The sequence below is a fragment of the Phalacrocorax carbo genome, chromosome 7 (genome assembly GCF_963921805.1).
Source record: "Phalacrocorax carbo chromosome 7, bPhaCar2.1, whole genome shotgun sequence".
In the NCBI taxonomy this organism is placed as follows: Eukaryota; Metazoa; Chordata; class Aves; order Suliformes; family Phalacrocoracidae; genus Phalacrocorax; species Phalacrocorax carbo.
In genome coordinates, this window is record NC_087519.1 from 12300403 (window position 1) to 12357611 (window position 57209).

General features: G+C 35.7%; 1 protein-coding gene across 1 annotated transcript; it reads right to left on the minus strand.

Moving 5' to 3' along the window:
* Positions 1–1648: 1648 nt before the first annotated feature.
* On the minus strand, positions 1649–30737 carry FGF7 (fibroblast growth factor 7). The gene is made up of 3 exons (XM_009511187.2): positions 30196–30737; positions 3061–3164; positions 1649–2679 (listed from the first exon to the last, which is right to left on the minus strand). Exons 1-3 carry the CDS (start codon positions 30479–30481, stop codon positions 2485–2487), a joined length of 585 nt encoding a protein of 194 aa, XP_009509482.1. The 5' UTR covers positions 30482–30737; the 3' UTR covers positions 1649–2484.
* Positions 30738–57209: the final 26472 nt, after the last annotated feature.

Sequence of the window (57209 nt, forward strand, 5' to 3'; positions counted from 1 at the left end):
AAGAAATTAAAGAGAAGACGTAAAAGAAAGGCAAAATACTGGTTTTTTCGCAAATACAGCCCCTCTTCTGCTAAGTCAACATAAGGAAGGTATTGCAACATGTAAGGCCATATGACTGTGCTACTGAAGGGTTGTAACATTTGCACTCAGGTGTCTTTTTGTGAACCATTCACTTGGAGGATGGATTTCAGATATGACAGCTGTAGAACAAATCAACCTTGGTTTACCTGGTAATGATGGTAATATAGTGTTCCAGTAGATAAAGCATTTAGCAGTAAGGGCTAATTACCATTAGGATTCAGGAATGGCTTGGCTGTATTCCTGTATTCTTGAATTACATAATAAAAGGCCTTTAGAAGAGCTTGTCTGTATCTGTATTTACTTTTAAGCTTTCCTAGCATAAATATTCATATATTAATGTGCATATTCACAATTAATTTGAACTTCGGTAAAGCCTTTAAACACAACCTTAATGAGATTTTGTTCTTTTAATTTTTATTTCAAAGCTTCAACTAACCTAGTTTAGATCTAGAAACTTTTGCTGGTATGTTAATGTTGATCATGAGTGTGAACTTTGTTTCAGTGTTTATGTAATCACAGAAAGTGGTGCAGGTAGTTATCAGCAAAAAAGTCTGTTGTGTTCAGTGAACAAGTAGTAGGTAAACTAGCAAAAGCATAATAAAGGTTTACTGATAGAGCTCTATTGACAATTTTTGCTACACAGACCTGTTTATATCTACACTTTGATGCTTGATATTAGCACATCAAAAATCAGAAATTATTTCCAAATTACAGTATTTGATAAACAAGGTGTTTTTTTAAATAAATATTTGTTAAAGATTTGTTAAAGATTTGTTAAATATTTGTTTTCTGAGAGTGCTCTTATAAAATGAATCATGTATGAAAAAGTGGTTGACTCTGGGCACTTGTAATGAAAAGTAGAACATTTAAGACTATTAGTAATTAACTAGACTCCATCCCAGTCATCTAGCAGCTCTGTTAGCTAATTTTCTGGTGATCTTTATCTAAGCGCAGTTATCACAATACCAAGAAAACTTGTAGGCAAACAGAACAGAATTAAATAATATAATACATTAGTCATGGAGGGCTTAGCTGAACACTTTAATAGCTAGAAAATTCAGATGTCTCTTCTTCATCAGGTCACATTGATGTTGGCTGAAGTTTTAAACTAGTCATATAGGCTCTTAAATATTTCTGTAAGTACAGGTCCTACCATCTGAGGATTAATTCCAGTACCTGCTGGAACTGTAACCTTCTTTTACCTGGTGTAACTCTGAGCATGCTATTAAATTCCATTAGCAAGAGTATGTGGTGCAGATTTTTTACATTTTTGCATTGTTTCTTTTGAGATGTCCATTGTGCGATTTGCTGCAGGCTGTCATTTTTGTCTGCCATCCAATGTATGTTGGCAAGAGAGTTGTGTACTAGTCTTTGTGTCTGGTCACAGAAAAAAATTCATGCATCTCAGCCAGACCATTTTGTTATTCCTTTAGAATTAAAAGCATATGAAACAGATGCAGCTTAATAAGTATTTTTTTTTTATAAATAACATTTAAATAACTTAGAACAATAAAGTTCAAATACAACTTAAAATAAAGTTTAATGCTGTAACAACAGAAAAAGCATGTATAAGGATGGAAAAACAATATTGAAAGCTGTATGCCCTAACAGGAATTATACAAAAGATAAGATATGTTACATAAAAAATCTTAATATGTCTGAATTTTTGCTTCATCGTTATATAAAATGTTAATTTGTGAAAAGTGAGATGAAGTACATTATTTATTCCTATTCTTATTTTACATACACTATTTGAAACATCTTTTAGAGCAGCATTAGTTATTTGTTTCATTAATAGATAGGAACATTTGTAGTAGAGTAAACTTAATTTTTCCCAACTAACTCTTTTATCTGAATACAACAATAAACATTTACAAGATTATATACTTTTTTCTGATCATATAGTTTATGTATAGGATATCAGTTTCTCAGGGGAAGTATTTAAAATACTGCTCAGCCTCCACATTTACTATTGACTTGATAATCTGACAACTCATTCCAGCAGCCTTAAAGTCTGACATATTTTACACATTATCATCTGCTTATTATTATTATAGCAGCCATATTTAAGAAGCAGATAGGTTTTTTTAAATAAAATATTATCAGATAATCAAGTAATGACTTATTCATCAGGGTAAATTAATTTAAGAAACTACCCAGTTACAATGACTAAGATAACGATTGTACAACTCTTTAGAATTTTTTACAACTTTCAGTTAGTAAATCTGGTTTTGTGTATATTTTCAAATCTTTTCCATGTAGTCTCTTAAAAATAAACATAAATGCGCAAGTCCAGCTTGTTCAGTTTCTCAGTAGTATTCCAGCCTCTCTTGATATCTTGTCAAATAGTCTTCTTTAAAATAATCTTCCTGCTGGAACTAGTTCTTTATAGATCATTTGTGATTAGGATATTGCCAGAGGAAGAAAGTGGGATGCTCTGTGTTCTTTCTTTGTTTTTTTACCTTTCATGGGGACCCCTTTGTGGTTTAATGTAACAAACATCTCCTTTCCTTTGTGTGTCCATTTTGCAGAAGCATATGTATTATAATGGTTTTCTTCAATCAGTTCTATGAAGTTGCAGTCTTCATTACATACTTTCTGTTGAGAGTAAATAACAGAGTAAAGTAAGTACAAGCAGTTTTTTAAATACTTAGGTTTGGGAAGATGGGAGAAGAATATGCATTATAAAGCCCACATATTATTATAATTTTTAATAAATAAATTGACATTTGAAATCTGAGTACTGAATATTTTAGCTTTGTCTATTCCCACTTACCATTCCACGTTTTAAAAAAGTATATAAACTCTAATCACTGAATTTATTAAATGAACGTAAAAGTCTAGTATGGGATATATGGGATAACATTTTAATTTGTTAGGAATCATTTTATACAGGCTATACAGATGCTACATCTAAAAGTACATATCTTTAAGCTTGCATGTGATGAGTGTACCCATGAGAGAAGTTTGCATCCGTACCTTTCCATAGAGTCTTCCTGACTTGTTCATTGCCAGAAAGTATTCACTTTCCACTCCTTTGATTGCCACTATTCCAACTGCCACTGTTCGGATTTCTAGAATACCTGCAAAGGCACACAGTAAGCACTGTAAAATGGTGGTTTGTTCTCCAGTCACCTTATAAGGTTTAGTTGAACTAATATTCTGTAATACTTCTATGTTTATTGAAAATCGGCAGCCATTGTTCTTGGAAAACAGAAAAAATATGTATTTATTCATGTGAAGAAGGGGCTATACTTTAAAAATTGTATGCTATCACGTCTGCACACAGCCACTTAAAAAATTGTGTGGTGATAATTTTCAAGTCTATACTGAAGTTGCGATGTTACTATAAGTAATTTTTCTGTTTTCAAAGAATCAGCGTATCTTAGAATTTATCAGGCTCAGGGTTTCATTTGGAAGAGTTGTATAAATAGCCAGCAGCGTTCACAAAATTTGTGTAAAGAATTCATTTTGAAGACTTGTGTAGCAGTATCATCTCCTTGGAAGAGTGTAAACCTTAGAACTTGTGAGTGATAGAAAACAGACCACAGTGTCTTAAATAAGATAAAGTATTTGCTTGACCTTTGTATGCTTTTGTGACTGATTGGAGCTGTAAAGATATGTGTATTTGAAAATCATTAAAAGCTGCTTTGAGAACTTATTTATTCAAAACCAGAAAACATTTAGAGTTGTTGTCTATAAATCACTTTATTTTCATCTCGCTGGTGTGTATCTGCAACAGCTTTCTGTAGTCACTATAATACATTTAAGTTAGCTGCAATGTAAAAAATATTCTTATGTTAATTTAAAAAAAATGAGCAAAGGGAGGAGGATGGGTCAAGTTATTAAGGAACACCAAGTTGTTTTCAAGCTTAAATGTTATTATTGTTTTAAGCAATAATTTAGAGTTATAGTTCTGAGTTTGAGCTGTTTTCTTCCATGTTGAGTCACCTACAGAAGTGTGTGCAGTAGCCTCTATACTGTGACTCGTTCAAAGCCAGCCAACTCTAGGGAAATTCCAATAGCTAAGCACAGGACAGACAAGTGAGGGAGGGGGAGACAGAAGCTGGTGTTAGATTGTCACCTGAAAGATGACCTTCCTCTTGAACAAAACATCTCCTTTTTGTCTCTTTCAAGTTTGTTTTGACTCTTGACCACTGCCACACAGGATAATAATTTTTCATTAATTAGGTTTTTTAGAAAGGCATTAAATACCTATGATATTTCTCCTTCCCTATACTTTTTTAATGTCCTGATGTCCTTTGCTTTCTTTACTGTTCTGTTTTGCTTTTTCCCTGATACTACTGATGTATCAGCCCTAGCCTGTATTGCTTACTTTTTTCTTCCTGTTTTCCCTGCCAGTAGATCAGTTACCTCTTCTCATGGTGTATGCCCTGCTGGGCATTCATCTCTGAACACTTATACTTCCGTACTTCTCTATAATGCTAAGCAAACTTTAAGTAAAGCTTTTAGAATTCTTTGACAAGTTCCACTCTGCCACAGGCCTAGCAACAATTCTTACAAAGGGTAATTTCTAACTGAAACTTACAAAAATTATATTAACTTTCATTTAAATTTCACTTTAGAAAAACCACAGTGAGGCTGAAAAACAGATGAACATCTGCATCTAGCCAAACAAAGAATATAACAGTGGAGGGGATCTCTGGGTCATCAAGTCCAGTGCTCTGCTAGCCTGGGAATTGCATCAGATAATTATCTTTTCATAAACTTTGCCAATACTAAATTGGAGTTGTTATTTCTTTGCCCCCAGTGTTTCCGCCGAAGGCTGTTCCAGAGTTTGATTTATTTTAATGGCCAGAGACTCTGTAGTGATTTGCAATCTGCATTTTTTCAGTGACAGCTTATATCCATTTGTTCCTTTGCCTGTGCTGGCCATTAACTTAAGGAGAGGGTTTTTTAAAAATCTATGTTTGAGTTTTCTATTTATACAGAATTTAAAAAATGAAAGATTCAAAATGTCTTTTTAAAACAAGTCATGCTAATAGGACTTGAGATTTCCTTGAGTAAGCTGGTGATGGCTGAAGTTACAGTAGTAAGAAATACTACTACTTTTAAAAAGGAAATGCTGAAAGCTTTTGTCCAAGGCAATATTATTATTAGAATTTTTACATTATTTTTTAGCTTGGTTTTTCTCTGAAGTAGATGGTGACATTCATACCAACTTGTAGGATTTATTTTATTTTGGTTTTGGGTACTTGTTTTTCTACTTTATTCTCAGTTTACACATAAATGTCTTTCATGTGGGAAGTTTACACTATCCATATAGGATTTGGTATAGGATAGAAATTGGGGGTGTAAAAATATTTTATAAGCCTTCTGTATAGCAAAGCTCAATGGCAAAATAAAATGTTACCCATCAAAGTTGTATTCTACTTATAATTTATAAGGGCACTACATGTGGTAGATTTATTGTATTCAGATCTTTACATCGTTTTTCATCTTATTTGTTAAAACCCCGTTGTGCATAAAGAGCAATGCATTTTAAAGACATATAATTTGAGATTAATAAATTGTTATGCATATTCGGTACTATTTGCTATATTATTATGTGCTTTTCACAATTTTAAGCAATTATGTACCCCCAGAATTAGGGCTAGCTCTCACATAAATAACATTTGACACCCTGACTCAGAGGTGATATGAAATCCAAAGAATGTTTTAGGTCTTTGAATGGTACTTTTCTAAAGATACTCTGTCTGTGCATCACTCCATGAAGTTTAGTGAGGGAACACCACATGAACTCTCCAATAACTATGTCACATTAAAAATGTTGTAATATTTGCAATATTAAAGAGAGAGAAAGAAGACCACAGAGAGTTCAGTGGAAATAGAGCTTGTGTATTCTTGATTCTTTGCTCAGAACGTGTCTATCTTAGAATTAAATGGCCTGTCATAAAGTGCATGTGCTTGTTTCTCTGTTCCCAGTTCTAGATCATGTCTCCTCTGTTCCAATGTGTCTTAAAGTATCCCAGAAAGAGAAACAAAGCATAGATTTTTTCCCTTTTCAGCAAAGTATTTATGTGATTTAGGTCTCTGTGGCAGCATCTCACTTGCACTTTTATATTTGGTGTACAAGTGATTCATCACTGAGCTCCTCTCTCTATTTTAAGGGGTATGACACAAGTTCCTTAAGCAATATGAGAGCATGCTGTTAGCTCCCTTTTCTTCTTCTGGAAGCTATGCCTCAGTAATTCTTTTCACTTCAGAAATGTTGTATTGCTGCAACTCATTGCATATTTTTTTCTTTAAATTAAATAAATTATATAGGAAATGGAAATGTTATTTCTAGCAGACTGGGAAGAGTAAAATTTTACTGTGTAGTTAGAACTGTGATAGCTGATTTTAGCTCAGGATTTGATTTACGATCTTTCAGTATATAGTCTTCTGTATGGAACTAACTTTTTATGTTAGTTACAAAATGTCACATACATACATTAATTTAAAATTTCTTCCTTTATGTACAGAAACTATGGAAAGAGACTATTAAGGTTGAGAAGTCGTACACTGAAAGTTTATCAGTTTATCAGTGTCAGCATTCAGATGTATCTCATGCTTAAATTTAGTATCCAATATCAGAGGTCTCTCACAGACCAGGAAGAATGATTTTTGAGTAATAGTCAATTTAATACAGACAGAGATTTCAGTACTTTAACTGTTTTACAAGGTGCCTCTGAATACACAACATATAAGGTGACAAGCTTTTTCCTGCACACCTATTATGCGCTGCAAAGCACAAGTTCTTTGCTGAACTGGTTAATGGAATCTTTAACACTTAGAAACAACATAATCTCACTGTGAAAACATCTAAACTGCTTTTCTATTTTTTTAATACTCAGCTTGATACATAAACACAACACAAACTTCCAGGTTAAAGAGAGTCGTGGATAATGGAAATCACTGCCTCTTCCAATTATACTTTTATAACTTATATTTAAATACGAAAATGTGCTTTTATATGATGTCATAATTATAGCATCAAAGCAGGAAATTCCTAAAGGATATACTAAAGAATAGAATTCTAAATCCATAAAATAAAGTAAGTTGTATTTTTCCCTCTTTGTTTAACTTCCATTCAGTATTTCTAGTAAGTCAAGAACCACATTATATTACACTATATGACATTATAATCATACTGGTCTGTCTTTATTTTATATGTGTTCCTGGTACTCAGTCACTGTAAAAGAAATTGCATAATGGTAAATAGGCACTAGGATGTGTTGTTGTGGATAGGAACCTAATCCATCAGTAGGTGTCAAGACGTAATAAAACCAGGATTTTTGCCAACTGCAGATATTTCCTGTTTCTTCTATATTTCTGTAATCACCTGCTACTGGCGATTCTTGCCAACAGAATGTTGGGCTAAATGAAATTTGGATCTGAGCTGATACAGTTATCCTTATGCTCTTAGCGTATACGCAGTTGTGACTGTTATGTTCAGCCAAGTCTGTGAATGTGGTCTTTTAAATTAGTTAGGTTTTAAAAAAAAAAACAACCCAACCTCTCTTTCTTGTTTTCTCTTTCATTTTGAAATTCTGCGTCATTGCAATGTCTTTAATAAGACTAGCCAGGAACAACATTTGGTGTATTGGAAAGTAACCCAATAATCTCATTTTTCTATAAATGCAGGAAGAGCTTTGCTTCTGAGTAATTGATGGTATTAAAATCAACCACAAAACAGTAATATACCTTTATAAGTATATAAGTTTATAAGTATGGTAACCTGAATTAAGCAAAACTTACCAGACCTAAGCTAAAGAGTGTCTTTTCTAGTATGCCATTTTTGACTGCCTTTAAGACATGAACTGAATTAAAAATATATTAGTTTCATTACTCCTCTACTGTGAAACTAAATGTAGCTGAGCCTCAGTGTTCATGCTAATTCTTGTTAGCTGATTCATTGGAAGGACGTAAATCTCTATATCATAGAAAAATGGTGATAGAAGTAAGCCTGCAATTTTGTGTTATGTTTGTAGGCCATTTTATACAGAAAGGCAAAAATTCTGTCCTCATTAAAGTGAATAGTATGAATTCAGCTAACTCAGTAGAGCCAGGGTCTTATCCCTAAGGTTGTTCCTTCAGTGAGGCAGGAGAGGTATAATAGGCTAAAATCTTCCCAGAAAAAAACCCACACAGAAATAGAAAAAAACGGTGAACAGGCACACATGAGATTTGTCTGTGCCAGTTTCTAAGTGTTAGTTTATGTAGCACCAGATACTTCAGAGAAATTATAAAGAACTAAAATCTACAGTCAGAAATTCTACCAAGGAAGGCGTCTTCTCCTCAGTCAAATAGTATACCATTCCTTGTCTTAGCAAATTCAGTCCTGTGTGCTTCCTTTTGAAGTAAAAAGTTCTAATCCTTTCAATCTCTATTCATGAAAAGGAAAAAGTCACCACACTAGGATGGGAAAGAGAAAATTCTTATATGTAGATTGTTTCATTTAAATACTCTCTTAATATTCTAATAACAAAAATTACTTTAAAGACATGCTTAAATTGATAAGATGCTGATTGATAAGAGGTTCAGAAGACCAAACTTCAACGAGGTCTTAAATATCCTTGATTTCAAAATGAAAATGTAAACCATGTTTTTCAGTTACTTTATCTAAAGCATCCACATAAAAGTTCAGAAGGGGTTTAAGAGAAGACTTGAATATACCACAAAGTAACTGGGAAAGAAATCAGATTAAAGCCAGAAAGAGGAAAAAAACCTGAAAATGGGCATACAAAATTGAAAACAACTGTAATTTCTATAAAATCAGCATGAAATTCCAAACAATTTTATATGGTTGCATGGTCAGTGTATCAAACATAGCTTAAAATTCCTATAGTGCTTGAAGTTCCCTGTAGAGCTGAAATTTTGTCTGGTGTACGTAAAAGACACTCAGCTGAGGTGGGCTATAGCTTTTCTTTAGAAGAAGATGACTATGGATCCTGGTAGCAGTCTGTTTAACCACTTGGTGCAAATTAAATAACAGACAGTTGATATAAAATCCAGTAGGAAAAAAAAAACCCAAACAGAGAAACAAAACAAAATTTATTTTGATATAACAGCTCTGGTGGGTGAAATATATATAGGCTTTTGGATACAATTTACATAACAAATGAGGTGAGTTTCCTGGCATTCTGGTCTAGAATGAAAGTTGCTCAGTACTTTACATGTAGACACTTTCATGTCTGGACTTATTCCCTGGCTGTGGCCTGGAAGACAGGGCAGTACCTCAGGCTGGAAATTTGTGTAGAAAAATTGGCATTTAGCTATATCATTGATACAAAATTGAGCATTCTCATGTGAGACAATTCTTTCCTGGCAAGTAGTTTTTGATAATTTTGTTTTTAATCATCTGATATTAAGTACATTTTTCTGATTTAATTAATATTTTCACATTAACGTTTTCATCTCCTTTTTGTTTGTTAAACTTTTTTTGCTTTTACAACACAATAATACTGTGACATTTTATTTGTTTTAACAAATCTTTGCTTTTATTGCTACACAATCTGTTTACAGATTATATTAAACTAATTTCTAACTCTGTGCAGCTATAGCTGGATAGGAGGAGTTTCTTTGTGTTTGCCCATAATATCCTCCAATAAAAATATCCTATCTATAACAAAGTAGTGAGAGCTTTGTGATTTAGCAAAACTGGAGCATTTTGTTTTTAATCATTTTGCAGCCAAGAGGCTGAAAGGGCAATTGCAATTCTTGTTTCTGAGAGGTGTAAGGAAACCGGTAAGTGCAGCACATTACTGAAGATCCAGCAGGTGGTAACAACTTGTCAAATGGGTCTTTGGAAGAGAAGAGAGAGCAGAACCACCAGGCTAGATATCTTTTCACATACTAGGGAGCTGCCCCAATGTCGGGTGATAAGATTGCTCAGGAAGGTTTTGGAAGAGGTTTTAAAGTACACATTGTGTTCAGTCCCTCATCAGCTGGCTCTCTTTCCAAACATTTCGTCTGTTGCCAATACCCCTTCAATATCTATCACATAATGTTTCTGGTCACTGCTCCTCGATTTGTTAGTGTCAGAGTTTCTGTAAACATTAATTCAAAGAGAAATTTTGGCATCCATTACATTTTTTCAGCAAGGCTGACAGCAATTTCATCCTTGTATTTTTCTGTTCTGTCAGGTACACATGTTATGAGAAAAGGGTAAGATGCAAACTGCTAGGAAGACTTCTTTAGTCTTCTAAATACTGGAATGAAGGGAAGAAGAATAAAAAGAAAAGTATGTTTAAGGAAAGAAAGCAAAAGAAAATGTCCAGAAGCTACTTGTTATTTTACATTCTTATTATTTCATTTTTTAAAAATAGTCAACAGATAACATATCTAATGCTGATTTTTAAAATATTCTAAATGCTTTACAATACAGTATTTTGTTTGATATTTACAACACTTTATTTCTTGTGGCCTCTTTGTGCACTGAAGTTGAAAAAAACAGTCTGTTAATTTTTAGGGGTAGGGAGGCTGGCACTGACAGTTAAGTGGTTAAGTAACATGTCTGTGAAACACCCTTTCCCAGGCAGTACTGTCTTAAGATAATGTGGAATCTCAAATAGGGAAAAAGGGGGCAGTAAAGACTTGGATGGAGAATAGGTCAAAACAAAATGAAACTTCTAAATTTCACTAACTCGTGTTTCTAATTAGTTAAATTTGGGGCACTTATTTATGAGTTCAAGTGACCTTTGCAGATGATTCAAGGCCAAGAAAAATGCTCTCTCATCATTGCTTACAAGAGTGTTTAATGGTATTTAATTTGTTCTTTTGTTCTGAGATTTAATAAGCTAGTGTTTGTGTCTCTTAAAGCAAGAAAATACAAATCACAATGGTCAATCATACAGTATTTTGGAAAAATTTCATGGTGTTATTAGTGTGTACGCACATTTGGTGAGCCAGCACAGTGAATACATTCATTAGCTGGCTTATTACACTTGAAATGTTTTTCCAGACGAGTCCATCAGTATTTTTTTCTGAAAGTAAACTAATGCTTTCATTGGATAGTTTTAGTAAGACATTGGTTTCAGGAAACTGTCCCTTTCTATATCTTTCTAAAAAATAGCATATATATTTTGAAGTATTTGTTTGTGCTTAAGTTATTTTGATTTTTAATAACATTTTTAAATGGATGAGTCTTAAAGTTCATTTTTAGATAGAGCAATTTGTATGCTCAATCTCTCTCAAATATAAAAGCTAATGGTAAAAAATTTACTGCAAATAAACGTATTAATTTAAGAGATATTGGAATATGATTTAATTCTTTTTTTTACCTCATTATTAAATTACAATTGATAGAATATAGAATTTGCATTTCTATTTTGTACTTTCCTCAGCAAGAGAGTGAAAGAGTTTCCCAGATGGTACCTCACAGAACTTATGTTCACAGGCTTTGTAAGTAGAAATAGATACACAAGTATATGTTATATTGGTTTTCAAAGCAGGGATGAGATTGTCTCCACCCCAGGAATTCTGTCTATGAATATGAATTTAATAAACAATTAATTGTGGTAACAGAAAACAAGCTGGTACGTACATTCACTCTCACTTTCTCTTTTAAAATGTCATATATCTGGTTCTCCTTGTGATACTCATACTTTGAATTTATGGCATAAACACATATAAAATATGTGGTTATTTATGGCACAGACCAATATGAAAGGCTAAAAAAGCTTTTATTTAGAAGCTTTGTGCTGTGTCCATGCAGGTATTTGCTGTGCATATGTAGACTATCTGAAGCAATCTAGATATGACTATGACTGTAAAAAAGAATGCACATAAACAATGGGTCTGTCAAGGATTTTCAGTAGAACAGTGGAAGCTACTGCTTCAGTGAGGTGCCAGACATCTGGATATCGTGGACAAATATTCAAAGCACTAAAAACTCCTGAGTTTGTCCCGTGCATAATTTCCAAGCAGGAAAAATTGTAGTTGTCTGAGGAAACCTGGTTAATGTTAGAGAGATATTCCTTGAGGACTTGCTGCAACATATTTTTCAAGCATCCTCAAGCAGCAGAATTTGCTTGTAAGATTTAGTCTGTGTGCAGAACATGTTTGATTAAGCATAAGTAGCTGATCTTTAATTAACTTCTTGCAATTCATTGGGCACAAAACCAGTAGCCATACTGTATTAAAAAAAAATCAACTAATTGCTGAACAGAAGTCCATCAAAGTATTTTTTGAACTTTGGTGGATTTTAATTTATTGATAATTTTAAATATTCCTTACTTGACACTACATTATCTATTTCTCCACTGTTTGCCAGTCCTAGAGACTGATTAACATAAGCATTGCTAGATAGAACAACTTTATAATAAACCATTGTCCTAGTGGTATTCAACAGTTAACAGATAAGTTAATTATGGAATTTGAGCCATGTCAAGGTTTCTGAAAGAAACTGATAACTTGATAACTCTGTGAAGATAGTATAAAAAATGGAAGATGAGAACCAAACAGAAGAGAGAAGATATAACAGGGCACTAAAATGACTGTTTAGAAATGCTGTTATTTTACTTATAAGATCTGTTCTTTGCATGTATACTTGGACCTGTGGGTGTTTACCTTTATGACAGAAAAGGAAGGAAGAAGCTGAGTTCCGCTCTTCAGTTGGCATTGTTCAATGTATTTACAGTTTCACATGCATCATCAAATGTATAATCTGGCCTTCTGAATACGTATTACTGGTACCATAGCATAGCAAGAGGGGAGTCTGGGTTGAACTTCCAGATTATTGTTTAGGAAACACACCTTCCTTTTTACTTACAAACTTACCACATGTGATCTGGAGTGAGAAATATTAAAAGCCGTTGTACCTTTTCTAGTTATTTTCAAAGTGAATAAATGTAAAACAGTGCTCATCAGTTTACAACACTCAGTAAATCTTACCTCCACTAATTACTGTAGTGAGGATTTCAGTGATCATATTGCAAGGAATTATTGCTGAAGAGAAATAGCGTAGAATTTCTGAGTATTTTTCCATATTGTACAATCTGTTTGGTCTCAGTTCTGTATTAACATTCTGCTAATGCTGGTGAATTAGATAGGTTTGTAAATCAAATGCTTCATTCTTCATTGAAAATGGTAGCATAATAAGAATTGGTCTAGCATATTCTGACTCTAAATTGCCTTCTCTCCTTCTGTTTATGTCTCTTTGGAACATTAGCACTTTGGACCACTGTCTTTCCAATATTTCTCTTGATTTGATCTTCAGAGCCAAAAGGGTGTGGCATTTTTCACTGAAGTAGGTTGTAAAACTATGGAACTTTTAAATTTAGAGGTCTGACTTGTGAATAGCAGTGTATAGTAGTGACTGAATAACATGCTGCCCCAGGCAGTCATTCACTTGAGAATTTCTCATTAAACTTATTAGAATCCTTCACTTTGCTGATCCTTACTGTGCATTTTATATAAATATTTTCTTGATCAGCCTCTTATACAGCACACAGTCATTTCTCATTTTTTTTTCAGGAAACTACATTTCCCTCCAATAAAAATGGCCTTGGAGCTAAACATATGGTTATAATAAAAAATAATATTATTTTTTAGAATTAAGTGCCATGTAAAATCCAAGTCTTAATCCTCAGTCTGAAAAAGTACCCTCGTATTACAGCATTAATAATTTACTGATATTAAAAATGAGAAAAAAGGGTGGAATGACTGTTTACAAAATATAATTGTTTCCAAGCAGTAAGAAAATTAATGATTTAATAGTTTAGAGCTAAACTTTTACAACTACTTTCCCTACAGCTCAGATGGAGGATATTTCTAGTATTTATATCCTTTGTGCCAATATCACTAGAATAAATGATGTTTTCAAGCCTGCAGGCTTTTAGAATCTAGCTTCAAAATAGCAAAAGTAAGTGTAAAATGCTGCTAATTAACCTTTCCACAGCAAAATGAGATACATCCATTTAGTGATGCAAAACTTGCCAAATTTAGAGTTTCAGTGCCTACAGCTATTTTGATGACTTGGAAAATTCCACATAGGACCAGAGCCTCCTGTCTCTCCAAATTCTTCTGTAATGCAAAAAAAAGTCTTTAAATATATTAATTCGTTCTTTGATATTTGTTACTATGCTATTTTGTGTTTTCATCTAGGAAAGAGCTGGTGTTTTCATGTCTTGCCCCAGCATCATTGCTGATTAAATTTCCTTCCCCCTTTCCTGGGTAGAATTAGTGATCATGTATGACATAAAATTAGTCTTGTCATTTCTATGGAAGAGTTTTTCTTCTGTTTTTCTAAGGAAAACAGGAGTGCATATTCAGATACCTATTCTGTGTGTAAGAAATCGAATAATTCATTATCTGAATTGTGTTCTGAAGAACTTCCATTCCAGGTGCATTTCATGTCTATTTCATGTTATCATCTGTATAGGCTGGCTGCCAAGATGGCATAAATATAACATGGCACTGTGTACAGGACTTATTCAGTTAAAGGGGGCAAAAATACATCTCAGGTATTAGCTCAAGGTCTAGCTGATTTGTTCTGCGTATTGCACTGCCTCCAGCTGTTGCTGTGGCAGCTTTTCTGGTCCCTGAAACAGGCTTGACAAAAGGTATAGCAGAGCCGTATTCTGGGGAGAAACTGAATCTAAGAACTACCTTCCTGTTCTTTAAGGATAATTTAGTGTTATATGTAGTTGACAAACATTACTAAAAGCTATTATTAAATGCTCATAGAATGATCATAATTGCATTCTCAGTGCTGAAAACTGTGTTATCAGTTTAAATATAAGTAAAATGCATTTTCAATGCTGAAAATGTTCCCAGATGTAGCTAATAACTGAATTACTTAAAATACCTAAGTGGTAAGAAAGTGGATGCATAAGAAAGAATGTGGCTGCAGTATTCCAGAGCTTGAATGTATACTTAGGGGCCTCTGGCATAGGAGCAAGTAGTTTTAAATGGTTTGAAATTTTGGACAGGAAAATTTTGTTTAAGAGAGCATTTAATTAATAAACACTGCAATCCCTATTGCAAGAGAGAGACATCTTTTCCCACTGTAAGTAGCCGTGTAAAATGTAGGGCAAACACTACCCAACTGAATACATTTTAGTGCAATTTCCAAATCAGACCTGCTTCTTGGTGCAGGAATAGTTGAAGCCAGACATCTAAATATATCAATTACGGTGTCTATGAGAACACAAGCAGGCAGTACACAATTCCTTTTGAGGTACAAAATGTAAGAAGCTGCTAAGAAAATCATACTAACCCCTTGCTGCACCACAGAGTGGGAATTGATAGAAACCATCTGGCTCATCCTTTCTGCCTTCAAAACACTACTGGACATATATTTATACGATATGGTCTCTCAAATTATTCTGGTTTGCTGCCGACAAATAATTTAGATTTAGTTGAGCTTTCAAAGTCTCTATTGGACCAAATGCTGAAATATAAACTAATAGAAGGGGAAAATAAAAAAACCCTCAAAATAAAAAACAATCTAATAATTTATTCCAATTCTGATAAATTAATTAGGATTTTTGTACCTGATATTTCTCCTGTCTTGCTCAGTATATGGATCAAAATGTGTGTCAATTATCCAACAATCTTTTCTTTTTTCAAAGACCTTAATAATCCCTTGTTTTAATTTTGCCTAATGACATTAATTTACTTCATTACACACTGGTTTTACCAGTCTCAAAATTTTGTCTAAGATGAAAGCCTCATTTTAGGGAAATCAATGGAATATTTGCCATTGCAAACAGGCAGCACTTTGAAACCTCTCTTTGATTATATGATCAGATAGTTATAAATGTGTTACTGTCATCCAGTTAATCTTTAGTTGTCTTCTAGCTTTACAATTCCACATGAAAACTGAGAAGAACAGCAGCATCAGCATCAGTGGAGAAAATTGTTCCTCTGATTTGGGACCAATTGCTATTACCAGAGCAAATATACAATGGGAGCTGTAGCCATATTTCCCTTTTATTTTGTATTTATTTGTGTGATTTTTAATCTGCCTGTTTAAATTCAGCTGAACTATCCAGTTTGAAAACTCGGGGGGGGGGGAGTGTCAGTTTTGTCTTCAAATGCTAGGATGTAGAGGAAGTAAGGTGTTAACGATTTTGAGTTTGATGATAGAGATATTAATGGACACACTTAGGTTTTGCCCACGTGCATAATATCAGGAAGTCAGTGAGAAAACTATTGCAACTAATGTCATGTAAATATCAGCTATCAGTCATAGCTAAAATGTAAAAAGTCATGGAATAAAGATAACAGTACTGAGCAGTTAACAGAGCATAGGATTTGCCAAATTATATGAAAAGTTTCTTTAAACATTTTTATTAACCTTAACACATTTTTATTATGTGTTATTGGTTTGTACACAATCGAGTTTCCCATTGCTTTTGTTCTAATCTTTATATCCCATGTGTGAATCAGTGCAGTTATGTTTATTTCAATTAAATTGTAATTGTTTATATCAGCTAAAGATATATAGAGTGGACCTATAAAGGGAAACTATGAAGGTAGAAAGTTGTCTTGGGTTGTTATCCACTGTTCCTTTGCATTATCACCAATAACCCCACCTACAGGCTAGTTTAAAAGGAAGATTTTCATACATATCTAATGCTGCTTAACTCCACCTTTAGTTACTGAAACATTCCTAAAAACCTAGCCCTTAGTGACTTATAAGATAATGTCTCTTGAAAAGGTTCTTTAAAGATTTTTCCCTAAACCCATTAAATTAAATTTAAAAACATTAGTAAAATAAGATGCCATAACAGTCATCTCTTAGTTAACCAGAGGAAAGTATTGTAAATGTGATAGAAACTACTCCACTTTCTTTACCAACTAAGGAAAATTTCCTGTGACCCTGAACGGCATAAGGAAGGATGCAAGCTCTCCTGTGCCTGCAGTAGTCCGTTTTCTTGTCTCTCAGAGCACACAGGCACTACTATATCACTATATGGTGACTGTTTATAATAAAGTTATCTGTGACTAGTCTGTTAAAGGATTTAGTATCTTAAATTCAGATCCATCCTGGCAGCCATATTTTTCTATTGGCAGAATTTCAAATTTCCATCTCTGACAATAATCAAACAACCTGTTTGATAGACTACAGTTCAGTGCACTGGCATAAGCAAAAAGACATACTTTTGCTCTTGAGACAAATGGAAGATTTCATACCACTCAGGCATTTGATAACAGCTTCAGGCAGGGGCCTTTGGGAATGCTTCACTCTTCAATTTCTCTGCTATAATTCATATAATTCTTATTTTGCTTTTATATGTATTGGTGTCATGAAGTTTTGATGAGCTCCATAGAAGTAATACATAAGCAATCTGTAGCTGAATATATGAACCCCTTTAAAATCTGGAAAACAGCTGGTCTATGATTTGTAGATGTTTGAAAACATGCATTTCAGCTAATGAGCTTAAACAAGGACCTTGTTCAAGCAGGGAAGAGTAAAATATTCTCTGTAAGGAAGCAGAGGAACATGGTAGAGATGTCTTCCATAGGTTCATAGAGCTACAAAAACCCCTGTTCTTGGTAAAGAATTTGCTGTGCTTTTCATTCTGACTGAAATGGATATTCCAAGACTTTAAAGGGGTGAAGAAACCTTTCTTTGCATAAAATATTTTTGACTTCAGCTGTATTGCAACAAGGAGCTAGAGAAAAAGTGCCAAAGTTGAGAAGATGATTTGGTTTTACCACACAAAACTAAACAAAGTGCTTCTTCTGTTCTTAACTTGGTCTTTTTGTGCCACCTTGATTCCTCCATGACTATCAATGTATTCTTGATTCATATGTGAATGCAAATGTTATATAGGAGAAAAAAAATTACAGAAATAGATTATATTTCTACTTTTAAATATATATTCAGTATAAATAATGCAGTCAGTTTCTACTCAGTACAGAATGTAGATCTGTGGTTTTAATATAGCTCATAAAAAACTTAGAATAAACATTCAGTTATATCTTTCATACAGAAATATAAATTTGCACATATATTTGAAAAGTAATAGCTAACGATTTTTCAAGTTGATTATTCTAAATTTAGTATATTCTAGTGTATTGCGCTCTTAAGGCCATATCTTGAGTAGAATAAATAGAGACAGCAACATTACTCCTAGATAGATGTTGGTAAGATATAGGTAAGTCCTCCTGACTTGAAGGTCAGGAAGAGATTAATGGTGGGACAGGAATTTAATTTTTCTTTATGCCCAGTCTGTATTACCAATGTTATGAAACCGTATCTTAAAGTAAAAGCACATGGATTTGCAGAAGCAAGTTATTATTTGGCATATTTTAAAATTAACTCCTCAAACCGTTGACAGGCATCAGTAACAAAACTTACTGGGTTCAGTGGAGCCAGGCTTTTACAAACAGCATATATTTGTCTCTTTCCTAATATGGGTCTTTCAACTCTTGAGCAAACTTTTCCTAATGAATCACAGAGTTAGATAGCTTTTCCACTAGTCAGTAACTTAACTCCTCCACAGCTGTGCAATATTCTTTACTTTCAACAGCAACTATTTAGACTATTAATGATAGTTCTGTACAGTTCATCAGCAAGTAATATGAACAGAATAGCCATATTTCGCCTGTATGCTGAAAAGAGAGCTAATGGTCTACTTCTCACGATTACTTTCTCATGTTGATTACATCTCTGTGTTGTTGAGAATGTATTTCAAATACCATGCACACAGAGAAGGAAATCTATGTTAATCAAATAAATATGGCACAGTCTGACAGGGCTCAAATCAGACTCTTTTGTACAATACCACCTGTGAGGTAAATTGCAGCACGTGTGAGTACAATAGACGATGTATACGTAATTCTTTAGGGATCCACTAAAAGATGCTAGTTTGGGATGCAGCTGTCAGATAGCTAGTAAGAGGAAAACAAAGAAAGAAATCATCCCACTATGATGGGTCTGGAGCTGGAAAAGAGTAAACCCATAAAACAGGAGCTATAACTAGCAATTCTACTTTGCTAAGCGGAGTTCAGCTGAAAGTACCCATAACTGCATTATTGAAGTATGAAGAAGAAGACAATATAATAAGTTGTGTTCCAAAATCTTCAATATTTACAGTGCTGTATACAGGCAGAAATATCCTGCATTTTTCTGTATCACCTACAGTGGGGTTAGGATACATTCTAGTTTTGGAATTCACATAGTTAATTGTTTGGAGAAATAAGCATGATTACTTTCATGTGCAATTTGTACAAAATAATGTTTGTTAAATATTCTCATATATGGATATGGATATCCCAAACAAAATGGTATCATAGACAGAAAAAAGTGAACAGCTAATGTGAAAAGGGAGAAGGGGAAAAAAGATTTTTGTAATGGCAGTCATACATTTTAATTTAGCCCTAGCAGGAAGAAAAAATTGTATGCCATGCGTACGGGATGATCACTTGCAAGTGATTAGGAGAAAGTCAGGAAATATGGGTTCTGTTATTTATTTTTCTGACACAGTTGCATAACAGTGGCTACTTGCACATTTTTGAAAATATAATCTGAAGTTATTTAGAAATGTTAGGCTTAAATATTGCTTTTTGAAACATAATGTGAAATGTTCCTTGAGTACTTGTCAGCACTTTTAGAGAATTGTCTCTGGAACATCTACAGATTGTATCTGAAAAGGACAATGTACAGAATACCTACTCATGTTTATGGAATATTATGTATTTATTTATGGAATGTTATGTACAAAGAAAAAGTGGGATTAGTATTTAGTCTTATTTTGGAAAAGATAGGTATTTATCACATTCTAAATGTTAAACAGTTCTGAATAATTTCTCCAATAATTTATCAGAATAATTATGATAAATATGTCTTCTATCCCTAAATCATTTTCTGCTTAAATGATACAGCCATTGGAACTCATCACATTCTCTTAAATAATCTGGCTGGATCAGAGCTAGGCTGTTCACCACCTTACTAAATTAGGGGGTTTATGCCTCACGTTATGAATCACCTGACAAATTCTGGGTTTGGTCTAGTTTGGTCTAATGCTAGTTTTATGATTTTGGTATAGACCTGTTTTGCTTCCAGTGTTCCTTCTGGATGAAAGTGCCATTTCAGAAATTCTCATTAAATCATTCAGAATGTGTCCTGGAACGATATGATTAAAATAGAGGAATTTGAATTCAAAACACTGGATTGCTTAGCAGAAAAAAAAACCTATCAGAGCATGATTTCCTTGAAAGATGTGGTAATTTTTTTTTATTTAATTTTGTTGCATGACAATTATGTTCAGTAATATAGACTGAATTTCCCAAGTCACACAAAGATGCAGTCAGAAACGAAGGCATATTAAGTAATTTTAGTTTGTTATTTATAATCAAGTAGTCTGAGCACCAGTTTGCTGATTTGAACATTCTGATTGAAATTGGTGTACAATGATTTAAAAGGATTTTATTAACAGCTGTATTACTTTTATTGCTCAACTGAAAGGGCATTTAAAGGGACAAGTGTAAGTGGCCTAGGACTCTTGCCATTTACTTTATAATTTGAGCAGACTCTCCTAAGACTGCTCTCAAAATTCATGTAACATTTGGTTTCCTTTGAACTAATAAATATTAACTACAAACTCCAATACCAATTCACCCAAATACAAGGCTGTTACACTGTTAGTAAGGTAGGAAAATGTGCCAGACTGTTTGTTTCAATAAGAAAACTTTCTTCCTGACTGCTGAAGCAGATGCTCAGAGAGAATACTCAGCTACTCTAAAACATAGTACCAGTAACATAGGAGTGGCAGGATATAAAAGAAAACAAGAGGCTCAAAACACCTGTGTAGCTGATTACATTAGTAAACGAGAGGAAGGAAGATCCAGTCAGTCCCTTGTAGCTGACCAGCAGTGAGAAGGGAGGGTTCCTTACAGGGAAGCAGCTCTCCATGTGTTTCCCACTGTGGTTTACTCCATGTTTCTTATGTTGTCCCTTACCTGATGAGGTAGGTGGTAGTATTTGTTTCCTGAGTGGGTGAATAGTCTTTTTGGAATCATAATTTGGACATAAAGTATAAAATAGCTTCTTTGGTTTTTTCTGACTTTTATACAGTGTTTTAGAGTGCTCTAAAGAAGAACATATTTGCTCTGGAAATTATGTGCCTTTTTATTTGGTTTTGGTTTTTAGTCTTTGTTGGAAATATTGACCAGGATGTCCATGCTCAGTAAAAAAAATGTAGAAAGTTCAGTTAAAGGAATGGAGCTTATGTTAATTGGAGGAATGGCTTTTTGTTACCAGTTAGTTTGAAGATAGCCTCTTGAAGTTGTAGCCAATTTAGGTTTTGATTAGTAACATTTGTAGGCAGAGTACTGTTTGAGCATTTGTCATGTTGCAATTCATGTGTTTTCAGAGATGTGCTTAGTACATGGCATAGATACATGTATGTACTGCTAAGTACATAGATTTCTTTTTGTACTGTGCTATAACATGGTATTGGTAAGATGGTTCTAAACCAATACAAGCAACAGTGCTGGGCAGGGAATTCAGTTGGAATGAATCTCGCTTTGGGCACAGGTATTTGTTCCTGTCCTTATGTACAGGTAGTATTACAGTTTTCTTGTTGTAGCATTGGAAAGTGATATGGTTGTGATGTCTTCAAGGCTTCTCAGGTGCAGTTTACCCACATGAGCAAACAAAGGAATGCTGCTGAGGAGGATCTTGTACTGGTCTCCCCCGCAGCAAAAATCTGTCTCTTGTTACAGGGTGGCCCTAACAAGCAAGTCTTGTTATTTGAATCATTATGTGCTGGATTTGCATAGCTAGTTCCCTAAATCCTTGTAAAATCCCACCAATAAGCACTCAGGAACTGCTTGGATTTCTCTGTATCATTTTGCACATTAATTGCCATCTGTAAGCTGCATAGGCTATTCCAAAGGAAATAAAGTAACATTGTGGAATTGAAGTTCATTTTGCTGGTGAAAGTTGCACTTTCCAATTGTACTAGCTGAGCTCTCTAGGATTCAGTTATGCTTTCTATTTTACTTCAGAGTTTCTGTCAGGGAACTCAGCTCTTGTTTTCACAAGGTCTTTGCTGCAGAAGCTACACAAGCACTAGGTGGAATTAGTCCATTCCCCACCCTGTGCTGCCTTCTTCCCTTGACTTAGCTAGGCCCACATTTTCTCCCAAATCCATCTGCGTAGTGGCTAGCTAGAGAGCCTGAACGTTTCATGTAGATCACTCAAAGGGCAAGTCTATCATCATAATGCAATGTTTTCTGTGTGTGTTTTAGGCAAGCAGCCAGAAAACTCTTGTAGTGAGCATTTCCACACACCTGACAAGCATCTAAAACTTCACATTTGCTACTACATTGCTTACAGCTGTGCATATAAACAGCCCACAGAACTATGGCACCAGTTCACCTGGCCAGCTCTGGGACTTCGGCACAGATTCACATGTAATCTTTTCTTGATTGTGATTATTTTTCCTCCTAATATCTTCAGCTGTAGATAGTATGTATGTTAATCTGTAATAATTTCTGTCCTTAACAATCGTCAAGTTCTCTATTTAATTTTTTTTTTTTGCTGTAAACAGATACTTCTGATTGAAATATCAAATCCTACTTAATATTAAAAGTCACAATAAAAACTTATAAAATCAGCACAGGTCGTTAATGAAAATATGCCTCTTGTTAGCAGGTCAGTTTTTTCTGTTTTGAAATACATTACCTTCTAGTTAGGCATATATCAAAATTCCAAGGACAAGTCTGATCAGCTTCTTTTTATAGTTTATAGCACCTCCAGATGTCTATTAACACATTTAAAAGAAAGCAAGCCAGCTTACCAAAAGTAAGGCATGTATGCTAATAAAAGTTGAAGTACTAATGTTAGGAAATACCTTCAAAAATACCCACAGGTAATGGGGGTATTCAGAAAGTGTTTCCATGTAATCTCCAAGTAATGGAGATGAGTGGTGTTTGTTACAGCCTGCTGAGGTTATTGTGGTTATAAATAATATGCAAAGGTCATGTTTTCTGTGTTTATAGTTTTGCATGGATCTGTTAATGTTTTGACTGTGCTTAAGTTTGCAAGATGGCATACTGAAAGAAAATTTCAGCATTTTTAACAGAATATCTAGACTTTTAAATAATTTCATCCTGTTTTTGAATTGTCAGATTCCCATAATAACTTTAAAAGAGCAAATGCTCTTTTGGAATAAATCAACATAGCTTTGTTGATGTTAACTGGGATTTACCTGTCTGATCATCTCATTCAGCCTGTTTAGAATATTGTAGTCTGCTGTTGATAAACTGTGCAGGTACCAGATTCATGTCATAGCAGTGTGTGAATACGGTGAAAAACAAAATTCCCATTACAATTTAATAATTTTATTCTTTGTTTCAAAAGCTAAATAATAGTCAAAAAAGCGTATTGATTGCATTGGTATTTTTATTGCTTTTTTGGTGTGTTTTCATGAAGTTGTGGGCCACATCTGTGAATATCAACTTCCAACTTTTCAGCACTAATTGTACAAAGAATTTTTTCCATTTGTATAAATGATGTCATGTGTTATGAAAGTTTAAGTGTGACAGTTCAGTGCTGTGATTGTTAACCTCTATTATATTATTGCCATAGGAATTTTCACTGTTAACTTTTTCTTAATAATGTTTCTAAAGTATATACACCAGAAGGCCAACTTGACCTTTCTGTCAGCTTGTATCCAGAATTAAAAATTAAATAAAGTCAAAGGTCAAAAAAGACAATTAGAATACAGTTGCCAAATATAGTCATAGACAGTTAATTATGCAATGAAAGCAGTGTGCCACCCAAGAAGAGTAACAGCCTTCATTTGCCTAAACTTATTCTGCTCTGATGAGGAAAGTGTTCCCAAGTATACTACTAGTTGATACATCTTGTAGTGTGGAACAGTGTAATATATATGGTTTAGGATGTCTTGGTCTTCCTGAGCTTTAAGGAAGATGGAGGGGAAAACCAGCTTTGTTCCTAGAAATCTAAAAAAAAAAAAAAAAAAATCACTTTCAGATATTCAAACAATATAGAAGGCTGGAAGGTGTGAAGGGACATATCTGGATTTTGGTTTAGTTTTGCAAGACTTGACTGATAAGGAATTAAAATTTCTACCAAGTTCTATTTTCCTGTATGGAAAATTGCTGCTTTAAGATTAATCTGTGCTCTTTGTTTTTTTCTGTCTAGCTACTGACTTAAGTTATTTTAGTTAATATACTATTAGTCAATTAATATTCTATAATAAAATTATTTAATGTTTATCACATAATATGTAATTCTTTAGTAGGTTTGGAAGTGTTTTCACTAATAATTTTTAAAGCTCTTTACACAGAGGTGAACAATTCTTTATCATAGAGGCACAGAGAGTCAGAAGAATTTTCCCAAAGTCTGTAAGCAAATTGCTTAAAAGTTTGGATTAGCCTCAAGTCTCTCGAGTCTCAGATCAGGGCCACTTCAGCACACTTTCTTCAGGATGGAGCAACAGCATGCTTAGTGATACAGTACTCAACTTTTTTTGTACATTCAGAAATTGTAAACAATGGGGAAGAAAGCTGTGGGGGAGAAGGGGCTGCAATTTATCTTTTTAAATGTGTCCTGTAACTGCTTCTGTAGTTGGCTGCTAAACTTGATTGATGATTCCATAAAAATGTAACATTTATCATTTCTGATAAACCTCAATATTGAGAAATTCTGAAGAACTACCAAGTAACAGCTGAACGACGAAGGTATATCAAGGTCAAATGAATCTGTTAGAGCACAGCGTGTATGGGTTCAGCTTAGTATGAGCAGTGAAAACCATCTGATTTTAGCTCATACCCCAGTTTTGAAGCACACACAGGCAGATGTAGCCCTGTTGGTGTGTTAACTTGTGAAGCTGCTACCTCTGCCTGAGCAGTGGTTTGATTCTCCCCTTGCAGAGCTTATGCAATCACTTTGTGTTCAGAGTGAGAAGAAAGTGAGTATAAACTGCTACCGTTCTGACTTTATGGATATTTTTCAGCTGGTAAATACCATGGAATAGAGAAGTTGGTGAAGATTCAGGAGGTAAATTCAAAAGTGATGAACAGTTTTAATTGTGCTTTATGGCCCCCCGTCATACTGTGTCAGTTGAGCACTGATCTGAACATTAATATGCGAGATCTGAAGAATCTTGCTGCAATGGTTTAAGACTCTACTCCCTCCTTTCTTCTCCTCACTTCCCCCAAAGGGTACTCTTATCATAAAAGTCAGTAGAAGCTGTATGACAGAAATAGCTCAGCTGCTTCTGTTGTCTGCATCTTTCCTAAACCCCACCATCAGTGTTCATGGTGAAAAGCTGGGATCTGTAATAAGGTATAGGCATAGAGTCTCTTCTGCTGCTTGAAACTTGAGTGGTGGTATCTACCACCAGTGCTAGACAAAGCACTAAAGAGGGAGCAGAAAAACCTGTTATATTTAGGTATGATTAGTCAGTGTAGGAGAGAAAGTAATCCTTGGCACTGTAGACTCAATTTTGAGAGGATACACATAATTGCCATTTGAATTAAATCTCTTTCTGTTGTAATTGAGAAGACTAGCAGAGTACTGTGAAGCAAAAGCAGTTTCACATTAGTGAAGGTTTGTCTTCTCCTGAGGCCAATGTATTGACTGAACCAACAACCTCTTGAAAATCAAGAATGCAGTTGCAAAGGCAGACTTTCTGTTTGGATAGAACACACGTAACCCTTAGCTGAATCTGATACGTCAATACCTGATTTTCAGATACTGAATCTTCTGGCTTCTCTATGTAATGTGTATTTAAGCAACAGAAATAAAATTTATACAGTGGCACAGCATACATAGTCCAATGTTTGTTTTACCCTAAGAAGCATATATAAAATTCTATTGGAAGTAACTTTGATTTCTAAGCAAGTCTGAGTATTTAACCACTAAGATATGTATAAAGTGTGTTTTGTCATCAATTAGGATTTAGGTTTGAACAAAACTGGGAGTTCTTTTAATATTGCTGAAAGGTATGACTTGTTGGATTTTGATCAAAATAGAAGTAGTTTTCCAAGACAAAAATTTTAATCAAGATTTCAGCCATTTTGTGCCAAGATATCACTAGACTATTTTTTTAAACTTTTTTGTTTGGCTTTATCCACTGAAAAGAAAAGGAAGTAGGCACTTTCTGGGTTTAGAGCGCACATGGAATATGATAGGATCAGACATCTTAGGATTCAGGTTCCGGGAAGGCTTTTCTACTAACTAAGAGACCCTTTGAAGTCTTTAAAATGAGATTCCAAAGGCAATAGAGCGTGGAAAGTCCTAAAGCATCATCCAGTCGTAGTTGTAAATCCTCTTGGATAGTCAAAATAAACTCTGGGGGTTTTTTCTGCATTTTTTTCTGAACAAAATCAAATAAAATCTGGCAAAATTCATAAAAACAAATGGAATGAAAGGAGGAATAACCAGTAATAAGGAGATATTTATTTTCTATCAAAGCTAGAAAAGAGTTAACAAATTGCCATATTATCTCCAAGATCTGTTCAGTCACTCTTTTTACAATCATGAATTCAAAAAGTCTGTTCTGTGTGCCCACTTAGATTATTTTACAGGAACAAGCTACAACATTTATTTTTTAAATAAAAAGCATGTAGTTTAGGCTTGGATAAGGCATAACTGACAAAGAGGAAAAATTTTTATGAATAGTGACAGATTTTTCTGGGTGATATCATGTCTTGGCTGCTTCCTAATTCTTGCTTTAGTTTTTCAGTTTGTGACTCTCAGTTCTCACCCTGCCTTTTGGTTTTCAGAATGAAAACCAGGTGCACAGTGATTTCCTCTGCTTAGTGGAGATCACTGTCCTCTGATTTGGTTAGTTTTACTCGTGAGTTATCACCTTTATGTCCACCAGAAGGCTCTACTGCTTTCTGAAATGTGCACAGAATAATATTCTTCAGGTACTTAACAAGGTCATCACTGTTGTAAATGGGATTCAACCATTTGCTTTCACTGAAACAGTGCACATGTATTTCTTGGACTAAGCAGTTAACTTCTAATGTGTTTTGAAACAAGTGAAGGATAAACACAGATTAATTACAATTGGTGAGTGAGGATGTGGTTTGGTATTAAATTTTGTCATGGAATTTCTATCTGCATATGTTTAATACAGTGGCTTTTGAATTGAAATCTTGGGAAATTTTCGCACTTTCATTATTTTTGCTGTTACTTTCCTAGGGTGTGTGTATATTTTATTCTTTAACTTCCTAGAGAAGTTTGAAATACAAAGACCCTCGTTCCTCACCGTCTTGGCATTCTTACATTTATAGTCTCAACTGATGAGAGAAGCTCTGTGAACTTTGGCACTTGCCAAAGTTATGATGAAGTTATTCTACAGACATTTATCAATGTGAAGATTGCTTTTCACATTATTCATGCTTCACAACTAATGGGCTGAAAACAAGTAGTTGACTCTTGTCTGCAAAACTGTCAATGCAGCTTCCTTTATGAAGCTAAGTTGTGGTAGTTAAAAACATGAATTTTTTCTTGTTTTCATTTTAGTAGCATATGTTAGTATTCAAAAGGGAAAACAATTCCATTATGCAAGTGGAAAATTAGGATCAAATAAGATGATACTTCTTGGAGCAACACTTTTCATAGCCATTGATTAATTTGACTGCAACTGTTCCAGGATTCCATCCTGAGAAACAGGTCTGATTTACCATTTACTAACCTTTCAGAACTGGAAATCACAGAACAAGAATATTTGACCACCAGATTAATATATCTTTGTAATGGATATGATTTTAAGATGATGCTTTTCAGAGACCCTGGTTAAAAATGGCCTGTTTAGTTTTCTAACATTAAAAGTTTTGCTTGGGGGAAGTGTATTAGTCCAGGTGGATGGATTTTGGTTGTTTCCCCCCCCCTCCCCGTACCCTTAAAGAAAATATATTATTTTAGTATAGAGCCATAAACACATCTTCAGTAAGGCTTCTTACACATTCTGTTGAATAGACAGTATTACAAAAAAGTTTTTCACAAAACTAATTTTTTGAGTTTCTCAGAAAATCCAAGTTATCAGTGTTCAGTTTTTCCAGTCCTCTTTGTCTATATTTCCCTATTCTGCTTGTCCAACAAAAGCATTTGGATATTATTTCCTAGTACACAATAGATAGAAAGAGACTTAAACTTAAGATGGTGGGAGACTTCCCACATACTTAGTTAAATTTAGTGGAGACAGTTCATCATAGCACACATCAGTTACCAGATAAGCTGTTAAAGTTTTGATTTTTTTTTCTCCTGATATACATTGCATTTACCAGAAAAAGAATTTAAAACTTTATTCACTGCAATATAAATGTAAGGTTTTAACAACACAAGATTTTGCCTTGCTGTAACTTGTAATAGTTAGTTACCATTGCTAAATATTCATAAAGTGTTCAGAAAACTACAAGAAAATGGACTGCCTTTAGCACAAGATAATCTGATAGTCTCTAATGGTTTCAATACAGAAAGTTTCAGGGTGTCATTAGTGTGTTTCAGCAGCTTGGCATCCTGCAGAGAACTGAGAATCTTTACTAATTAACATTATTTCAAAATCAGGTAACAAAGTTTTTACTCAAACAGCATGGAATTAAGAACAAATGTATATAATTATTCAGTTCTATGTGCTGTCATAATCCCTTTAAAGTGTTTGTAAATAGTAACAGGAAAAAATGGGTACAATGGCTATTCACTTTTTTGCAAAAATTTAGAAGAAACTATTTCAACAGTCAGTAACAGTTTCCCCAGTGAATCTTATGGGAGTAACACTTCACTTCAAAACTAGCCCTATGGATCTCTATTGTAGCAATGTCCTCCTGGAATTCAATGGGTGTCTTCTTGAATGTGGACCAAATAATTGGTTTGGCTGCTGGCCATGTGTTGTCTTTCAGAGGAATATGGTTGTTCACTATGCTATGTAATAGTGTAGGAAGAAAGGAGACATATGGAAACAAATTTTAAAAGAAACAGTAACATTAGTGAATGAAGTTTTAACCACGCAAGTTGCCAAGCACTTAATGTAGCCAAGAAGTAAAGAAATAAGTTTTGAAGCCCACTAACCAGGTGCTTAGCATACAAAAGTGCTGTTCTTATAGAAAATAAGCAGTCAACTTCAGTTGAAAGCTGAATCACACTAACAGTTCTTGGTTTTATTTACTGATTTATTTTGCTGCTGCTGTTATAAAAAGCACAATAATCTGTACAACCTCCATTAAAACTGTATTTAATAGCATCCTTCATAATATGGTTGTCCTTTTGAGATGACTATAAACACTAGACCAGCATGTCTCTGGCCCCTTTTCCTTATAATTTTGGTTTGAAATAGGCAATATAATCCTATGTATTTTTCTGTTGTGTCTTAATAAAGTGATGTATTTTCAAGTAGATATCATTTCTCTAAATAATATATTTGTAATAACATGAAGACCAAAGTGGCAAAAATAGTGACCATAAAATTGATGTCTTCAAGTGTAAATGGAAGATATATAGGTATTTGTGTGAAAAATACCGATTAGTACAACAATTCTTTTGCTAGTTCAAAAATTGTATTTGGTACAGCTTTTCAAAAATATTATATATCCATTCTCTCTAGATGAGTCATGTTTTTGGAAGAAAGGGGAGAGAATATTTTTTCAGCGTCATGATCATTGTAATAATGAACTGCAGAAGCTATAATAGATTTTGTTCCTGGCTTGGCAAACTATCTGAAAGATTTTGCAAGAGTTTACATAATTCTTTCCATTGAACTTTCTAGTATTGCATATGTTTTAATTGTTAACTCAAACACACTAAAGTTTTAGGTAGTTTGTGGAGTATATAAATGTGCTTTAATGCTTCATAAGTATTTTATGAGCAGAGTTTGTGTTTATACATTTTCATACTTACAACCTTAATTCACTTGTTAAAATAGGCTCTCTGTTTGCTAATAGTTACCAGCTGTAACTAATACATTAGCAGATCTACAACGTAGTATTTAAAATGACGCATTTCAAAATCAATAACAAATGTCCTGCTGTAGGATTAATTGGAAAACTTGTCTTATAAAATGGTCAGTACACTATACAAAATTCTTTTGAAATTACTATAAATCAAGCAATAGGAAACAATGATGCGCAAATTTCTAAAAACTTAGAAATAGGAAGAGCAAAAATATTACTTACTGTAGTTGTTGTTTGCTTCTCGTGTCCCTTTTACTTTGCCTCGCTTATCAATCCTCATATACCACTGAGTTCGACAGAAAAGTCTTCTCACTCTTACATCCCCCCCTTCCATATAATCATAGCTTCTGGTATGTCGCTCAGGGCTGGAACAGTTCACATTTGTAGCCATTTGCTCTGGAGTCATGTCATTGCAAGCTAAAGATATAGTGCCCATTAGAAAGATAATGTAAAAGTATGATCTGTAGAGCAAAATTGGCAGGATCCATGTCAGTATCCATTTGTGCATTATAGTGCAGTGTTCTGGGTGTTCATGAAAAACATAATGAAAACTAAATCTCAAGTAGGCTGTTGCTCTTAGGTCACCGACCTGCCTTCTGTCTTTACGAGTTACAGATTCATTTAAATGAGACTGTTCCCTCTTCTAGAATTCTGATTGTTATTCCTTAATAGTTAATGGCGAAATAGAAGAGCTTCTTAAATATCTCTTCAGTCAGAATATCCTTTAAAGACACAAGTTATAAAAACCTTTGTTGTCGTGACCTTCTGTACTACTTGAATTTGCTGCTTTCACTGAAAGTAAAAGATCTGTGAGAAAAGGTGCATGTATAAGTCTTTATGCTCAATTGGTAACAAACGTGCAAGGATACATTATGCTACTGAAAAGCACTATACATAAATGTATGATATGCTAAGCTGACTTTTAAAAATATACAAATGTATATACAATAGATCTCTCTCACACAACTCTCTACATAAACAGACATTTAACATGATTGTAAACATTGTTTTCTCTTTAGTTTTAAGTCCTTCCAAAAACCCCTTATTGATTCAGTTGTACTACTTTCTCATATATGGTAAAATTCTGCTGATTACTTCATACTTACATATTCACTGTTAGCACAATCTATCAAATAACTTTCCTCTAGTTCAACTTTCAAAACAGACCTCATAGTCTTAGCCCTGTATATTTACTCCTACCCTTTCCAGTTTGTTAATAGAAATAGTTTTCGTAATGCTTTTTTTAGCATCTAGCATATACAAATGAAGATAAAAGTTATTAGCTATTAAAAACTGTTGAATGTCCTTGTAAAGGACAGATAACTTACTTGTTTCTGTTGATAAGAGCTGGATACCCAAGTATTCCATTTCTGTTGTCTGCTTTTTGCAACATGAGACACTCTACTGTAGCTACAAGCTTTCTCAGCTCAGAAAGACTCCACCAGAATTATAATTGTTTCCATAAATCAACACGCTGGAGAGATGGTGTATATGTGCTTATGCGTGCGCGTGCATGTGTGTTGAGCCTGTTGTTCAGTCCTTTTTGATAAATACCTTTGCTGACCTCACTTGGAAGCAATTAGATTTTAACCAGTCAGCTGTCAGTTGAGCACACGAGCAAAAATAAAAGGAGACTTGCATTGTATCGTGTCCAATGGTCATCAGAGGGAGCTATGTACATGGTTTATACTTTAAATCTCCAAGAATGTACTTTCTAAAAACATATATTCCATGGTGCATGGACAGAATTGCTTCGCATGCTAGCTAGTGTTTCTGTGCTTTGATTTAAGTCAGTATTCTGTCGTTAAAAATGTCTTCCTCCTGTGTTTTGTACTCACACGCTTATCTCAGTATGCCTTCAAATCTCTTCTGCAGTTTGGATTCATAGTCTGCTTAGTGCCTTTCTGATGATATATGAAACATGTGGGTCCGTTATGTACTGTGGAGAAGGGTATGCTGTGGCCATTATAGATCATGCAGTATATTTTTATATCATGGTCTTGAAAAGAGGAACAACTGCACTGAAGACCACCGAGATTTTTATTTGATCAGCTACTAGGTGAAAATGAGAACATATGTTTGGATGATTCAAAGTCTTATATTCAAACACAGCCTTTATCAGCATGAAGAAAAGATTACTAATAGGGAACAGCCTTCCTTTGCATATGTAGCTATTAGGTTTTGAAACTCAGGAGAATGAAAGTGGCAACAATGCAAGAAAAACATGTATGCTGCATACCAACCAATGGGTGACCAGTAGGCTTAAAATAAAGAAATCAAAATAATGGATAGATATTCCTGCTTTTCTGTATGTTTATTTCCATCTCTGGCACCAGTCTGGTATCCAAAGTCATGTTCCATTTTACCCTTAAATTCTACTGAGTTTCTGGTGAATGCATTTGTAAAACACACTGAAGCTAAGTTTTCAGTAGCTCCTTATGCTGTTACATTCACATCAACAGTGTGGAAATTAATCTTGGACGCTTTAGTAAACAATAGTAACAAGGAAAGTTTGGAATTAATCCACATGTTAAGAATAGTTTATTTACCTTTAGTTGTCTATACTTGATAATATAATGCAGTTTATCATTCCCTGGTTTTATGCCACCCCTGCTCCTTCCTCTCTGTAGAAATGGATAACAGTTACATGTTAAAAGTTAAGTAAACTGTAAGAGGCTGTTGAAAATCATGGGGAGGACATATGTGCCACCTTGTGGTGAGGGGGGCGTAAGTAAATTGGGTTTTTTTTTTTCACTGGAGTGATCCAAAATGAGTATAAAGGTGTATGGCACCAGGCAACCTTGTATTACTTAGTGTTTCCTATACACAAAGAACGAGTCATTTCCTTCCTTAACATCCTCAACTTCCTTCTCAGCACTCACTTCTTGGATTAATCTCATTTGTCACTCGCTTTGCATTCTTTATTTTTTAACCGTTTTCACTCGAAGCCCAAAGTTTATCAACTTTTCTTGTCATTATCTCCATTTCAGCATATTGGGTTGCTCCCCATATTCTGTGGCTCAGCCTAATCTTCCTAGCTCAGCAAAAGTCTCAATATATGCACCTTTACAATATGAAGGGTATGGCACTTAGGGCTTTCAAAGGCTGGATGCCTGTAGTAGATACACAAAGGAGTGGCTTTCATTAAGTGTACAGTTGTAAACTGTGATTACAGCTATTTCCAGTTTGACTTGTATCTTGTCAACCCATGACCACCATTCTGGCAAGAAGTGGGGACTGAAATGATTTATCCCAGTTGCGGTTTTTGCCAGTATGCTTGCTGGATTTATATCAGTATGTTTTCTGATCCATCCCACAGGCTGAATTCAGAATGATAGCAACGAAAAAAATTTGTGGCATTCAAAAGGCTTATTTGTTGTGTATTATAAAGAAAGCAACTGAGGATAAAAGGTAATCTGTGTTTTACTCAGCAAAGTAGGATGCAAGTAGAAATGTTTTTGTAAATATTCTAGGTCTTTTATGTGCAGTACCAACTTTCACTTTCAGATCCCTACTGTTTTTAATTTTTGTTTTTCCTTCCTAACTTATTGTTTCTGACAATTAGTAACAGGAGAAAAAAATACATACCTGATGTTTTGGTTCCAGAAACCTGGAGCTACTCATGGTCCGGGCACAGGCATGTATTTCTTTTGGCTCTGAAAAAATAAATCACTTGCTGTATGTGTGTCTTTAAGTGGTGCTTGAGTTCAGATCTTTATAAAGTTTTGTATTTAGAATAAATGAAAAGCAGTTTAAAAAAGGCACTAGCTGTAAGTTTAGTCAGTGAACAATGCAGTTAATTTTTAATTATTGCTGATAACATTCATATCCTCACATTTTCTAATTAGAGTAATGCTTTTCCACAATGCTTTAAGTGCAGTTCTATTTAATCACACAGTTTTGTCTTGCTATACAACAAGAAAAACTGCATATTTTTAAATGAAAGGTTGCCATGTTCATCTCTATATGCGAGTGAGGATTCTTTGCATAAATCTCTGATCCCTTGAATGACCCAACCATTTTTTTAAAACCAAGAATAACTAATATCTCTCTCAAATTTAACTGGTTTAGTTTTATGGAAGATTTAGCTTGACTGTCACTACTTCTATCTTCTTACAAACCTGCAGGCCCAGGGCTTTGCAAATCCAATCCCAAGCAAGTCCTTAATGATATACAGAAATTGTCCACCTAAAATGCTAGTCACTTTGCATTTCCTTGGTAAGACTGTACTTGAAGAAATATGTTAAGGTATCAGGATCATATGAAATGTGAAAATGTGCAAAATATACATGCTGTAAGCCATCTTTCAGTATTTAAACCTGCTCCCTTTATATTAACCTATGCATTGGTTCCTGCTTCCTAGTTGATTGACGGTTGTCCACAGCATTGCTACAGTGCACATGATGAAAAGAAAAAAAAAGGCGGAAATTAATTGCAAGCACTTCACTTCCAATTATGAAGATTGTGCATAGGCCTCCAGTTCAAACAGAAACAGCTTAATAAAGTTTATTCCCTTTTCCCTCGCATAGGAAATTACTTTTTGTCCTTTTAGATGAAAACATGGCTATAGGGATCCATGCTTTCCTAATCTCCAGGCTGGCCTGTTGTAATGTGTACCACCCAGGTTTGGCATTGGATCATGAATGCAACTTCTTAAAAAACCCTACGTTTTGTCTGGCTTGCCCTCAGGGCAACACGTACCTGCTAAGAAACTATTGTTCTGCTGCTCCTTGTTCCCTGATCCATTTCAAGCTTGCTTTAGAACATCTTCCAGAGCTTTCAGGATTTGTGACAGTAGGAGGATAAAAATCTCTGTATCAGACTTTAAAATCTTGGGATTTAGTGGCCTGTGGCAATAGCTAAAATGGGATTGGAAGGTCCTACAGAAAAAAATAGTGCAGATGTGAAAGTGCTAAATGTTCTTATGGTGAAATCCTCATTCTTAGTCCCCTGATCTCAGAAATCAGAATTAGATCAAGATTGACCTTTGCTCTGTGCAAAAGATAAAATAAAAGTGCTATTGTTTGCTCAAATCTTCCATCAATATTGATATCTGAAAAACACTGCAATGCGCATGCAAAATAAATTTGTTGAACAAGGCAGTAAAAACGAGAGAGATGAGGAATATGGCACTTCAGTTTGGATTCATCTTTTCAAGTTGTAAACGTAAGTGTAAACTGAAGATTAAAAACCAGAATTATGAATCCTTTGTCTGCCTGACCATGAGAATGTCTTTTTGGTTTTGGTAACTGGTATGGGTTATTAAAATTGTATTGAAAAGACAATAATAAATTTCTCCTAGCAATTTTCAAAACAGATGCCTTAAGCATCATTCATTTCTTTGTTTCCTCCTATTCATCCAGATCATATTGAGCTGATTTAAATGTACAGGAAAACTGAATGGGATGCAGTAGATACTTTAAAAAAAAAAAAACCACACCAAAAAAACCCAAACAACAAAACAAAAAACCCAAACCCACCTACCAAAACCAAACTATCATATAGTTGACAACTATATAACAACTTACTTTCTTGTTAATTAGCCACAGCAAATATTTTTTTATAGGGCTTATTTTAGGGAAAACAAAGGGTGGGAATACCTTAGCTCAATCAGTAATAATCTTAAATGGAAAAGCCTTTTTTTTCACTAGGACAATGTAGTATCATGATACTGACTTTTGAATGAGACAGAATAAAAAAGAATGCAATGGCAGTCAGATGAATCCTTCCTTTCTGAATGGAGTTTGCACGGTATATGGTTGTGATAAGTCTCCTTGTTATTCATAGCTTGATAACCCTCAGCTTCAGGGAATCCTACCTGTGAAGACATCAGGACATTCAAACTGTGATTATAATAACCTAAGACGTTGTCACAGAATTAAATTTTAACAGTACATTTTTGGTGGAGGTACAAAAATGTAGAACTGATACGAGAAAATACTGAGAACCATTTGGTTGATCTTATTTATTACCAGGTATGAAGTTCAGAGGTCTCTTTCTGAAGTGATCCATATGTTTGTATTCAATTTTACTTTTATCAAGATACCATGTAGTGATTTCTACTGCCTCATGTTAAATACGTTCTTTTTAAAAAGGAAAAAAAAGTAGCATCTTTTTATATACACAAATGGTTGGATAAGAATCAGCCTGAAGACCTAGATTTGTGTAACTTTGCTGAAGTATCTTCTTAAACTTGCAGAAAACTCTTGTTCCTATTACTTTACATGTAATCATTAAATAGCAATATTAAGCAGCAATAAATAAAAATAAGGTATTCATGTATAGCTTTTAACTCAGACTGCAGCTATATATAGATATGAATATTGCATATAATTCAAGACTGGATTATGCAAATTACTTCTGTGGGTTTTTTCTTTTTAAGTGATCAAATAAGCTAGCTGTTTTTAATCCTTCACATAAGTCCATATATAGCATACTCTTGTAATTTACTTGGTGGTTAAACATTTTATGGACCATGTTTAAAAAAAAAAAAAGCAACACCTAAAGCAAGAATAAAGCTTTGTTGCCATGATAATATATATACATTATTACCCTGTCTATCTGCTGCTTTTTTAATCTTAAAAAACAATTTTAGTTCCTTCTGATTGGAGCCCACCTGAAGGCAGATTCTGGAGGACAGTTTTCAGCCTTTTTTTTATAGTTTTGAATCTGTGGCTTCATTGATCTACTAATACTACCTAGAATCTTCATTGAACAAAGGTTAATTGAAAATGAGAATGGAAAAATATCCTCTTATTCAAATATTTCTTTATATCTCTAATTAAAATCTAGACATGGAAAAGAACTGTATAGTGCAAATTATACGGTCTTCTCTTTGATTTGCACCACAAGCTGCACTTCTTGACTGAACTACAATAAAGCTGAAATTATTAGTAGACTTCGGTAACTACCTGTTGGCATTTAGTTCGATGGCAGCGCACTAAGCACCGCATTTTCCTATGTAAAGATGCTACCAGTTAAAATCGTAAAGATGAGACTGTTAAAAGTCCTAGTAAAAATGTACAGCAAGTATAATGGCATGTGACTTGACATCTTCCATAGATCTATACCTGTACATAATGAAAGGACTTGCAATATCGCTTAGTAGTAGGGGACCTTACACATGTGTAAGGATATCTGTAACTTAGCTGGAAGTGAGCTGGCAAAGAGACGAGGTAGCAACTGATCAGAATTTGGGGGAAAATGCTTTGGGTGGGAGAGCAGTAGGATTTGATTAGGAGATTGGGATTGGGTGCTCCCAGGAATGTGCAGAGGAAGAGGCCAGCACTGAAGAGAAAGTTCGAAAGGGGAACTGGGTAAATTTGAGGAAGGGACAGGACCTAGGTGTGGAGGTTGAGAGTCTGAATACAAGGAAAATAAATCGGGAACGATTCCAAAATCCTAAAGTGAAATGAAGCTTTACAGAGACGCAATTTCTTCAGCTGCCCATAGGCCTACCTTGCAAGTCTTTTGGCATGGGCCAAAATATTGGGTGCCTCTGTGTGCTTACAGCCACCTTCTACAGCTGTGATTTTCTCCAGTCAAATAGGCGTGATAGATCCAATACATACTGCCCCTATTGTATACTGTAGGTGTAAAAATGCTCCTGTGATGGAATTTAAAAAACCTGGGCTCACACATATACATGCTCTACATGGAAACATTATTAATGCTGAGAAATAAAATACTCAAAAGGCACAAAATGCTAGTTATTCATCTCATGCATTAAATTAGGGAGGGGGCTTGTGAAGAAAGGAATGATACAGACTTGAATATTTATCATCATAATACATACAGAGACAACCAAATCAATGTTATCAAAGCAAACTCTCAGCATCTCTGTATACTTCAGTGAGCCCAGGATTTCACCTGAGGTTTAACGTGGATTCCTTCTTTATGATTCTGTGTTATCTGCAAATGTCTTAAGTCTTGAGATTTAGCTAGACATTTTTTGCAGTGGCTGCCTCCTTTCCATATAAAGGAGGTAATAAAGCAGGTTGGTATAATCACTACAAACAAATGCAAAATAAAATGTGAGACTGTGTGTCGCAGAAAAGCTACTGGATTACTACTGTGTATTTAATATTTGATTTTAGGAAACAGCTGGAGTAAGATCTTTCCTAACCTTCAGCTAAGTATATGACCTATTATTCCACTTGGTCTAAAAGCAAAATAATGTAGGGAAAAAGTGCCCCGTTCCCTTGCAAAGCTGTGCTGTTTGCAGAGAGTTAAAAGCTCACCAGTAGATGCAGAACAAGAGCAATTATCTGTAATGATTGCATTATTTATTGCCCATCTGTCAGAGACAGGGACACCACTTAGTCACAAAAATGTAAGGTTTTCCAGCTGTTTACCATTTCAGTAGTAGATAAGCATTTGCTGAACTGAGGGAATCTAATAAAAGGGTGTTTTCACTAGAGAATCTGTGGTAGTAATTGGCTTACAGAGTGAGCTCCACCACATTTCCTCACTCCTTCCATTCTTTCACTTACTGATAATGACCTCCATGATATCCTACTATGATATCTATGTAAATTAAGGCCAGAATAGGCATTTCATAATCTAGTAAGGGTGTGAAAGGAGGATGTGAAGTACTAGGGATCTGACTGCCGTTCACCATATCAAGTGTGGGGTTAGAACAAGTATGTCAGCATCATTCCTGAGGCATCTAGTGTGGGCATGGACTGGCAAGCCAGTTTTTCTAATTATAAAAAGAAGAAAGTGTCAAAATTCCATTGCATTCAAAGTAGCAGGGCAAATAGAGGCTATGTCAAAACTTCAGAGTTTCTTTCAGAGCTCCTGCAAGAGAATTAGGCAAGATGGGACAACATTGATTTCAAACTGATTGTTATTTAAACGTGCCTAGACTGAAGATTACCAGATAGTTTATACTGCAAGTAAATAGCACCATCCTGATCCTCTGTACATGTAGTTCTGTAGATTGAAGGCGTGATCCTTTCTATATGTGAACAGCTGTACTTCCAAGAGTTTAAATGCCTCCTGCTGCAGCTGTTCCTCTGTTAGATGGTTATTTGCTTGGATTGTGGCATCAGCAAGGATTGAATTTTGTCAGCAACTGATGAACGTCAGGCTTTGAAACAGATCTTAATCAGAACTTATGTTGCCTCTTTGCTTCTGGTGTACATTGCTTATCCTATCACATTACTGAATTTCTACCCTCTTAATGCAAATTCCAGTTGCTAGTGTTCCATGCTTACTTTTGACAAAGACTGTCTATTGCAACTAAAATATTCTCCATCCAAACCTAAATATTACTGTTATGTGAAGCTGGAATACAGAACATTTAGAAGGTGATAGAAAGAGGGGGTGGGAAAGCTAGGATTAAGGGTTCTCTGTATTCCCTTCTCCCCCATGGCAGACAACTTCTTAGTCCTATAATGGAGGAGGAAAAACTTGATTCCCTGATGGGAATTTGTCTGGTGTAGTGGTAACTTCTCCTTATCAGCTTTTTATGATATTGGGTTGAGTGCATCTGCATCATCTGTTAGTTTGTATTTCTTGCATTTCTGTTGGCTCTGCCATACTTGACAGTATGTTACTGCAACAGAGACCTCTTCTGTACTAGAAAGCTTTTTTTGACTTGTCTGTTAGCAGACTGTGTGAATACAGCCCTTCTGCTTCAAGGACTTAAATGGTACAGATTGCCTTGCCCTGTACATCGTGGGTGGAAAAACTGTTGCATATGTGTGGAAAAACAGGTTTGAGGAATAGCTGTTCCTAAGAATGTTAGTTATTCACTTACACAGTAGAAATAACATGATTTTGGAGGCTATTGACTACAAATAGCAAGTCTGTAAAGCGATTCATAAATAACCAGTACCCTGAAAATTCCTTTTCATATCTATTCTGTAAATATACATACACCAGGTTGTTTTTTCCAGATACTTTCTAAATAAAGGGGGTTTGATTTCTTGGGGTTTTTTTTTCCCCTGCAGAAACAAAAGGTTTGGTGAAAACTTTTTCCATAGTGAGTAGGTGTGTCAGCTCCAGCACTGAAGTTGCTGTGCTGAACTGAATCATGCTGAGGTGCAAGACGTGGCAGTTCCTTGACGTGGCAGTCAACTAAACAAGTAATTTTTTAAATACAGTTGACTAGAAACTACAGAATAAGAAGATATAAATATTTAAGAAAAATTACTGAAAAGGGTTTTTTTAAGAATTTTGACAAGCAGTTTTTTGCTAGTTAACATTTCTATAAAATTCCTCTCTGAAGATCATGCTGTTGTTTCTTTGTTTCATAGCATTGTTAGACATGAACAATACATTGGCAGTGTCTGGTATGAATTCTTGGTCTCTAAAGTTCTCTGATGAATAGTTTTTCAAATTTAACATGTATTCTATAATCTTCAGTTACAGTTTAGTTTTTCTGCTTGAGTAAATGGGCTATGCCCTTCCCGATTGTTCCTGCTGGTGAATAAAACTTTTTATATCTTCTCTTGATTGAGAAGCCTGTGGAAGAAAAGACAGCACTCTTAAAGTATCCTAAAATCGGGGGGCTTGTTACAATTCTTAGACTCTTCTATGAGGATTGTGAGGCTTTATCAGTAATCCTCAATACCAACATGATTTTGACAGCCATTATTTCACTAGTAATAAGAAAATGGAAGATATCTATTATATGAGTCTCTCGTTGTACAGCTGTGGAAAAAATATATGTGATAATGCAAAGAGACATCACCTCTGTACACACAGAAGTTGAAGTAAGGTTGCATGAACGATGTTAAAAATCTGTTATTTCTCAAATTCAGAGTGCTTGACGTAATTTTCTTCTGATATTGTTGACAGTTAGTGATAGTAGTTGATAGTTGTAATTGTTGGTTTACATAGTTTGTAGTGTGAGGAGTGTAGATCACACAACTTCTACAAAAACCCCAATGCTGCCATTTATTCAATTACAGATATTTTGCTCTGAGGATATATTGTTTCTTACGCCTCCAGAGGGGTGTTTCCAATGTCAAGTGAAGGCACTTCTGACTCTTACTTCAATGCAAGGGGCGAAGAATGTTACTTAATACTCCTATAACAATCTCTGTAATAGTTATAGGCACCAGTATTTCCAACATAACAGAAGATGTCTCAAAGAATGGAACTTTAATCCAATACCAGTCTTTCAACATCCACAAATACTACTTCTTATGCTGGTTACTGTCTGAGAATGCAGGCTTGGTGAACTTTTGCATAAGGGCAGTGATGGGTGTCCTTAAGTATACCAAGGGGCCTGTTCATGTACAAGCAGGTGCTGGCATGTGAAAGCGAATGGAGAACAAGCTATGGAATAGGGCAATTAGGAGCATTAAAAATAGTGGAAAAGAAGAAATAATGGAAAAAATTCGGGGAACTCCCAGACAGGAGGAGAGAGATGTGAGGCCTGGGGAGGAATGGAGGAAAGTGTAATGAGGTCCTAATGTATGACAGAAAAAATAGGAGCTAGAGGTGAAGTTTAGTATACTGGGGTAATTTTAAGAAGGTCCAAGGAGGAATCAAGGAATTCTTCATATAGATCCCCTTTTGTGTCTGATGCTTTTCTGAAAAATATGAGAAAAAACAGGCTGGACTGCATGGAATCTTTAATTTCTAAGTTTTGTCTAAATATATATAATAGTGTATTTTGGCTTTGGTAATTCTGCAGTGTAAGACTTCTAGGGATGGAGTAATTACTGTACCACATGGTGACAAAGCTTTGTTCACGTAAAAAAATTAAGATGCTGATACCCAAAACTGTTTGTTCATGAAAACTAGAAGTTAGGTTATCTCTTCTGCCTTTATATGGTGTGCTCTTTCAAGCCAAGTTTTGCAGGCCTGATTGTGTGGTCTGTGATTTTCCCACTGGAAGTGACTCTCAGCTGCAGCAAAATGACCTGGTGCAATTGGGCTGGTAGTCATTAGAGTTGGTACTGAGCAGGACCAAATCAGTCTCTCTTCTAGCTCTTCTGTAATTAAGGTAGATAGATACCCTTTTCACTTTTTCATATTTTTTTTACTACCCAGGTGCAGAAATCCATTCTTCTCTATGCTTGTCAAAGGACACTGCCCCCCTCTTCAGTGGTCTCTGGTTCCAGGCCTACATATAAAGGTGCAGGGGAAAAAAATATGGCTCCAGTAGGGCCACGCTGATATCTGCGGTAGAAACTGTGGCATTGATGACTGATCCTGTAATTTCCTTTGTGATTTGTGATCCCTGTTCCTTTGTGAATGGAAATGTTGCTCTTTTCTAATGGATGTGAAGGAACAGATGGTCTGCTCTGCAAAACAGAACCATTAAGTCATACTCAGTCTTCAAGATTGCATATACTGGCCTCCATTTAGCATAAAAAGAGCTCCCATCAGGACTGGCATGAAGACAAGGCTTCCATTTAGTGGCTTTCTGGAGCTGAAGGTAATTTTTAACCTTGGTATCCTACTTAAAGGCCAGCAAACCAAAGTGGTATTCCTGTAAAATGCTGAGGTCTACATGTAAGTTAGTCTTCCCCCCTGGCTTTATTTCTTGTGGATTTATGAGCAAAACTGAACATACTGATTTTTCTTTGTTTCAGTGTTGACTGGTGCACCCAATTTTAAGGTAATGGTGCACTGGAGTATAATCAAAATAGGTGTTGGAAAAATGAAGTGGTTTGATGTTTTTTAGGGATTTTTTTTTGTGAAAGACAGTTCTGTTTTCGAGTGTTTTTCAGTTCCTGCCCCACCCTTCTAAAAGATACATATGCTCTCAGTCTTTTGGTTTTTGAGAAACACCCCCAGGGCATCCTTTTTATCTGAATTGATTTTCTGGTTGTTTATCTTTTTCAATCTGGTCATGAAAAGCACATCTGGTTCCTATTTTAATCAGTATTCCAGTGGGAGCAACATATTATAGAAGGCTAACAATGCTAAAGTAATAATCCATAATGATGCAACTTCTGGTAATTTAAAACTGTTTTATCCACTGTTTGTAGAAGTGTGTTAATGATGTAGGCCAACCAACTGCTTTGTAGATTAAACTCACTCTGGGTCCTAATAACAGAGAAATATCTGACATCCACATAAGTAAACCCTTTGAACTGTCAGGGATTCCTGTTTTTTTTTTTTTGAAGTGTCTGAGTATTTTAGTACTTATGGAAAGTGCAAAACCAACTGTTGTGGAAACTGAAGTAATCAGTTGACAAAGAGATTGGGTAAAGCAGCCCCAGTGCTAGTTAACATGTTCTGCCTTTTATCTGATGCAGTTCTACATCTAGAGTTGATAGGGTTGGAGGTCTCTGTCTTGTTTTTCTTTACTTGGTTAGTTGATTCAGTATATGGCCTATATGGCAAGACTGCCAGAAAGTGACAGTGGTTATTTTATTACAAAACTGTGTGCTAGCAGTTAAACTGAGACCTGCCACTTCAAATAGGGGGCCAAACAACCTTCAAGTGGTAGGACTTGTTTTATGTATTTCTTGTCTTGATTTGAGCCAGCAACAAAGAAGAGAAACTGCTGTCATTTCTCTGACTAATGCATACATATGTACTTCAGCAATTATGTAAAACTGAAATGTGATATCTCTGCAATTTTCATGCGAGTTTGCAATAGTCCAGTAGAGCAACAGACTCTGATACCTTACATGACAAGGCAAGGCTTTGCTGAAGTGTGGACCTATCTCAATTACATTCATATTAGCATTGCAACTTACTTTAAAGTATATGCATCCTGGTACCATCTCCAGGTTAGGCTTCCACGATATTGCAGAGTAATCTGAAAGCTCTCCTTTAGAAATAACTTTGAGAGGTGGGAAAACATACTCCTGTATATTGAGAAAGGTCTGATAAGAGTACTCTATCTAAGCCTTTCTTTCAGTCTTCAAATTCTTTCTTGAAACTGTCACTTTAATATATACCTGCTTCTCCCTTGACTCTTCGTTCAGCAAAGTTTCTCACTGAAGCAGGATGTAGCATATTTTAAATTGGAAGGTCAAGTTTAATGCCAGTATGATCATATCAGGAGTGACTTTCTTGGCAGGATGACAGTGTTACACAGTAATTATTTTAGAGACTAAACTTCCAAGTGAAAGTTGGAGTGCATGACCTCTAGTTCTTTCTAACTTGGTTTTAGCAAAAGCTAAAGCCTCAAATAAAAACAAAAAGTTTGCAAATTCAGTTTTTAGACAGGAATGCTTATGTTTGAGTGCTGTAACTGCAATTTCACTGTTAGTGGAATTCTTCTAAAGGTATGTGTTCTTGGTAGGAGAGCATGAAGGAGGTATAGAAATTAAACTCAGCAGTAGGTTTCTCTAGTTCTCTAAGAAGCACTGCTCTTAATTTGTTTTATCAGCTCACTTTCCTATTTTGAGATAACTGATTAATGGGTTAATATCTTAGCACTTTCACGATTTCATTCTTTGGAGCAAAATAAACTATTTTTCTTGCAGTTCTAAGAGCAAATTATAACATCAGAGGAAAGCAATGCAAATTTTAGAGGAGCTAAGCTTTTGAAATGCTGTGTCTGAACTTCTGTAAATAATCTTGCTTGAGATCAGAATATCAGGTCAGGGATATCCAATGACTACACGTTAAAGCAGGGGAGCCACAATATCTCTCATCACTAAAGTTTTTGGTTTGCATTTTTAAATAAACCAGGAACAAGTGCAAGGTATATATAGTATCACAGCCCTATGTTGACAGAGGAAATGTCTTGAATACCTTTGTTCTATCATCTCGAAACGTGGAGTTAGTTAAAGTGGTGAAATGTTATGTTTTCAACTACCCATTTACAAGCGACAATCTCTGTAAGATAGTCAAGTGCCATTCATTGCTGTCATTCAAACTGATGCTACATTCATGTAGACATGGATGCATTTCAGTAGTAGATAAATGTACTATGTGCAGAAGTACTTTGGAACCCTCATCGTATTGTGGACCTATTACACTTCTCTGCCAGATATAAAACACTTGAAATACTTTGCTTAGGAGGGAATTATAGAATTGAAAAGAATGGGAAGACAGAAGATTCTCTTAAATGTTACTTTGGTGAACTGGATTTTATTATTTGTTCAACTTTTATTCCTATTTTGACACTACAGAACTTCAGAATTTCAGCTGTATTTTAGAAATCATTCTCATCTTTAGAATGTTCCACTTTGAAAGGGCTTTCGTGAATACAAAACTATTTTTTGTTTCTACTGAAGAAGGGGATGGAGAATCACTGTACTGTGTGCCACTCATTTAGCACTTTTAGATTTCCCTGGTAGCCGATTTCAAGCTGTGGGTACTGAAACAAGTTTCCACCTTTGGAGGCTTTTCAAGTCATAGAGGGTGTGCAATGGCTAACATTTCTGGTGTTGAAATTATACCCTGAATACACACCAAATTTGTCTTTCCAGGTCATTGGTTTAATTTCTCTATCCTTGTGGTCTAACTTTTGAAGTGCTTTCCTCTAGTATTTTTCTCATATGTATCACAATTTAACTCCTACATGAGTTGCATAAATGCTTTCAGGATACTCAGGCATAACTGTATAAATAATAAAAAGGAAAAATAGCTTCCCAGTGTGTAAATGTCTGGTTTCTGAAACCTGGCAACTTTCTTCAGAAAAAAGTTTACAAACTCCATGCCAAGAGGCATATGCAAGCAGCAGTCATTCTGAAGAAACAACAGAGAAGTCCTTGTTACTTGGGATCATAGCTGGGGAAAGTCAGGTATAAAAAAGAGATGTATTTTCCAAGGCTGTGAAATGAGGTAGCCACAGATCTTGGAGTCGAATTCAGGTGGCCTCACTGCAGGACGTTTCAGAAGGAGAGCAACCACTTAGGCTGTATCTTGGAGTGTGCATTTTGCTTTCTAGATTTTCCCTCTTGCCATCATATTTTTCCTTTTCTTTTTGTACTATTTACAAAAGAATACATGGGTACATAGAAAACTATGAACATGTATTTAGGATCAGTATATAAGTTGTCAAATAAAACATGTTCCCAGGATGGGATAAAGGCTCAGTAAATGTTAAGTCATGACTGACTTTTGAGAAATACTTTTCTACCTGCCACCCCCAACACACTGCTTAGCTAGTTGCAGCTCAAGTATGTTATTTTTCACAGCTCTCTCCTTGACTTCAGTACCAGAACAGATGCTTTTTTTGCCAAGTTTTATCAGAACACTTCCCCTCCCTCTCTCCCCACTAAAAATTGTTAGCGCCACCCTCTATTTTGGAAGAGGCTACTGTCTTGTTTACGGAAGCCAGTTCAATTTTTCCTTTGGCTCAAGAAACAGCTGGTTTGCTAAAATTTTTCTTCCTGTGTCCATAGTGCCAATTTGGAATTTTGCTGAATAAATGAGTAAATAAGATGCAGGGTGGGTAGGAGAGAGGCTGAAAAATCTTTGGCATGAACTCACTTTCTCCAAGGAGTTAGTCAAGCAAGTTAACAAATTTCAGTGAATCTATGATAGAATGAAATATAAATCTAGGCATAGTTTACAAAGTAAAACTTGTCATTTTTTCAATAGACAAACTATTTATAAATCAGTGGCATAATACAGCCACCTTCTTTTGTTTTATACAGTTATGCATTATTAGTTTTCTTTCACTTTCTCACTACAAGTAAGATGATACCAGATCATATAATTCCTCTGTTCTAGAACAGAAAACCCACCCGAGTTCAATGATTTTGCTTAAAAACTGATGGCATGATAAAGTCAGTCTATTTAACATTCAGTATTATAAGATAAGAAGATTAAGAGCAGCTTTATTGTGCAAAATGAGAGCAGATAAACTATCTCTGCTTTATCAAAGCTTTACACATTCTAGAAACAGATGCCTTTTCAAACCAATACAAAATTCCTAGATAGTAACTTTTCAAATAATAACAGCTGTCAGAAATCAATCCCTTTTGATTAACTACTTTTAGAGTAAGCCAGATTTGTTTTAAAATTACACACTATAGCAGAATGAGTTTCTAAGATCAATTTATTGTTTTCATGCTTAGTGCAGGGAAATTCAAGTTAGTTCAGAATTCCTTGTATATTTCATACCATATTTCACAATATGGGAAATAATTTGTAAAAGTTAAAATGTTACTTTTGTCTTTGTTCAGTTTAATGCAGCTTTTCTGTTTCACTTTTATGGGTTGTTTTAATCTAGTCACAAGAGTGACTAGACTTAGGGCTGGTGTGGATTCAGTCAGTTGTGTTGCTTGCTGGGATAAGTTGTTCTGGCACCTTCTTGAAGGGATGAGTCAGTTTGGGAGTTTCACTTAGTCTTTTTTTAATTACAAACAGATAAACATGCAAATTAAATATTAGGAGATAAAGTTGAAGGAGAGTGCCTGATGTCATAGAGCTGGACTCCTGCTAGATCCTCTGCCACATGCCTGCGTATGTGTACAATTCCCTGCCCAGCTGCACCTGTTCAAGCTTTTTGCTATTCTGAGAATACATTTGTGTGTGTGGCAACTAGTCTGCCTTTTAAATGGAGATGCCCAGAAGGCACTAGAAATACAACAGTAACCAGTGTATTTGGAAACTCAGATAGCATGGTGCTTTTCCAGTCATGATTAATATTTTTTTTAAGAAAAAAAGGTCAATAATTCTTTCCTTCGCTGCTGTTACTGCAATTTTACAGCAAAAGCTTTTGGGAATTCAGATTTTCTAATCTATAAATTGATGGTACAGTTTAGTGAGAAGTACTTGGAGATAAGGAGCAAAGCTCTAACAATTTCTTGTTTATAACCCTCATTTTAGACATTAATTTTTTAAAACAAAACCAGCTTTCTGTATTTTAGGTGTTTAACAATGAGATGCATGAAAAAAAGGTGATTTACATGGTGAAAAAAGGGTGATCTGTGGTTTATAGTCCATCTTTGGAAGGACTGCAATTCTAACTTTCCATTCAACTTAGAAGCAGCAATAACTGCATAACTGTACTAATGAAGCTGTTAGTTCTTGCAGCCAGAGATACTATCATTTGCGGGAATGTAAATCTTTGCTCATTAACTTTATCACAATGCTTTTTCCTTTACTTTGACACCAAAGACAAGTACAATCAATGTTTTATGTAACACCTAATGCCATTTTGAAGCATGAGACCCAGAGATACAGATACAGAAGTACAAGTTCTTTGCTCAAATGTTGTTGTCTGTACTCAAAAATTAATTACATATGGACTTAAGTGTCAGACCCTCAAAATAATGAATAAATTTGTAGCGGGCAACTCAATGCATCCTAAGGGTGCATATTTTTAATAAACTCTTCCTCTGCTGGTCATCTTCTAAAAACACTCAGATTGTGGTATAAGTGACAATAATTTATTAATGAAGGATTAAGAATGATAAGCTATCTTCTGGTATTCAAGCAGATGGACCAAAAAGAAAAAAAAGCAGGCTTTCCAATAATATATAAAATAAAAATTTCCAGACTTATATAAATACTTTCAGGAAGGAAAGTTTTAGGTATTTAGGCTGACTAAGAAAAATAGACCTCGGAAAGGTCTGAGTTCCACCTACAGCACCAGTTCTTTTCTGCTTCCATCTTTGAAAATCAGGGAATGTATTAAAGTGCTACCAGGTCCTCATCATGTGATAGCTGTTCATTCAAAATTACTGTAGCAATTAGAATCAGAATCTTACCTCCTTCCTCTTTCTAAGCCTCAATAGCCTCAGAGACTAGAAAGGCCTTGGAGTGCTTCATCATTTTTAGAAAAAAATGGAAGCAAGCTGAATTCCTAAACCCTCTTGAAAGTTGCTGTTTTAATCAAAAGTATTGTGAAGTCTGAGTGACAGTAATGGGGTACAGAATTTCTCTACCTGTTGTCTTGGGTGGGGTTTTTTGCATGCATGCATATTTGAATGACCAAGTATCACTAACCATTTTGCAAGACCCATATATAAAAACGTTTGCCAGTGTTAAACACATCAGCTTTTTTCTTTCCAATACTGTTCCTGCTGTTAGTTCACAGGGTTACATACAGTATTTAATCAGAAAGAAAGAAGATACATATTTTCTACTCCTCTCATTCTTCTATAATGCAAAAATATGCAAAACACTTCATATAGATTGTTTGGTGGCTAATTAAAAAAAGAGCAAATTTATTTTCATTGTGGACTGAGTCTACTTCTGTGCCCTAAAATCTGCTGCTGTGATAGTTGAAATATTTTGCTAGTTATCTCCCTAGCTGAAAAGAAAGAGATATTTTTCTCTTTCAACATGCAAATACTGCTCAAAAGGGTTCTGGAAGCATTCATCCCCCGTGTAATCTCTCTGACAGTGTGCACACTACTAGTGGAATTTTCTAGATATGAGTGCAACAGTCATTTGCCTCATCTTATTAAGGGGGGGTGGGGATGGAGGGAGGGAACTGGACTCATCAGAATTGTGTCATGCTTTTTCTGACCAGGTAATTATAAAGGCTCACTTTCAGTTGTTAATAATGATTTCTTGCTTTCATTTGCAGTTATATCATGGCATGCTACAATAAGTAATGACATTCTAGAAACTGTTTTCTAAATAAAAATAATTTTAAAGTTGTTTAACAGTTAAATGCTTTCATATAAGCTGGAAAAAAAAACTTAGCAGAGTAAAAGCTTATATAGTACAATTTGTGCATGATACTAGAGCAGGCTCAGAGTTCATTCTAAGTTTCTGCATGCTGCTGAAATCAGTGGCAGCTGCCCATTAAGAAGTATTGCAGAACCCATTCACAGCTTAATGGTTACGAAAATATTAAATATGAGATAATCTGACTACTTCATTTTAATTGTGAAAATTTGGATTCAGAGTTTGGGATAAAATTGTACCTAGACTTCCATATGAGTTTATACATGTCATCAGCATTTACTTCTGAGTATGTCCTGTATGACCTGATCGGGTGCTCATCCCAAGCAGTTTGCTCATGTGCCTTTTCCCCTACACACCTTCAACTTATAACTCTATTTGCTAAATCAGCTCTTTATAGATAGATTTTTAAAAAATTATTCTGAAAATTTATTGTAGCAAATGTGATATTGTTTCCAGCTGTTTCTGCCCAGGACTGATATTAAATACTGGAAGATAACGCAACCAGATCACTTTATCAGACTTTGACACTAGGTCATGGGAATTAATAATGTTCAGAACGTATCTCAGATTGAAGCTGGAGAAGCCAGTCAGAGATCTCAGCCAGCAGCAGATGTTAAAGCCAAACTCTGATCCAGTTATTACCTTGCACTGCAAAGAGAAAAAATATTCTGGAGACCAGTCATGACATTTGGTCTTTCTGGGTGGTCTGCTTGTCTCCTCTTCAGCTGATCTATTTTGAATACTACTGAAGACACTTTCAGGTCATTCAGCTAGCAGCACAACATTTCATTCCTTTCCACTGCCCATTAAGATATCGGTGAGACTTATCTCACCCTTAATGTGGGTAAGATGTGGAGGAAGTCAGTATCTGAGCTAATACAATTAGATTTAAGTTCTGTTATGGCTGTACTTTGTTAGGGCATAATATGGCCTATCCACTTTGGAGCAGTGCAGTAGCCATGTCACTATGGTGTGGTGTATCTAAGATAACCTAGTGTGAAAGATATCCCATACTTGCTGGGATGCAGAATTTTTTTCAAGGATCAAGGTACTCACTCAGCTCCAAGTGCTTTTTATCAATTCATTGCCTTGTATGGTAAAATTTGGCTTCTAAGAAACAAAGTAATCAAGGGGGAAAAAATGGAAAAAGGGAATAAATCATTCTACTGATAGCAACAGTATTGGTTCTGTAGCAGCAGAAGTCTGGGTAGCAGTGCTAGCAGCAAGAAGATACTCTATTGTGGTAGTTGGCTTGCACCAGAACATTCTAATGTTGTTTACTAGTTGATCGATCCTACCTGTATACCAGGTAACACGTTGATCATGTCTGTACACCTTGGGCAACAGACTAGTTTGTCACTCCATTAAGTGGCCTTTGTTTTCAGGATGATGCATTTCTGTATAATTTATTCTCTAGTTTTTCTAGACAGCATTGCGAAGGTCCAATGTTTGGTTGAAAGAACATCTGCATAAAGCTAACAATCCCAATAAAGGGGTAGTTCTGCTAGGAACCAATCTAGGTGAGTCCTGAAAAATGGTTGTAGGTCAGAGCTGCTCTGTTCTTCTGATCCAGTTTATTTACTTTTTTTTTCTTCTCAGTAGCCGTACTGGGAGGGAGAGTAGAATTTAAATTGCTGTATACTGACAGTGCCTCAGAGTGAGTAGCTACTGAGAAAAGCTGTTTACTTTAACCTCTAAGCTATTTGTTTTGCTTAAGGACTGAGTTAAGTGAGGTGTGATTATTTAACGACTGAGATAAGTGATGTGTGTCTTGGTATTTTGGTCTGCAGGCAAGCTCATTTTTATGGTGATTTATAAAAAGGTAGGGAGAACAGCTGATCTTCATCTGGCTAGTGTTATAAAATAATCTCTCAGAAAAATATAGTCTAACATTAAAATACTTGACAAAACTGCTATTAAAAGTTTTGGTTATAGTTTAAGAACCTGAAAATATTGAATCCAGAAAATAAAGTTCTCATCCAGTAGTGTAGGAATATTAAATGAGCAGAATCAGGAAAAGGAGACTCACTTCCTTCTGCCAGAGGACATTTTGGGAGAAGAATTTTATGTTTGCAAGATGTCTTAATATACAAAAGTCTTCAGCTGTCTATTGCAAGATTTTGTGTTATGAGAAGTTCTCTGATTATTTCCTAATGTTAAAGCAAATGAGACTAGCAGAATGTCAGAATACACAGAAATAAAATAGAAATTACTCTTCCTACAGTATAGTATCTACAGTGTCCTTTGGTGCTTAACAAAAGTTTAAAAAGTTTCAAAGATGACTGAACTGGTTAAAAAAAAAAAACTCATACGGGGCTATTAGAGTAACTACCTCTGGTTCCTGAGCCACAAAATGCTTGTGGCCAAGAGAGATTTCTGTGGAAATATCACTATGTGCTTGCCACGTTCTTAGTCTTCCTTAGGCATCTGATGTTGGTCAGAGCTGGAAATTGGATACTGTGCTCTATGTACCTTTGGTTTGACCGAGTACAGCTATTCTGGTATTCTTCTGTTATAATAGGAAACAATCCACATAAGTCTTTTTTTTTTTTTCCCTCTACTGAGAGAAGTCAGATTTTTCAAGTTTAGTCAAGCAGATGCAGCATTTAGTTCTCTGATGACTTTTAGTCATACAAGCTCTCAGTATGCTCATTTTGATTTTTAAAGTTTTCTTTCTGATGAGCAGAAAACCTAATCTATAGATTTTTATATTTTAAAAAAGGCACTGATAGCAAGTCTTCTGGATTTTTAATTTATCTCATTCCACTCTTACTCAGAGCCTGCATACCTTAGCTTCACAGGCTTGCTTAGAAAGTAATTTTTTTTCATTTTTTTTCTCAAGATTTTGAGAAGATTCAGAGGAATTAAGTGGTATCTGATGGTTGTCAAAGTTGTTCTTTAGCATTAGTGTTAGAATTATGTTCGCTGCTTTTTGAAATATCCTTCTATTGTTGACCTCTTCTTGAACATAAAATTTTGCATGTCCAAGCTCTGTCTGCCATCTTGTTTTATGGTTCACTTACCCTGCAGTTAGTCCCTTCAGTACTGAGTGTCTTTGCCTTTAATCTTCCTTGGGTCACCAATCCTTACTACTTCTAACAAATTCATTTTTCTCTGAGGCTCACAGGACCAATAAGGTAGATCATTTCAAATTGGAGAGGCAGGTGACATGATGCTTGCACTGTGTCTAGTTTTGAATCCCCTACACAGTGAGGAAGCTGTTCATCTCCCTTTGACAAAACAAAAGCTTATGGATATTGAAGTGGTAAAATAGACTCTCCTCCATAGAAACCTTACCTCATATCTCTGGACCAGGATGGCAATAGCATCACTCCTATAAAGACCTCCTGTTTCTTTCTTTTTAAATTGGGGTCGTATTTTGAAAAGAAGGTTCATAATTCTTGTATATCTGGAAAACTTCAAAAGTTAGAACTTCATACAGCAATGCCTCTGATTATCTGAGCAGGGAACAGCAGTGTTTCTCATTTTAATGGCAATGGTCAGTCTAGTGTTTCCTATGTTGCCATGGTTGTAAAGAACACTAAATTAGATTTCTTGCAGCAGTTAATGGAATATTTATTTTTAATTATATATTTTTGAATATTATTTGTATTTACATAATATATTTAATTAGCCCACTAATGCTACTGTTTTCAAATTCTTTTTATATTTGGAAAGCAAGGAGTAAAAAAAAGGTGCACCTCCAAGCCTAGACTGATGATAGTAGGCTGTGGCCAGTCATGATGCAGAAAAACAGATTGCAACATAATTTGGAAGGCTGTCATGTAAAATAAGCCAGTTGCTTATGAACACCAAAAGGATGCAGATACTTCATGTGACAAGAATAGTTTAAAATTTCCAAACCTACTTTTAAAGATTCCTTTAAGAAACGGTCTCGTGAGGAGGAGGAGGACTGGCTGGTCTCCGTGCTTATTGTTGAGTCTGTTAGATAATGGGCTAGGTATGTTAGGTATCTGTTGCAGGCAATTTGTTGCAGCACACTTTAAAGTTGACCTGCGGTAATGTTTTGCTTTCTTTTCCAAATGGCATTTGTCATTCTAAAGAGAATTTAGTAACACGTTTCACTAAGCAAACCAACTTTTCCTTCTCCTTTCGCTCCACTTCTTTCTCCTTGTTAGGAACTAAGTCCTGTTGAAGAGAAGGCACTAACTCCTTATCCAATTTCTCCCTTACTGCTAACATAAATTCCTTTAAGGCTTTTCTCTGTAGGATCACATGTTGTAAAAATACAACTATATTCTGAAAAGTGACTGTAGAGATGGCATCTTGGGAGTGAGTGGGGGAAGGTTATATTTATTATCTGTTAATGACTTCCAGATCAAGTTTGCTCAGTTTGCAAGTAAAAAAGCCAACCCTTTTTTAGCTGCCTTCTCTGCAGACTCAATTTGGGATTTAAAAATCATGCTGTGCTTATTTTAATCCAAGTATTACTGTCAGCAGTAAAAAGGTTCTTTAGGGTACATTGTGCCTTTAGTTAAACTGTCCATCAATGGACTGTAAATGCATGATAATTCTGTTGATGAGAAGCATGTCAAAATCAGGATTTGTCTAGTCCTAGTTATTCTTGATTAAGTCTTCCTTAATTAAGTCTTATTAACCCTTTTTAAACACATCTGTTTAAATAGTTTTTGGACTTACCTACTGTGGAGGAATGTAAAAGGAGGAGGAATAAACCTCAGAGCTGTTATTTTTGTGTCATAAGGATTGATGGGTGAGGTCATAAGAGTTATAAAAGAAGTCCTGTTGACATCCTGACCATCTTGTTAAGTTTAAATTTCTCAAGGATTTGAGTATCTAGTGCTCATGTGTAACACAAATGAGAAAAATTTGTGGGAAGAAGCAGTATTAATTAAACCGAATGATGTAATTTGGAAAACGTCAGCTTTCAGACATGCAGGTCCTTCTTTAGATCCAATTGTAATCAAAATGCTATCAGAGATAGAGCCAGAAATTCAGGAAATCTTGAGATGCATTTAAGTGTGGCCTCTGACAGTGCTTTTATGGCAATGCCGCTGAGCTTGGTGGTTACAGTGAAGGGAAAAGGGGTGTCAGTGGTAATCACAGAATGGCAGGGGTTGGAAGGGACCTCTGGAGATCATCTCACCCAACCCCCTGCTTGAGCAGGCACACCCAGAGCAGGGGGCACAGGACCGCAACCCAGGAGGGTTTTGAATGTCTCCAGGGAAGGAGACTCCACACCCTCCCTGGGCAGCCTGTGCCCCTGCTCTGGCACCCTCACAGGAAAGAAGTTTTTTCTCATGTTTAGGTGGAACTTCCTGTGTTCCAACTTGTGCCCATTGCCCCTTGTCCTGTCATTGGGCACCACTGAAAAGAGTCCAGCTCCACTGTCCTGATACCCACCCTTTAGATATTTAAAGGTATTTATGAAATCCACCCTCAGTCTTCTCTGCTCCAGGCTAAACAAACCCAGGTGTCTCAGCCTTTCCTCATAAGGCAGATGCTCCAGCCCCCGATCATCTTGGTAGCTCTCCTCTGTACTTGTTCAAGCAGTTCCCTGTCCTTTTTAAACTGGGGGGTCCAAAACTGGATGCAGCATTCCAAATGTGGTCTCACTAGGGCGGAGTAGAGGGGGAGCATAACCTCTCTCGACCTGCTGGCCACAGTCCTTTTAATGCAGCCCAGGATATTGTTGGCCTTCTTGGCCACAAGGGCACAGTGCTGGCTCAGGGTCAGCTTGCCCACCAGCACTCCCAGGTCCTCCTCAACAGAGCCGCTTTCCAGTAGTTCAGCCCCCAGCCTGTACTGGTGCCTGGGGTTGTTCCTCCCCAGGTGCAGGACCTTACACTTGCTCTTGTTGAATTCCATGAGGTTCTCCTCGGCCCAGCTCTCCAGCCTGTCCAGGCCTCATTGGATGGCAGCGCAGCCTTCTGGTGTATCAGCCACTCCTCCCAGCTTGGTGTCATCAGCAAACTTGCTGAGGGTACGCTCTGTCCCTTCATCCAGGTCATTGATGATATATCGAACAACGGTAGTTACAGGCCTCCAACCAGACTCTGCGCCGTTGATCACGACCCTCTGAGTCCTGTTGTTGAGCCAGAGCATTCAGTCCTCTTTCTGACTGATATTCAGTGATTCAGATTGTACTTAAATCTTGTCAACAAAGACCTCGTTACTGACTTGTCAGGCTGCAGGGCTCAGCCACGTTCAGAGGTGTGACTTTTCCACTGCTATTCTCACTAGGCTGGCAAACTGCCTCTCCCTGTCTTGTTCAGCCTGGGACATTGGGATCCTTTGAGGATCAAGGTAGGAGAAGGAAGTGCTCATGTTCTTTGGCATCCTTTTCTCCTTTTTTTCCCTCTCTGATCATCTGGCACTGTCTTTGACAATAGCATTTCCTTAGCCTCATCTTATTGGTTACCAATCCTGGTTCCACTCAGTCCAATGTCTTCTTTCCAGGGAGAACACTGCTGCACAGTAGGAGAGTACTGCAAGGATTTGAGATCACTCTCTGGTTTTAATAAGCACTATAACTTTTCCCCTCAGTACCCCAACAGAGGAGCTCTCTCTTCTCTGTTCCTGGTGTGAGGGTTATTTCCTCCTCAGAGGTACCCTGCACCAGTGACATCTAAATTTCTTTCTTCTGTTTTAGTCTTTCAGGCCCTTGTTCACCTGCTTGCTGCTGCACCTTTCCATGGAAGTTTTTTTTCCATGCCTGTCACTTCTTTATGCAGCGGGAGATTTTCATACAGCACAGGGGTGTTATTCCCTGTTAGCATGTCTCTGAACACCATGTTGTGAAAAAGGTTAGGTTATAATTCAGTTTGAGTCAGGACATTATTTTATGCATTTTCTTTCCTAAATTCACATCTTGGGGCTAAAGTGTTGATGTGCTTGTTGGTTTCAGAAAGTCCTGAGCTCTGTCTGAAAAACCAGGCCTTTTCAATGATGTCTTTATTTAGTTTTATTGCTGAGACTTGTGACTACACACATCTCTGCAGAGGGGATGAGCATTTAAATGATGGGCCATGGAAAGAATTGCCGTGAGGCAATAAAAATTTTCTTCTTCATTGGTGATTAGACCTGCTCCAGGAAGAGTTTATTCCAACAAGGATATGGCCAAAGAATTGTTCCTCCTCACATCTCTGCCATGTAGCTACCTGGAGCTGCAGTCATGCTCTTCTGAAGCTCTGTGCTTGAATACAATGCTTCATTTGCTCTCTTTGAATCATTGCTTTGCTAAAAGAACTCTTGGACATACTTTGAGATTATTATTGAGCTTCTGGAAGGGGAGTACTGCTGCCTCAATTACAGTGTAAAAAAAAAAGGACGAGTTAAGAGGGAAGAGTACTTTCCGGTAATTACATATTTTATATATGTTGCCCAAATATACATTCACTGTCCCAGATTTTTTTCTCTCTTTCTACAAGTCTCTTCTAAATGCTTCTGAAACTGAAGAACTGAGTATCCCTTTGACTGTACATATAGCAGGTCTTGACAAAGGTGGATGACTCTGCATAATCTATGTGTACTGCTAAGAGAAAAATAACAGGTATGAGTTGCAGGCTTCTGGAGTAGATGTTTGCCCATGAACCAGCATATCTCAGTATGAGGTAACCTTTCTTCCCATTTGTATTTTAACATCTTTCTAAGAATTCAGATTAACTGATCTGGAAGCGCTTGGTACCTCCTTCCCGCTTTTGCTAACTTTCATCAGTCTGGAACATTATTCTCACACG

Coding starts and splice junctions, on each gene's coding strand:
- FGF7 (XM_009511187.2), bottom strand. CDS start 30,481: ATGCACAAATGGATACTGACATGGATCCTGCCAATTTTGCTCTACAGA. Junction 3,165..30,195: donor AGAAGCAAACAACAACTACA/GTAAGTAATATT, acceptor GTGCCTTTGCAG/GTATTCTAGAAATCCGAACA. Junction 2,680..3,060: donor CAGGAAGACTCTATGGAAAG/GTACGGATGCAA, acceptor TACTCTCAACAG/AAAGTATGTAATGAAGACTG.